General features: G+C 43.3%; 1 non-coding gene and 1 pseudogene across 2 annotated transcripts; both read right to left on the bottom strand.

The window, feature by feature from the left end:
• Positions 1-54,712: 54,712 nt before the first annotated feature.
• Positions 54,713-71,742, bottom strand: LOC106995930 (60S ribosomal export protein NMD3 pseudogene; annotated as a pseudogene). Its single transcript, XR_013415264.1, has 2 exons — positions 66,503-71,742; positions 54,713-63,983 (listed from the first exon to the last, which is right to left on the bottom strand). The product of XR_013415264.1 is annotated as a 60S ribosomal export protein NMD3 pseudogene (transcript).
• LOC114677172 (U6 spliceosomal RNA) lies at positions 59,062-59,173 on the bottom strand. The gene has a single exon (XR_003728476.1). It is a non-coding gene; the product is annotated as a U6 spliceosomal RNA (small nuclear RNA).
• Positions 71,743-72,089: the final 347 nt, after the last annotated feature.

Raw genomic sequence — 72,089 nt, 5'->3', positions numbered from 1 at the left:
TTTTTTAAACAGGAACAAGGCACAAATGCATGCTTTTACTACTTCTATTCAACATGGCACTAGAAGTTCTAGCCAGAGCAGTTAGGAAAAAACAAAAAACAAAGCAAAACAAAGAAAGAGGCATCCACATTGGAAATAAATACATAAAATTATCTCTTTTTTTCAATAATATGATCTTATATACAGAAAATACTGAAAATGCCACAAACAACTGTTAGAGTTAATAAATGAAATAAACATAGTATCAGGTAGCAGGATAAAAACTTGACCTACAAAAATCAATTGCAGACAATAAAAAAAATCTAAAAAATTTGAAAAAACAATTCAATTCAACTTACAATAGTATCAAAAGAAATGAAAAACATAGAATTTAATTAAACCAAGGAGGTTAAAGACTCACCCAATGAAAATTACAGAATAAATTAAGACAAAGAAATGGAAACACATCCCATGTTCATAGATCGAGAGTCTTAATATTGTTAAGAGGTCCATATTACCCAAATCAATCTGCAGACTCAATGCAATCCCTGTCAAAATCCCAATGACATGCTTTTGCAGAAATAGAACCCATACTAAAATTCATGTGGAATGTGAAGCAACCCTGAATATACAAAACTATCTTGAAAACGAACAATAAAGCTGGAGGACTCATATTTCCTGATGTTAAAAGTTACTACAAGGCTATAGTGATCTATACTATGTGGTACCGGCATAAAGACAGACATATCAACTAATGGAGTAGAATAGAGAACCCAGAAATAAATTCTTGCATATATGGTCAAGTGATATTTGACAAGGCTGCCAAGATCACTCAATGGGAAAAGAACAGTCTTTCTGACCAACAGTTCTGGGAAAACTGATACTCAAATGAAGAAGAATAGAACTCAACCCTTACCTAACATCACATACAAAAATTAACTCAAAATGGATTAAAGACCTAAATATAAGACCTCAAACTATAAAATTCTTAGATGAAAACATAAACAAAAACTTAAGAACACTGGATTTGGCAATAATTTCTTGGATATGACCCAAAGGCAAAAGCAGCAAAAGAAAAAACAGACAAATTGAGCATCATTAGATCAAAAACATTTTGTGCAACAAAAGGTAATATTGGGTTCTGGTGTTCAAGATGGCTGACTAGAAGCAGTTAGTGGGTGCCTCTCATGGAAGAGAATCAAAATAGTCAATAAATACGAACGCTTCAAGTGGATCAAGCATATTTGAATTCATTAGAGAAGTGATAGGATTTATGGAAAGCAGAGGAGAGTGAAGCCAGGCAGCCTATAGAGCTGGCACCACAGCGGAACTGGGAGAGGCTCCTTAATGTGGGCAAGGGGTGAATGAGTGAGAGACTCCCAGGGTTCCACACTTTCACCATGGACCTTTACAATCCTAGTTATAAGGGAGCCTCTTTGACCCCCTTGGGCTTCCAGGTGAACACAGAGAGCTGCCTGAAGATTGTGTAGAGGCACTGCTCAAGACCAAGTGGAATATCACAGGCTTTTAATTCCCAAGTATCCTGGTGTCAGCTGTTGCCACCTGATAAGGGCAGAGTGGGGAGGACAGGCACTTTCACACATCCCAAAGACATATTGCAGACATGGTAGGAAGGAGTGGACAGACTACACTGCACAACTCCCTGCTTCCACTGTTGCCTGCTAAACAGGGCCCACCCACCTCAGCATTAGGCTCCCAGCACAGCTGCCTTGTTCCCACATGAGCACTATGGCTGCAGCTTCTTACAGTCTGATGTCCAGGCTGTAAGGACACCAGTAAGCCCTTCAGCTCCCCAAAAAGTCACTGCCACTACTACTACTGCCTCTGTTGTCCTTGGGCCAGGGAGTGAGCAGAGAGTCAGGGCACATTCATGCACTCCCAGCAATGAAATGCACTGCTGCTTCTGTGGGAGGGAAATGCCAGTCTCTATTGGTCCAATCGAGTGGGGCATGACTTCCCCAGTGAAAAACCCACAGCATAACCACCATGCTACAACCTGACCATTTCAGCTGCAGCCTGAGCACTTCTGACAGTCCTCCTACCACAGGTTTGTGATCTGCCCTCAGGCTCCTACCACCTAAGCATTCTGCCTGCTCCCACCTTACAGTTCTTCGAGTGACCCTAGAGAACAGTGTTCCCTGCTCTAACACAGCCAGCACATGAATTCTTGGCCCCAGAGAGCAAGTCTGGTGGTGTGGTCCTGGTCCAGCCCTTTCAGGACATGTCTGGGCCATGCTATAGACCATCTAGGGGTCTGGGAATTGGAGAATTGCCTCGTCCAGTCCAACACTACTGGCATCTGACCACTGCCCCCAGGGGCTGAGGTTGGGCTGACCCAAGTAACAAGTACCACCACAACTGACATGACTTGTATGGAAGCTCAAGATGTGGACTATATGAAAGCTCAATGAAATGTAAGAGAAAGTTGAAAACCAACACAAAGTAACCACAAAAGCAATCCAGGAAATGAAAAAAGGATATATATTTAAAACAAACAAACAGAACTAGTAGAAATAAAAAATTCACTAAAGAAATTTCAAAATACAGTTGAAGTTTTAACAATCTACTAGACAAATCAGAAGAATTTCAGAACTTGAAGGTCAACCTTTCAAATTAACCCAGTCAGACAAAAATATAGAAAAAATAATTTTTAGAAAGGACTTTGATAAATATGGCATTCTGTAAAACAACAAAAGCTACTACTTGCAGGCATTCCTGAGAGAGAAAAAAAAGTAGTAAATCTAAAAAACATATTTGAGAGAATAATGCAGGAAAATTTCCCTGATCTTGTTAGAGATGTAGACATTCAGATCCAAGAAATGCAGAGAATGCCTGAAAGATACTGTACAAGACAAATATTACCAAGTTATATAGTCATCAGACTAACCAAGGTCAACATGAAAGAACAAATCTTAAAAGCAGTTAGAGAGTAATGTCACATCACCTATAAAAAGAATCCCATGAGACTAACAGCAAACTTCTCAGCAGAACCATTATAAGGCAGAAAAGAGTACAGGCCTATTTTCGGCCTCCATAAAGAAAATAATGGCAGCCAAGAATTTAATTTGCTCCCAAATCAATCTTCATAAATGAAGGAAAGAAAGTTAAGTCTTTCCCAGACAAGCAAACACTAAGGGAATTTATCACTATTAGATCAACCCTATAAGAAACACTCAAAGGAGTTCTAAACATGGAAATGGATGGATGATACTCACCATCATAAAAGAGCATGTAAGCACAAATATCACAGATCCCAAAAAGTAATTACACAAATGAAACTTCAAGGCAACTAGCTAACAACATTATGACTGGAAAAATTCTCACATATCAATATTAACCTTGAATGTAAATGGCCTAAATGCACTATTTAGAAGATAGAGTGGCTAAAGGATAAAAACCAACCAACCAACAACAACAACAACAACAACAAAAACCAAGACCCAAACGTCTGCTGCATACAACAGACCCACCTAATTGCTAAAGACATATACTGACTCAATTTAGGACTTAAACCGGACTACAGACCAAGTGGACACAATGGACGTTTACAGAATATTCTACCCAACAAAGGCAGAATATACATTCTTTTCATATATGCATGGAACTTTCTCCAGAAATTGCCATATGCTTGGCCATAAAACAAGTCTCAAAAACATCAAATTCATATGAAATATATTCTCAGACTACAGTTGAATAAAATTGGAAATCAATTCCAAGAGGAGCTCTCAAAACTACAAAAATGCATGAGAACTAAACAATTTGCTCCTGAATGGCTTTTGAGTAAATAAAGAAATTAAAGCAGATATCAGAAAAATTTTTCAAAACAAATGAAAATAGACAAACTATAAACAAAAACCTCTGGAATAAAACAAAAGTGCTGGTAAGGGAAAAGTTTACTGCATTAACTGCCTACATAAAAAAGAAAGATCTAAAATTAACAACTAATATCACACCTTAAGAAACTTAAGAAAAACAAGAACAAATTAAACACAAAGCTAGCATAAGAAAATAAATAACAAAGATTAGAGGAGAACTAAATGAGATTGAGACAAAAAAAATTATACAAAGTACCAATGAAAGAAAAAGTTGGTTCTTTGAAATGATAAAGTCAAAAGACCACTGCCTAGTTTAACCAAGAAAAAAGATTCGAACAAGTACAATTAGAAATTTTAAAGGTGATGTTAACAACTTATATCACAGAAATACAAAAGATCATCAGAGACTGCTATGAACACCCCTATTTGCACAAACTAGAAAACCTAAAGGAAATGGATAAATTTCTAAAAACACAGCTAGCCAAGATTGAACCAAGAAGAAAAAGAAACCCTTAACAGACCAAAAATGAGTAATAAAATTGAATTGGTAATAAAAAAAATCTTCCAACAAAAGGAATCCCAACACTAGAAGGATTCATAACTGAATGTTATCAAACATAAAAGGAAGAACTATTTCAAAATATCAAGGGGGAAAGATTCCTCCCTAGCTCATTCTAAGAAATCAATATCACCCTGATTCCAAAATCAGACAACAAAAAAGAGAACTACAGGCCAACATCCATGATGAACCTAGATGCAAAACTCCTCAACAAAATACTAGCAAACAGAATCCAACAGCACATAAGAATTAATTTGTCATGGTCAAGTGGGTTTTATTCCATGCATGCAAGATTGGTTAAACATACGCAAATCAATAAATGTGATTCATGACATGAATAGAATTAAAAATATATATATGATCATCTCAATAGATGCAGAAGAAGCATCCAATGAAATCCAACATCCCTTCATGATTTAAAAAACCCACAAAAAAACAGGCATCAAAGGAAAATACCTCAAAATAATAAGAGCCATCCATGGCAGATACACAGCCAACATCATAGTAAATGGAGAAAAGTTGAAAGCACTCCCTCTAAGAACTGGCACAAGACAAACATGTCCACTCTCCTCACTCCTATTCAACATAGTATTGGAAGTTCTAGCCAGAGCGATCAGGCAAGAGAAGGAAATAAAATGCATTCAAATTGGAAAAGAGGGAGTCAAATTATCTCTGGCCCTCATGACATGATTGTATACCTAGACAACCTTTGGCAGGAAATCTTAGAAATTCACTCTGTATTTTAAGCTTCCAGCACATCTCACTTAAGACCAGCCACATTCCAGGTGCCCTACGTGATCAGCGGCTGCCACATTGAAGTGGAGTTCTGAGAGCGTTGGCTCCCCTGACTTCAGGGAAAGTGAAGGCCTGAACTCTCTCCTTTTCTGCCAGAGGCAAAGGAACACCCCCTTCCTACCAGCATCTCCCATCAGACTGATAGGTGAGAGAGGTGGTGACCTGAGAGAGAGCAGGGGGCTCGCAAGCAGAAAGTGTCCACAGGTAGACAACTGCTACCCACCTGCTGCTTGAGAGTGGAGTGGGGCATCCTCCTTCTAGAAACCAGACAGTAAAAAAATAATAGTGAGGCTTCAGGAAGATGAAACCCCATGTCTTCAGATGTGTCCACAGCCCTGATCTTCAGAGTTTAGATGTGGAGGGAATAGATTAAAGACAAATTTCTTTCCTTTCTTTCCTTCCTCTCTTCCTCCCTCCCCCCCTCCCTCCCTCCCTCCCTCCCTTCCTTCCTTCCTTTCTTCCTTCTTTCCTTCCTTCCTTTTCTTTCTTTCTTTTTTGAGGCAGGGCTCACTCTGTCACTCAGGCTGGAGTGCCCTGGCACAATCATGGCTCACTGCAGCCTCAACCTTCCAAGTTCAAACGATCCTCCCACCTCAGCCTCTTAAGTAGCTGGGACCACAGGCACATACCACCGCATAAATAAGTGATATAGAAAATCAGTACATGTAATGTGCTGTTTGTCAGGGAACTTGTAATCAACCTGTTCTTGAATCCTGGCATCCTATCTGTAATGAAGGTATGTATTAGTTAACTATCCCTACATTTAAAAGAAAAACAAAGAAACAAAAAACACCCCAAGGCTGGGTGTGGTGGCTCACCCCTGTAATCCCAGCACTTTGAGGGGGCTGAGGCTGGCGGATCACCAAGACATGGTAAAACCCTGTCTCTACTAAAAATACAAAAAACAAAATTAGCTAGGTGTGGTGGCGGGTGCCTGTAATCCCAGCTACTTGGGAGGCTGAGGCAGGAGAATCTCTTGAACCCAGGAGGTGGAGGTTTCAGTGAGCCGAGACCACGCCATTGCACTCAAACCTGGGCAACAAGAACGAAACTGCATCTCAAAAAAAAAAAAAAAAAAAAAAAACTAATTAAAAAAAACAAAAAACCCAAGCCCGAGCATGGTGGCTCACGCCTGTAATCCCAGCACTTTGGGAGGCCAAGGCAGATCACAAGATCAGGAGATCGAGACCATCCTGGCTAATACGGTGAAAACCCATCTCTGCTAAAAATACAAAAAATTAGCCAGATGTGGTGGCATGCACCTGTAGCCCCAGATACTCAGGAGGCTAAGGCAGGAGAATTGCTTGAACCTGGGAGGTGGAGATTGCAGTGAGCCGAGATTATGTCACTGCATTCCAGCCTGGGCGACACAGCAAGACTCCATCTCAAAAAAAAAAGAAAAAAACAAAAACAAACAAAAAAACCCAAAATTTGTTTTAGCTTGCATTTGAACTGCTAAGCCATTTAGGCTGACCTCAGCTGGGCCATTCTTCTGGTCTCATCTGGGATCCTTCAGGCATATGAGGTCAGCTGTTGGTTGAGGAGGCAGCTCTGTTTCTGTGAGTGAGCTGGCTGTCAACAGGGTCACCTTGATTCTCCTCCTCCCCATGGTATCTCATCCTCCACTGTGGGCCTCTTCTCGTGGTAATGGCAGGATTCCAAAAGAAAAGGCAGAAGCATTTAAGATCTTTTCAGCCTAGGCCCAAAGGTGGTACATTGTCATATTCACAGCTTTCTATTGGCCAGAAGAAATAAAGATGGACGGATTTAAGTTTTGAGAAACACACTCTACCTATTGATGGGAGTAGCTGAAAAAGCACATTCCAAAAGGCGTAGATATAGGGAAGGATGAAGAATAGCTGTCATTTGTGCAATCAGTATCACTTTACCTTTTCTTGCGGACAAGGTTTATATACATGTTCCAAGTCAAGAGACTTGTCCCAAACTGCACAACTAGTAAACTGCTGGGCTGGGACTTAGGATCACCCTCACCTAATTTCAAAGTTCATGCACCTCCATAGGCCATGGTACTTACGCAGCATCCCTGGGCTTTCAAGGTTCTAGATAGTGAGTCTTCTGCAGAAGAAGCAGAATTCCATTGAGATTCTCATCCATCTAGTACCCTTCACTGCTGGGAATAATTCCTTCCAGAAAATGCTTCTGAAGATGATTGAAAGGACTTGAAATAATTTGGGGGAAATGGCTGAGTTTAGGAAATCAAGGCTGAATATTATATTTTTCATTTCTCACCATAAGAGAACTTTATTTATTTATTTGTTTATTATTATACTTTAAGTTCTAGGGTACATGTTCACAACGTGCAGCTTTGTTACCTAGCATGTGCCATGTTGGTTTGCTGTACCCATCAACTTGTCATTTACATTAGATATTTCTCCTAATGCCATTCCTTCCCCATCAACCTCCCCGCTGGCAGATCCTGGTGTGTGATGTTCCCTGCCCTGTGTCCAAGTGTTCTCATTGTTCCCACCTATGAGTAAGAACATGTGGTGTTTGGTTTTCTGTCCTTGTGATAGTTTACTGAGACTGATGGTTTCCAGCTTCATCCATGTCCCTGCAGAGGACATGAACTCGTCCTTTTTATGGCTGCATAGTATTCCATGGTATATATGTGCCACATTTTTTTAATCTAGTCTATCATTGATGGACATTTGGGTTGGATCCAAGTCTTTGCTACTGTAAATAGTACCATAATAATCATATGTGTTCATGTGTCTTTATAGTAGCATGATTTATAATCCTTTGGGTATATACCCAGTAATGGGATCACTGGGTCAAATGGTATTTCTAGTTGTAGATCTTGAGAAATCGCTACACTGTCTTCCACAATGGTTGAACTTGTTTACAGTCCCACCAACAGTGTAAAAGTGTTCCTATTTCTCCACATCCTCTCCAGCACCTGTTGTTTTCTGACTTTTTAATGATCGCCATTCTAAGTGGTGTGAGATGGTATCTGATTGCGGTTTTGATTTGCATTTCTCTGATGGCCAGCGATGATGAGGTGTCTGTTGGCTGCATAAATGTCTTTTTTTGCTTTTTTTGAGAAGTGTCTGTTCATATCATTTGCCCACTTTTTGATGGGGTTGTTTGATTTTTTCTTGTAAATTTGTTTAAGTTCTTTGTAGATTCTGGATATTAGCCCTTTGTCAGATGGGTAGATTGTAAAAATATTCTCCCATTCTGTAGGTTGCCCTTTCACTCTGATGGTAATTTCTGTTGCTGTGCAGAAGCTCTTTAGTTTAATTGGATCCCATTTGTCAGTTTTGGTTTTTTTGCCATTGCTTTTGGTGTTTGAGTCATGAAGTCCTTGCCCATGTCTATGTCCTGAATGGTATTGCCTAGGTTTTCTTCTAGGGTTTTTATGGTTTTAGGTCTAGCATTTAAGTCTTTAATCTGTCTTGAATTAATTTTTGTATAAGGTGTAAGGACAGGATCCAGTTTCAGCTTTCTACATATGGCTAGCCAGTTTTCCCAGCACAAGTTATTAAATAGGGAATCCTTTCTCCATTTCTTGTTTTTGTCCAGTTTGTCAAAGATCAGTTGGTCGTAGATGTGTGGTGTTATTTCTGAGGGCTCTGTTCTGTTCCATTGGTCTATATCTCTGTTTTGGCACCAGTACCATGCTATTTTGGTTACTGTAGCCTTTTAATATGATTTGAAGTCAGGTAGCGTGATGCCTCCAGCTTTGTTCTTTTGGCTTAGGATTGTCCTGGCAATGTGAGCTCTTTTTTGATTCCATATGAACTTTAAAGTGTTTTTTTCCAATTCTGTGAAGAAAGTCATTGGTAACTTGATGGGGATGGCATTGAATCTATAAATTACCTTGGGCAGTATGGCCATTTTCACAATATTGATTCTTCCTATCCATGAGCATGGAATGTTCTTCCATTTGTTTGTGTCCTATTTTATTTTGTTGAGCAGTGGTTTGTAGCTCTCCTTGAAGAGGTCCTTCGCATCCCTTGTAAGTTGGATTCCTGGGTATTTTATTCTCTTTGAAGTAATTGTGAATGGGAGTTCACTCATAATTTTGCTCTCTGTCTGTTACTGGTGTGTAAGAATGCTTGTGATTTCGCTCTCTGTTTGTCTGTTATTGGTGTATAGGAATGCTTGTGATTTTTGCACATTGATTTTGTATCCTGAGACTGTGCTGAAGTTGCTTATCAGCTTAAGGAAATTTTGGGCTGAGATGGTGGGGTTTTCTAAATATACAATCATGTCATCTGCAAACAGGGACAATTTGACTTCCTTTTTCACTGTAGGAAAAATTTAAAAGCATGTATAATGCACTCTATGTGCCTGCAAATTCTTGTCATCCCTTTGTAGTATTTGTAGGCTATTTACGACTTTCAACACAGACTAAATCAAAATACTGTGCCTGAAACAAACTGTTACTGTGAAAACAAGTGACATAAAAATAGAGCTGCCAAGAGAACATTTTCCCTTGCTACAATTTAGCCCAGACAACTGCTGAGTACATCTTCAAGTCATCTTTTTTTTTTTTTTTTTTGAGATGGAGTCTTACTGTGTTACCCAAGTTGGAGCACAATGGTACAGTTTTGGCTCACTGCAACCTCCACCTCCCAGGTTCAAGTGATTCTCCTGCCTCAGCCTCCAGAGTACCTGGGATTACAGGTGCACACCACCACACTGAACTAATTTTTGTAGTTTTAGTAGAGACAGGGTTTCTCCATATTGGTCAGGCTGGTCTCGAACTCCTGACCACAGGTGATAAACCTGCCTTGGCCTCCCAAAGTGCAGGGATTACAGGTGTGAGCCACGGTGCCTGACCCATCTTTTGATTTTAACAGGGCAGAACTGTTTTCCAGAAGCCAAAACTCAGGAGCATCCATGGGGGCAAATACCAGCAGTCCACATGGAAAACACGTACATTTAATGCATTCTTCACACTTAACCAAGGAATATTACCCTTGGTTTAACATCAGAATCACTGGAGGGTGTTAGGTGGGCCAAAAATCTCCCAAGGCCACGTTGCAAAAGACCAGTAAATCAGAATCCCTGAGTGAGTCCCAGGCAACAGTGTTTTTTCTTTTTTCTTTCTTTTTTTTTTTGGGGGGGGGTAGCATTCTGTGTCCCCCAGGCTGAAGTGCAATGGCGTGATCAAGGCTCATTGCAACCTCTGCATCCAGGGTTCAAGCCATTCTCTTGCCTCAGCCTCCAGAGTAGGTGGGATTACAGGTGCCTGCTACCACCAGGCAACAGTGTTTTTAAAGTTCTCCAGATGATTATGGTGTGCAGCCAAGTCCCTGAAACACTGCCTTACAGTAACATCTTCTGGTGAACTAGTTGTAAATGTTTTCTCAAATTAATGCAAAAACGTTGACTGTTGGATTTTGGTCTTCCAGCTGTACCTACATTACCTACTTAGTATTCTTGGTAGGCATTGACTTCTACTACTCATTTTGTTTCTGATTCAACGCAGTTCCACAAGTGCCCTACTGCATGCACAAGGCACTGTCCTAGATTCCCTAACCTTAGTGAGCATCATTATTGGGAGAGGACTTTGCTGGGGAGAAATGCATCCCCTAAAATCAACACCATACTACTTACCAAATGCAGGCAAAAATGGAAAGACCCAGGTCACTTGAATGTAAGAACATTAATAGATACTTCAAAATATTAAAATCCATCTCATGGTGACCTGAGCAAATGTGTTCCACTTTAAAACAAAACAAACGAATAAACAAAATGCTGCCATTATTCTGAGGTAGTGAGTTAGGGTTTTTGTGCGAAAACATAATATTTTAAAATTTTATTGGTGGGGCAGATATGGTGGCTGATGCCTGTAATCTCAGCCATTGGGAGGCTGAAGTGGGTGGATTTCTTGAGCCCAGGAGTTCAAAACAAGCCTGAGCAACATGGCGAAACCCTGTCTCTACAAAAAATACAAAAAAGCAGTATGTGGTGGCACGTGCCTGTAGTCCCAGCCACTCAGGAAGCTGAGGTGGGAGGATCCAGTGAGCCCAGGAGGTGGAGGCTGCGGAGAGCTGAAATCTTGCCACTGCACTCCAGCCTGGGCAACAGAGTGAGATTCTGTCTCAAAAAAATATTTATTGATGTATAACATGCATACAGAAATGCACGCGCAAAGCACTCATGTAAAGCTGAATGAATTATTACAAAGTGAATATATTTTTATAACCAAAAAATAGAATCACCCTCATGTATGCCCCCAACAATCATTTTCTTTCTCCTTCCCTTCCACAACAAAGGTCACCAAGATCTTAAATATTAGTATTGTAGATGGATTTTGTCTTTTTATACAATTGTTTTACTACAGAACATTTTATTTATTTATTTATTTATTTATTTATTTTTGAGAATGAGTCTCATTCTGCCACCCAGGCTGGAGTGCAGTGGGGCAATCTCAGCTAACTGCAACCTCCGCCCCCTGGGTTCCAGCGATTCCCCTGCCTCAGCCTCCTGAGTAGTTGGGACTATAGGTACCCGCCACCGTGCTCGGCTAATGTTTGTATTTTTAGTAGAGATGGGGTTTCACCATGTTGGCCAGACTGGTCTCGAACTCCTGACTTCAAGCAATCTGCCCACCTCAGCCTCCCAATGTGCTGGGATTACAGGCGTGAGCCACCATGCCCAGCCCAACTTTACAGTTTTGAGAAATAAATACACCCCCCATGTAATCTTCACCTATTTTAAGAATAGAATGTTTTCGGCCCAGTGCGGTGGCTCATGCCTATAATTCCTGCACTTTGGGAGGCTGAGGTGGGTAGATCACCTGAAGTCAGGAGTTACAGACCAGCCTGGCCAACATGGCGAAATGCCATCTCTGCTAAAAATACAAAAATTAGCCAGGTGTGGTGGCAAGTGCCTGAAATCCCAGCTGCTTGGGAGGCTGAGCCAGGAGAATTGCTTGAACCCGGAAGGCAGAGGTTGCAGTGAACTGAGATCACACCATTACACTTCCATCTGGGTAACAGAGCGAGACTCTGTCTCCAAAATAAATAAATAAATAAATACAATAAAAAGAATAGAATGTTAGTGTTTTCATCATCCTCAGAAGTTCCCTTTTGTTTTTTCCTTGGCAATTTTTTTTCTCCCAAGAGGCTATCTCTGCTATGATTTTTTTTTTCAACATAGGTTACTTTTGCCTGGAATCATACAGTCTGCATTATTTTATGTCCAGCCTGTCTCATTTAGCAAGTTTAGGAGAGTCATCCCAGGTCCATGCTTCAGTAGTTTGTTCCTTTGTACTGCTGAATAGTATCCTGTGGTATAAATGCCCTGCAATTTGTTCATCCACGTGGTTTTCTACTTGGGGCTATTATGACTAAAAGGTCTATGAACAACCTTACATAATTTCTAATATTTGATTTCTTTATTAGCATTTAAGTGACACCTCTTTGCATTCTTTAGCAGTTGCTCCAGGGATTGCAATATGCACTTTTTTTTTTTTTTGAGATGGAGTCTCGCTTGGTCACCCAGGCTGGAGTGTAGTGGCACAATCTTGGCTCACTGCAAGTTCATGCCATTTTCCCGCCTCACTCTCCTAAGTAGGTGGGACTACAGGCGCCCGCCACCGTACCTGACTAATTTTTTGTATTTTTAGTAGAGACAGTGTTTCGCTGTGTTAGCCAGGATGGCCTCCACCTCCTGACCTCGTGATCCGCCCACTTTGGCCTCCCAAAGTGCTGGGATTACAGGTGTGAGCCACTGCGCCCAGCTGCAATATGCACTTTTAACATACCACAATCTATGTAGAGTTAATACCGTGCAATTTTAATCAATGTACATTATAAAAACCTTGATATGAAACAATTTTATTGAACTCTTTCTACTTATCGTGCTACCGTTGTAAATTTAACATTTTCATGATTTAAATTCTACATTACAATGTTACAGTTTTTGCTTTAAATAGTCACAAGTTGGCTGGGCAAGGTGGCTCATGCCTGTAATCCCAGCACTTTGGGAGGCCAAGGCAGGTGGATCACCTGAGGTTGGGAGTTTGAGACCAGCCTGGCCAACATGGTGAAACCCTGTCTCTACTAAAAATACAAAAAATAGCCGAGCATCATGGCACATGTCTGTAATCCCAGGTACTCGGGAAGTTGAGGTGGGAGAATCGCTTGAACCCGGGAGGCAGAGGTTGCAGTGAGCTGAGATCATGCCACTGCACTTTAGCCTGGGTGACTGAGTGAGACTCTGTGTCCAGAAAAACAGCAACAAAAAAAGTCATAAGTCTTTTTGTAAAATTTAAAGAAAAATTAAATATCTGCCAGATATTTCGAGGCAGATGCTTTGGAGCTATACAAATGTGCACCTTTCCTATAAATTTTAGTCACCATTTTCAAATTGTTCAGTGAATCTTGCTTACAATAATTATTACTGTGGTGTTCTAGCAGTAATTTTATTTCAGAATTATCTGCCTATACTGATTAGTATTTTGGAATTCTGCAAGGAAAATTTTAAACTTTCTTCCTTCCTTCCATCCTTCATTCTTTCCTTCTTTATTTACCTAATTTTTTTATATCAATATGGACTCATGGATATTTATTTTATTCTGTGAGTTGGAGTTCCATGTTATCATGATTTCGTTGTTCATATTATTCCAGCTTGGGCCATTGGGAGGTCTGCCAGGTTATCTCGTTTTGACATCTCTCTTTTTTGAAAAGCACTTTTCAGCTTTCTGGCTCTACAAGAAACTCTGCTCAACTTTTATTTTCCACTTTCAGTCTTTTTGACTGGATCTACAGTGGAGGCAGTTGGTGGGACCGAACCCTGAACTTGTGAGATCTGTGCTAAATCTGGGTGGTGACAGAATTGAATTGGTGGAGAACTTGTTTGTGTTGGATAATTGGTTTGTATGCAGCAAACTACACACATTTGCTGTCAGAAGTGTTGTCAGAAAAAAGACATCACAGGCTGGGTGTGGTGCCTCACACTTGTAATGCCAGCACTTTGTGAGGCAAAGACAAGTGGATGGCTTGAGCTCAGGAGTCTTAGACCAGCCTGGGTAACACGGGAAACCCCATTTCTATTAAAAATAGAGTAGCTGTGGTCCCAGCTACTCTGGAGGCTGAGGTGGGAGAATTGCTTAAGTCAGGGAAGCAGAGGTTGCAGTGAGTCCAGTTTGCACCACTGCACTCCAGCTTGGGTGACAGAGGGAGACCCCATCTCAAAAAAAAAAAAAAAAAAAAAAAAAAAAAAAAAAAAAAAAAGAAAAGAAAAAAAAATGGAAAGAAAGAAAAGAAAAGAATAGAATAGAATAGAAAAGAAAAGAAAAGGAAAGAAAAGAAAAAAGACATCATAGGTGAGAACCTTAAACTGATTCCAGGTGAGTTTGACCACTGGTGAGAATCAGGTTTCTCTCACTCACCACCTAGAAATGAGCCACCCTGGGCTCCATCTTCATGGTCAGAGTGGTTACTAAGCTCGGGCTTAGTAATGTGTTTAATCTACATTATGGGGTTCCTTATGAACTGTGGATGAAACAGGCTGTTTCCCTTTTTGTTTTGTCTTCTTTTTCATTCTTTTTTTTTTTTTTTTTTGAGACAGAGTCTCGAATTCTTGCCCAGGCTGGAGTGCAGTGGAGCGATCTCAGCTCACTGCTACCTCGGCCTCCCAGGTTCAGGCAATTCTCCTGCCTCAGCTTCCCAAGTAGCTGGGATTACAGGCACCTGCCACCACACCCGGCTGATTTTTGTATTTTCAGTAGAGATAGGGTTTCACCATGCTGGCCAGGCTAGTTTCGAACTCCTGACTGCAGGTGATCCACCTGCCTTGGCCTGCCACAAGTGTTGGAATTACAGGCATGAGTAACATGCCTGGCTTTGTTTTCTTTATAAAAATCTTGCTGCAATATAATTCCAGTTTGCCCAAGTATTTAAGAGTTTTATTTATTAATTTAAGTGTAAGATTTTTATTTTCTTGGTTGAAAATCTAGCCAGGTTGAAGCAAGTGGATTGCTTGAGCCCAGGAATTCGAGGCAAACCTGGACAATGTATTGAAACCCTGTCTGTTCTAAAAATACAAAAATTCACTGTATGTGGTAGTGCATGCCTGTAGTCCTGGCGACTCAGGAGGCTGAGCCAGGAGGATTGCTTGAACCTGGGAGGTCAAGGCTGCAGTAAGCTGTGATGGTGCCACATAAAGATGGGAAGAGCAGACACTAGAGACCACTGGGTTGGGGGAGGGAGTGGGCCAAGGACTGAAAACCTATCTGTTGGGTATTATGCTCACTGCTTGGCTGATGGGATCAATCCTACCCTAAACCTCAACATCATGCAATCACCCATGTAACAAACCTGCACATGTAGCCCTTGAACCTATGAGTTGAAGTTTTAATAAAATCAAATATTTCCTCTTTATGGATGCCTAGTCACAGTTGAAAACTGTAGGTATCTAGAAGGATTCCATAGTGAACTATGTTTATCCGAGACTTTTTAGGTTAATGGGTTTTTAAATTTTTGTTTTGCAATTTTATATGTCGATATCTCATGGTTTAGGATAGGCTACCTCATTTTAGTTAATTGTATTTTTGTTTTAATTTATATATTATAATTCCATATGACAATATTCAACTTCATACATTTTAACCCAGTGTATAGCAAAAGTCAAATATGAATCAGCCATACGTCTATTGCCACTATAATTATCTTTTTTTATCTTCATGTTTGTTTGCCTGTATAAATATTACCCACATTTTAAAAATAATTTGTATATAATTGTTATTTTGGTTGGTGATAGATGGTTATTTTCTCTCGCATCAATGAGTAGTTGTGGAAATTGTCTTAATTTCCACACCTGTTTATTGTTGAATATGTATTATCTTGGTGTGAGAGAAACATTTTGTGATTTGGAGCTATGTTTTGAAAAGCTTCCTAACTCTATCTTTTGTACGTTTATTTATTTTTATTTGTGAAAAATACACACCAAAATGTACAATCTTAAATACTTCAAATTATGTAGTTCAGTTTATATTACATGTAATGACACTGTTAGCAACATATATGTAGAATGTTTTCTATTTTTATGTTATTTCATTGAGACAGTCTCACTCTGTCACCCAGGCTGGAGTGCAGTGGTGGAATCATGGCTCACTGCAATCTCCCAGGTTCAAGCTATTCTCCTGGCTAGCCTCCTGAGTAGCTGGGATTAAGGTGTGTGCCACCATGCCTGGCTAATTTTTGTAGTTTTAGTAGAGATGAGATTTTACCATGTTGGTTAGGCTGGTCTTGAACTCCCAACCTCATGTGATCTGCCTGCCTTGGCCTCCAAAGTGCTGGGATTACAGGCGTGAGCCACCATGCCCAGCTTAGAATGTTAGTATCTTGTGAAACTAATACACAGTCCACATGAATCCTGTTTCCCATTGCCTGGCCCTTTCCAAACATTATTCTATTTTCTCTTTTTAATTGTGTTACTACTTTAGATGCCCCATATAAGTGGATTCATATAGTATTTGTCTTTGTCTGGCTGGCTTATTAAATTTAACATAATGTCATCAAGATTTATGTTTATGGTAGATATTAGAAGATTTCTTGTTTGCTTTTAAAGCTGAATTATATTCCATTATTTTTACATACCAAATTATATTTATCCATTCATTTGGTGAGGGAAGTTTGGGTTGCTTTTACCTATTGGCTTTTGTGAATAATGCCACAATAAATGGTGTTAATAACTCATTTGGCCATACATATGAGAGTTTGTATCTGTGCTGTATTCTGTTTTGTTCGTGTGGGGTTTTCTTTTATGCCAGTATCAAAGTGCTTTGATTACCCTACATTTGTTTTGTATTTTGAAATCATTAAGCACGATGCCTCCAATATTGTTTTCCTTTTTTAAATAGTCAGACTTTTTGTGGGTTCTTGATATTCCATATGATTTCAGAGTTGTTTTCCTATGTTTGGGAAAGTGAAGTTTGGAATTTGAAAGGGATTGTATTGAATGTGTAGGCAGATCACTTTGGTCAGTATGGCCATCTTCACAGTATTCAGTCTTCCAACCTTTGAACACGAGCATTCTTAAGAGTGTATTGTTTAATTTTCATATTTTGTGATTTTTCTTGCCTTTCCTTCTGTTAATTATTTTTAGTTTCATTCAATTTGGCCAAAAATAATAGCATGTAATATTCAAGTTTAAAAATGAATTAAGACTTGTTTTGTGAGATAACAGGTGTTGTATCCAGGAGAATTTTCTTATAAGCTATTGAAAAGATTGTGGATTCTGCTATTGTGTGGTGTGTTCTGTATGTGTCTTTTAGGTGTAATTGTTTTACTTTGCTTTCAAGTCCTTTGTTCCCTTATTAATGTTCTGTCATGCTTTATTATTCATTACTGAAAGTATTGAAGTACTCTCCCACTGTTATATTACTTCATTTCTGTTAATGCTTACTTTATATATTTGGGAACCCTGATAGGAGATATAAATAGGTTCCCAGTGAACGAACCATTTTATTTTAATATAATGTCCTTGTTTGTCTCTTGTGAGTTTTGACTTAAACTATATTTTATAAAATATGACAGCTTTTGACTTAATATAATTAGTTCTCCACCTCTCATTTGGTTAACATTTGCATGGAATGTCTTTTCCATCCTGCCACTTTCAGTCTATTTTCATCATTAGATCTGAGGTGAGCCTCTTGGAGACATGACATAGGTGGATTTTGTTTTCTAAATTAAAAACAATCCCTTTTTTAAATGTATTTCTTTTGATTGGGAAATTTAGTCCATGAATATTTTAATACTTTTCTGAAAGAAAATGACTTGCAATTACCATTTTATTGTTTTATTTGACTCTTGTAGCTATTTTGTCCCTATTTACTTTGTATTCCTTTGTATCTTATTGATATTTGTAGTGACATGCTTTGCTTTTTTATTTTCTATTGCGTATCTGCATTTTCTTTATGGTTACCATTTAAATTACATAAAATCTCTTAAAGTTACAACTGTATATTTTAAACTGGTAACAACTTACACTCAGTTGCACACAAAAATCTTTGCTTTTTACATCTGTGCTCAAATTACAGTATCACTGGGTATGTCATATATTAAAGGATGTTTTAATTTTCATGATGTCTTTCAAATTATAAAGCACAATTGTTATATAATTATTATAATACTACAAAGTTTTATTTTTGTGTATGTGCATATTTTCCCAGAGAGTTGTGTATTTTGTTGTTTTTTTTTTTGAGATGGAGTCTCGCTGTCTCACCCAGGCTGGAGTGCAGTGGTGTGATCTCGACTCTCTGCAAGCTCTGCCTCCCGGATTCATGCCATTCTCTTGCTTCAGCCCCCGAGTAGCTGGGACCACAGGGGCCCGCCACCATTCAAAGGTAATTTTTTGTATTTTTAGTAGAGACAGGGTTTCACCATGTTAGCCAGGATGGTCTCAATCTCCTGACCTCGTGATCCAGCCACCTCAGCCTCCAAAAGTGCTGGGATTACAGGCGTGAGCCACCATGCCTGGCCAAGTTGCGTATTTTTGTATGATTTGGTTTGTTTTCTTCATTTTAAATTTTCAATGGGAAAGGCTTCTTTTTGCATTTCTTGTAGGACAGTTATACTGGTGATGTACTTTCTCAGCATTTAGTTATCTTGGAAAATGTTTATTGTTTCAAATTTTTTAGGACAGTTTTGTTAGAAGTTTTTTTTCCTTCAGCACTTGGACTGTGTAACCAAAGCCCCCTCTTGTCAGCGGGGTTTTTGTTCAAAAATTCACTGGTAAAATTGCAGGAGCATGCATATAGATGATACATCTCTTTTGTCTTTCTACATTCAAGATCATCTTCTTTTCTGTGACTTTCAAAACTTTGCTTATATTGTGTCTTGTTATGGGTCTTTTTAGCTGAGTTGAAGTTTGTCGAGCTTCAGATTTTAGTATTTTTTTTCTTGCACTGGATAATTTCTCAGTCATTTTACGTATGCTTTTGCTCTACAATTTGTTTCTTTTTGCCATTGTGTTGATATTCTTGTTTTCCTGATTACACTTAATTTTCTGTGTTCCCATGTTACACATTGAGAATAATTGAGATGATGATTTTTATTTTTAAAGGTAATTTATACGTCATCATTTCTTTAGGGTTGATTTCTGCATACTTGTTTCTTTGACTGGGCCATGTTAGTCTGATATTTGTATATTTTGTAACATTTGGTTGAGATATGGGCATTAAAAAGAAATAACCTATCACAGTCTGTATAAAGTGGCTTTCTTCCCTGCAGTGTCTGACACCAATTTATCAGGCTAGATATTGAGAATTTCTCAAACCTGTTAAGATGTCTCTTCCCTAGATTTGTGTCTCTTTATTGAGTTATGTGGATTTGCCCATGTTTCTGCTTAACAACTTGTAATAAGTTGGTACACCTGCTGTTTCTCTGTGGTCCTGCAATCTCTCTGCTGCTATAACAATCATTTACCTTTTGTCTCACAGACACTAACCTGTCATTCAAAGTGTAGCACTATTTCTTTCAGCACTCTGTGTCACAGTAGACAGAAACCAGTCTTTGGAAAGATCCCTCAAAGCCAGAATTATGAACACATGTGCCACTATTTTTTTTCTCTTGTGAGAGAAAAGCCGGGAGTTGACAGTTTACACTGAAAGGAATTATTTTGTATCGGGGAGGAGGTATGGCTATGGTGGGTAAATGTAACTGTGGGTAAATGATCCTTTTTCTTCTGTGTGGCTGTTGACATTGTTTTCATTGTGGCACTGAAATCTCTTAACTGCTTTTTAGAGCTCCTACAAAAGCATTGTGGTCAGCATATTTTGTTAAGTTTACATGTCTATTAAGGTATTTGGGCTTGTGGTATTATATCATCTTATTGTGCTTGGTATAATTTTATACTTTGTATTCATAAAGTATACTCACCTGAGCCTAATAAGGGGTATAATTTATTTTTTTTTAGCTATGTCCTCTCATTTTACTCCAGATCTTTTGCCTGAGCAAAGCATAAACCATTTATTCCAAAAAGTGATACTGAGAAGATATGAAGGCTATGGCACTGAAAATTTAAACTTAAGACTAGAAAAGTGTGGGTGAGTGTAAGGGACACACACAAAAAAGTCATAATGGACTTAGCCAATGTTTATCAACTATGCTTACCAAAATATTTCAATGTGATGAATGTGGCAAAGCTTTTAACTGGTGCTTAATCCTTACTCAACATAAAAGAATACATACAGGAAAGAAACCATACAAAAGGATTGTGGCAAAGCCAGTAATGGGTTCTCAAACCTTACTCAAAATAAGAGAATTCAAATTGTAGAGAAACCCTACAAATGTCAAGAATTTGGCAAAGCCTTGAACCAGTGCTCACACCTTATTGGACATAAGAGAATTCATACTGGAGAGAAATCTTACAAATGTGAAGAATGTGGCAAACCCTTCAACCAGGGCTCACATCTCACTGGACATAAGATAACTCATACTGGAAGGAAATCCTACACATGTGAAGAATGTGGCAAAACTGGTAACTGGTTCTCATACTTTTCTCAACATAAGAGAACTCATACTGGAGAGAAATGCTACAATTGTAAAAAATGTGGAAAAGCTTTTATGCATGGCTCAATCCTGACTAAAAATAAGAGAATTCATACTGGAGAGAAATGCTACAAATGTGAAAAATATGGCAAAACTTTTAACCAGAGCTCACATCTTATTGGACACAAGAGAATTCATACTGGAAGGAAACCCTACAATTGTGAAAAATGTGGAAAAGCTTTTACGCATAGCTGAATCCCTACTAAAAATAAGAGAATTCATAATGGAGAGAAATGCTACAAATGTGAAGAATGTGGAAAAACCTTTAACCAGAGCTCACATCTTATTGGACATCAGAGAATTCATACTGAAATGAAACCCTACACATGTGAAGAATGTGGCAAAACTTTTAACTGGTTCTCATACTTTTCTCAACATGAGAGAATTCATACTAGAGAAAAACCCTACAATGGTGAAGAATGTAGAAAAGCTTTTATGCATGGCTCAATCCTGACTAAAAATAAGATAATTCATACTGCAGAGAAATGCTACAAATGTGAAGAATGTGGCAAAACCTTTAACCAGAGCTCACATCTTATTGGACGCAAGAAAATTCATACTGGAGAGCAACATTACAAATGTGAAAAATGTGGCTAAGCCTTTAACTGGTTCTCAAACCTTGCTAAACAGAAGAGAATTCATACTGGAGAGAAACTCAAGAAATGTGAAGAATGTGTTAAGTCTTTGATCAATGCTCAATCCTTTCTGAATATAAGATAATTCACATGATAGAGAACCCCTATAATTGTAAGGGAATGTAGCAAAGGTTTTATCTTGCGCTCAACTTTTACTATAAGTGAATTCATTCTGGAGAGAAATTTTACCAAAGTAAAGAATGTGGTAAAACCATTAACAAATGTTGATATCACAATTTACATCAGTGATTTCATACTAAATAAAATTGATATAAATGTAATGACTGTTGAAGGGTCTTTCACAAAATACAACCCTTAAAATTCACAAGATTATTTTACTGAACAAAAACATTACAAATATAAAGAAAGGCACAATACCTTACTTATACCACAGATTGTATTGTACACTGGAAAATTTATACTGAAGGGAAACTCTCCAGGAATTCCTCAAACGTTATACTGGGGAGAAACCCTATGAATGTAATTAATGTGGAAAAACATTTTTCCATACATATACTTTAGAAAATACTGGAGAGTTTCTACCAGAATATATTATACAGATTTAGATAATGTGAAATTGTAAATTAGAAATCAGGCCAAAGAAACATCATAAATTGACAGTAAAAAGCACTAAGGCAGTAACAGTTTGAGACATTACTCTAAATCCATGTTGACTATACAGAATAATTTAAAATAGGTTGCTTACTTGTACGTAAGTTTAAATGGAGGAGATTGATTTTCTCTTTTTTGGATAGTTATAATTACATTACAATTACACTTTTTGGAATTGAAATAATTTTAGTTATTTTGAAAAGCAAATATTTATGTAAATTAAACACAAATTTCTTGCTATTATATCTTCATTTCTAGTGCTTACATGAAAGCATGTGGTTTCTGTATCTGAGCTCTGAGACATGTTTCTCCATTAGGTGGGCACCACTAATACACTTTTCCATGGAACACTAAGGACATTTAAATGTAAGACACATGAAGAAAATCTAAGTGAAGAGGCTCTTTATAACAGTGTTATAAGTGATTCATGAGGCAGGTGTTCAGGGTAATATTATTTTGCACTGTAGTAGAAAAGAAGCATTTTGAATCTTAGAAGTAATTTGTTTTACCAGTTCCACATTAAAACAATGAAATGCAGTGGAGTTTAAAATACTTTTTGAGATAATGTTTCAACTTTATTTTAATGGAATAAAATTGTTTTTCATGTGTTAAAACTGTTTTCAGAGGCATAGACAGGCTCAGAAAGCTGCAGTGATATCCTTAGTACCCACCTAGTAGCTTGTAGAGTCACCACTGTGTCTTGGAGGAGACAGACACCTACTAAATAGCTGGCCCAGGAGCAGTGGATTGGTGGTGAAGTCCTGGTAGGAGTCCAGGAAGGTGGTAAGGAGAAGATGGCTCAACTTAGAAGTCTGGTACAAAAGCCTCATTCAGCTTCTCCCTTGTACATAGCTGGGAGTATCTGCATAATTCCCATCTCAAGGTTTCACGTAGACAATTTATTTATTTATTTATTTATTTATTTATTTATTTATTTAGAGACGGAGTCTAGCTCTGTCGCCTAGACTGGAGTGCAGTAGCATACTCTCAGCTCACTGCAAGCTCTGCCTCCCGGGTTCACACCATTCTCCTGCCTCAGCCTCCTGAATAGCTGGGACTACAGGTGCCCACCACTATACGTGGCTAATTTTTTTTTAGTAGAGATGGTGTTTCACTGTGTTAGTCAGGATGGTCTCAAGCTCCTGACCTCATGATCTGCCCACCTCGGCCTCCCAAAGTGCTGGGATTACAGGTGTGAGCCACCCGCGCCCAGCCAGAGTAGACTTATTTTTTATGGAAGGGAACAAGAAGAGACATATGGTCAATGACAGCACTGTGAACCACTAGCAGGTTGGGGGCTGGGCCTTATACCAGGAAGTTCCTATTCTTCAGAGACTTGTGCATGTGGAGGATACAGGTGTCCATGGTGAAGGTTCAAGGCTTCCAAAGCTTTATGTGGGCTAGCTTCAGTGGCTCATGCCTGTAATCCCAGCACTTTGGGAGACCGAGGTGGGTGGATCACCTGAGGTCAGGAGATCAAGATCAGCCTGGCCAACATGGTAAAACCTTGTCTCTACTATTAATACAAAAAATTAGCCAGGTGTGGTGGAGGGTACCTGTAATCCCAGCTACTCAGGAGGCTGAGGCAGGATAATTGCTTGAACCCAGGAGGTAGAGGTTGCAGTGAACCAAGATTGCACCATTGCACTCCAGCCTGGGTGACAAGAGGGAAATTCCATCTGAAAATCAAAGAAACAACGACAAGAAAGTTTTATGTGGAGGTGGACAATAATTAAGCCATTAACACCTTCAAGGCATCTTCATGATACTTTGTCATCTATGGAGCAACAGCACCCGTCTATATTAGTAGCCTGTATGAAGACAATTATCCCAGTAAGTCCTCAAAAAACGTCCTTCTTGTAAAGTTGGGAAAACACAGGTTTTGTAATGTCAAATGTCTGCTCAACAGCACATGGGTCAGAAGTGAGAACCGTAAACAGCAAGGGCTGCAAGAAATTTCCTTCAAACTGCTGGAGGCTCTATCTGCTCCTCACATATGGAAAGGGCCTCAAGAAGCCTCATTTTCTGTTTTAGAGACAGTGCACAGGGCAAGACAGCCTAGGAATACTTTTTTGACTTTGAGCAACACAATTTTTTAACATTAAAAAGAATCTTGCCAAACAGCTACAGTTACAGACATGACAAGGGGGCAAATGCTAGCAGAGTCCAGGATGGGAGAAAGCCCACTTAAAGGGCCAAGAATCTGAGCAGATGACTCAGGGAAAACATATTTGTATTAAGCAATTGAAAGATGACTCAAAAATTTCAGTCAGAAAACTGGAAATCAACACGAATCAACATGATTTTATTTGCCACATAGATACCAGATTGCCAGAACATTAGAAGAAAGTTAACATCCAGGACAAGGTGGATTCAGGGAAGCAGCTACATTCAGACATTGCTGGTGGCAGTGTACCTTCCAAAGCCCTTTTGGAAAGTGATCGGTCTATATCTATTACAATTTTACACATGCATATCCTTCCACTGAGTAATCTCCCAGGAGTTTGTCATCTACACGGGAATAATATATCCAATGGGTTGAGTGGTGTCCCCTCCTCAAAGTTCACGTTCTAACACTCAGTGCCTCAGAATGCGACTGTATTTGGACATATGGTCTCCAAGAGGTTATAGGTTTTGAGTTTATTGGAGTGGACCCAAATCCAATATGACTGGAGTCCTTTTTAGAAGAGGCAGTAAGGATGCAGAGATAGAAGTCAGCCATCTACAAGCCGAGGAGAGAGTTCTCAGAGAAACCATCCAACAGCTTGTTGTTGGATTTCTAGGCTCTCAAATTGCGGGAAACTAAATTTCTGCTGTTAAAGTCCTTCAGTGTGCAGTGGTGTGTATGGACGCTCTAGCAATGGTTACAGAGTATTAGGGCACACATAGGATGTTTCCTGAGAAGTGGCCGAAATGGAAAATAGAAGATGATCATGTTCAGGCTCCACCTGCATTGCAAGGCTGAACTGCTGAGGGAAATGGCCTCCTTTATGGAATATTATTATGGAATTATTATGGAATATATTCTTCAACACTCAAGTTCTTATCCTGCCAGCCACGACTTGGGATATGATCCTGGCAGACCCATCAGTCTCCAAACACCTTACCACCTGCTCCTGTCCAGGGAGGGAACCCTCAACTCTTGTTCCCTCAACACATGATGATGGGCAGGGATGTGGGGTTGCTTGGATGGGATCACAGGTGAGGTCTGGCCTGGATGGGTCTGCCCTGAGCTGCTCTGTGTTACCTATGGGTGTCTCCTGCCATGTGACCTGAGGATTTGTGGATGAGAGCTGGACCAATGTCTGCATCATTGGAAGATGCCCTCACTTCAAGCCTTCCACAGATGAGAGCCTCAGGAAGTCAAGATATAGTAGGAGAACATCTAGCTCTTGAGCATCTCCACAAAATTAGCTTGATACAGGGCTGTGTCTAGAATAAGGGTTTCTGGTTACCAGAGTTTTAAGTTCTGGAGGGTCTGTCACCAAGGAAGTGAGGTTACTTGAAGGTTCCATCATCTGGGCCCCTTCCTTCAGTGCGACCTGCCCACAGGCCCTGCTGGGGTCCTGACTGCTCACCCTCCTTCCCCGTGTCAACTTCTGGAACTGTCTTAATTGCACATGACATAATTCTTATATTAAAATGTTTAAGAGTTTCACTAAAATACCACTAGAATTAATAACTTGATCAGTGTCACAAGATACACATACAAAATTATAGTTAAAGCAACCAACAATAAGAATAAAATGTAAATATTTGATTTATAATGCTTCAAAAATATTTAGAAAAAGTAATAGAAGTGCAAAAATTTTACACTTCATTTTTTTTTTTTTTTTTTTTTTTTTGAGACAAGGTCTTGCTCTGTCACCCAGGCTGGAGTGAAGTGGTGTGATCACAGTTCACTGCAGCCTCGACCTCCTGGGCTCAATTGATCCACCAGCCTCAGCCTCCTCAGTAGCTGGGACTACAGGTGTGTGTCACCATGCCTGACTAATTTTTGTATTTCTTGTAGAGACCGGGTTTCTCCATGTTGCCTAGGCCAGTCTCCAACTGGGCTCAAGCAATCTGCCTGCTTCTGCCTGCTAAAGTGTTGGGATTACAGGTGGGAGCCACCATGCCTGGCCTACACTTAATTATTTTTTAATGCTGAAAGAAATCAAGATATGAAATAATTTAAAGGTGTCTAATTTTCAAGAATAAAAATACTTAATATTTCCAAGATAACAATATCCCACAAATGGACTGAGAAATTCAAAACAATCCCTTCAAATTCACAGCTATTTTTTTTGTAGAAATTGACAACTCTCCCCACACCAAAACCGATATAAATATGAACAGGAAGCCAAATACATGAAACAATCTTGAAAAACAACTGACTTCCACTTCCCAGTATAAATTCTTACTGCAGGCTAGGTGCAGTGGCTCACACCTGTAATTCCAGCACTTTGGGAGGCCGAGGGGGGCGGATCACTTGAAGTCAGGTTCGAGACCAGCCTAGCCAACATGGTGAAACCCTGTCTCTACTGAAAAAAAAAAAAAAAAAAAAAAAAAGCAAAATTAGCCAGGCATGGTGGCAGGCGCCTGTAATCCCTGCTACTTGGGAGGCTGAGGCAGGAGAATTGCTTGAACCTGGGAAGTGGAGGTTGCAGTGAGCTGAGATTGCACCAATGCCTTCTAGCCTGGGTGACAGAGTGGGACTCCATCTAAAAAAAAAATTCTTACAGCGAAGAATAATGTCTATTACCCCACTTCCTCCTCATTATTTTCTCTGTCCAGACTTAGAACTACAGGGTAACTTGACCACTCTGTGAAACAGCCAGCCGCAGGTTTTTCCCTGCAGGCTTAAACCCAAGCCAGGGTCTCAAACATTCACAGGCACTGATAAAAATGTTGAGGATGTTGCCCACAGCATTGATAGAAACTAGCCCTGGCCCTAAGCCAAATTTCTTAACCTTTATATAAGCTCCATAACCAGACCCACTCATTGCAGACATACCAGGGTAGAACATCTGTGTTTTGTCCCTTGCAAGGATACACTGCAGCCCCCTCTGTGTGTCTGCTCCTTTGATGTATGCTTTGGACAGACCACTCTGGGCTTTGGGGCTTCTTTCTTTGGAATTCCAACTGCCCCATTTCAGGACGGTTTGGGGCAATCTCTTGTGGGAACTCTCCTGCTGTCACATTTGGGGCAACTCCAGCCACTGATTCAGCCTGAGGAAAGAACTGGTGTAGTCGGCATTACTCTAAAGAATGGGCTGGGAGGCCAGGCGCAGGGGTTCACGCCTGTAATCCCAGCCCTTTGGGAGGCTGAGGTGGGTGGATCATGAGGTCAGGAGTTCAAGACCAGCCTGGCCAATGTGGTGAAACCCCGACTCTACTAAAAATACAAAAATTAGCTGGGCATGGTGGCAGGCACCTGTAATCTTAGCTACTTGGGAGGCTATGGCAGGAGAATCACTTGAACCTTGGAGGTAGAGGTTGCAGTGAGCCCAGATCATGCCACTGTACTCCAGCCTGGGCGACAGAGCAAGACTCTGTTGCAAGACTCTGTCTCAAAAAACATCAACAACAACAAAACAAAACAAAAAAGAGAATGGCCTAGGGAAAACAGCATCCTACTGGGGAGATCCTGGGATGACTGCAAGCACCTATGTGAGGCTCTGTCACCCACCGCCTGATGCCTGCAGGCTGCCCTGTGAGTGCCAAGATGCTGTGAAAGCTCCAGAAGGCTAGAGGAGGCTGATGGGGGGTTTGAAATTTCCAAAGAGCCCGGAGCTCGTCAGGCAGAGAGGTGTTAGGCTGGCCTCTGCCACTGCAGTCCACCAGGGAACAAAGGTTCTGCTGGGGGCCAAGAGCAAGATCCCCGAGTTAGAGGAGGAGGAATGCACCTAGAGGAAGGCCTGCTGCTGCTGCTCACTCTGTTAGTTGCCTCTGTGGAGGTTAAATGGAAGAAAGGCTCTGTGGAGAGGTGCCGGGGAGCCTGCAGCCTCAGGCCTGCTTCTGAGGGTGGCTTTGGATGGTAGTGGCAGCAGATGCTCTGGGTCCCAATTTTCTGTGGCAGGCAGAGAAAAAAAGAGGAAAGAGAAGCTGCCCCACCTGCCCCACACTCACCTCAAGCTCACCGGGGCTCTAGGTGGTCGGTGGCGGTAGCTGGGCCAGGCCAGGCCTTGAGGGGCAGGGCTGAGGGCCAGAGCAGTGGCTGTTTTGGTGTAGACAGCAGACATGGCTGATGCTGGGACCTGTACAGGCTAGGAGTGGGATTTTTGGGGCTGGGGATGGAGTGTGGGTGCCAGTGTGAGGAGCAGGCTGGTCCCGCCGCCTCTTCCCTCTCCCAGGAGTGGAGCTAGCTCCACAGCCCCTACCATGACAGGAGGCCGATATTTCTTTCAATGTTCGGCTATTGAAGGGCACCAGAGGCCCATGTGGCCAGAATGAGTCACTGATCCCTTCAGAGCAAGCAACAAGTTTTGACTCTGAGGGGTCTACATCTTCCCAATCCCCCAGCACATGCTGGGACAAACACTCTCCTGGGAACGGTCCTTGAGGCAACCTTAGACAAGTTCTGTCTTTAGGTGAGGGTCACAAAAGCCATGCTCTGAGGGAAAGCCAATAGAAGCCGGTGACATTATCCCACACAAGAGGAGTGGTGTGCATCAAACAATGTTGCCTCCCAGGAGGGCACAGAACATCCAGGACATCATAGCTTTTTTTTTTTTTTTTTTTTTTTTTTTTTTTTTTTTTTTTTTTTAAACAGAGTCTCGCTCTGTCACCCAGACTGTTGTGTGGTGGCATGATCTTGGCTCACTGCAACCTTCACTTCTCAGGTTCAAGAGATTCTCTTGCCTCAGACTCCTGAGTAGCTGGGATTACAGTCATGTGCCATGACCTGGGCTAATTTTTGTATTTTTAGTAGAGATTGGGTTTTACCATACTGATCAGGCTGATCTTGACCTCCTTACCTCCAGTGATCCACCCACCTGAGCTTCCCAAAGCGCTGGGATTACAGGCGTGAGCAACCGTGCCTGACCTGAGATCATGTCTTCTTTTCAGGACTTGGAGAGGACGGGGATTGCATGTCTGCACAAAGCCCATAAAACAGCTTTGTGTGGTTGGTGCCAAAGCCTGATGGCACCTGGAGTATGACAGTTGATTCTTGGGATATTATGACAGTTGATCATTGATTATTTGGAACTGAATAAGGTGACTCTGGCCATGCGTGCTACTGTCCCCCAAAGGCATCAAATCCTGGAAAACCTAAACACTTGCTCAGGTCCATGGCATATTGTCCTGAATTTGGCAAATGCTTTCTGCAGCATACCCTTAGACCCAAAGTCCCAGGACCATTTTGCCTTCAGCTGAGAGGACCAACAGTGTACCTTTTGGTTGCTCCCAGAGAAACTTACACAGCGCAACTCTCTGACATGGTTTAGAGTGACGCGAGACATTTTGGAGTGATGTGCCCGACATTCTCTGGGAAAACCATATGGATACTATTATTCTAATCTCTACAGATTGAAGTCTTTTGCAGAAACCTACCCAGAAACTCCTAGGGCATTTACAATCCAGAGGATGGGCCAGTCGTGCCCAGAAAGTCCAGGGACCATGGGACACCATAACATTCCTGGGCATGGTCGGGTTAAGTAAGACCCAAGTTTTGCCAACAGTTGTGATCATCAAAATCCAGCCATACCCACAGGCCTGTGTATAGTTTGGATCTGTGTCCCCACCTGAATCTCTAATTGTAATCTGCAGTGTTGGAGGTGAGGCCTGGTGGGAGGTGATTGGATCAGGGAGGTGGTTCCTCATGAATTGTTTAGCACCATACCTTCCGTGCTGTTCTTGTGATAGTGAGAGCTCTCACAAGATCTAGTTGTTTAAAGTGTGTATGCTGGGTGCGGTGGCTCACGTATGTAATCTCAGCACTTTGGGAGGCCGAGGCGGGCAGATAATAAGGTCAGGAGATTGAGACCATCCTGGCTAACATGGTGAAACCCCATCTCTACTAAAAATACAAAAATTAGCCAGGCATCGTGGCATGCGCCTGTATTCCCAACTACTTGGGAGACTAAGTCAGGAGAATCTCTTGAACCCAGGAGGTGAAGGCTGCAGTGAGCTGAGATCGCACCATTGCCTGGGCGACAGAGTGAGACTCCGTCTCAAAAAAAAAAAAAAAAAAAAAGTGTGTAGCACCTCTCCCCTCTCTCTTTTGTTCCTGTTCTAGTCAAGTAAGATGTGCCTGCCTGCTTCCTCTTCCCCTTCCACCATGATTTTAAGCTCCCTAAGGCCAGCAATGTGAGCACAGACCAATGTACCTTGTTTTAAGAAAGGGCTGTATCTGCAAAGGGATCCCCAACACAGAAGGAGTCAGGAAACCAAAGAATGAGACAGACAAATACAGTTTGTCAGTAAAAGGTAATTTATTGGGGGGAATTTGTGGACAGAAACATGGTCTTGAGTGGTGGCAAGACAGGTAGTTCTCCAGGCTGTTACCCCCAAGATTTCGAGCTTACTTAGTACAGGAAAAGGGTAAATATGCACTATAGGAATGTGCAGGACATTTAAGGTCAGCCTTCCAGAAAGAGAATGAGGTGCACATCGTAGCCTATAGTTTGTGTGATGACATATAGGTTGCCTTGACTTAAGGAGAAGATTTACAGTAAGTATGTACTCTTACACAAGAAATAGTAGATCAAGTAGAAATCTTACAGGCATTCCCAGAACTGGGGTTAATTCAAAGTCAACATGGTGGATTCACATCCAAGATGGAGCTGCTTTAGCTTCCACTGAGCTCCCTCCCCAGACCCATGGAGCCCTTAGGGTTTACAGGACCAGCGTAGAAATTCTCATCCAGGCAGTTTGATCCTTTTGGTTCTCAAAAGGCAATTGAATGTACACATCTGCTTATTACTCAAATAATTTCTTCTTTCACCTTATTATCTCTCAAATCTTTCCTTCTTTTCCCTCTCCATAGAAAAAGTTCCAGAAAATTTAAAAATCTTTTCAGAAAAGACAGTACACTGAGCAGGATTTGCACATCAAGAAAAAGTAGAGACAGGAGATGGGAGTCAAGTGTTTGGAGGGGGGGGGTAGAGAAAACATTAGGCTGGAAGGGGTACTGGGCCAGGTGTGGGAGTGTACAGATCTGTGTGTGTGTGTGTGTTTGTGTGTGTGTGTGTTTGGTGTGTAACATTCTCACTGAAGATTTACTTGAAAAACTCCAGCTCTGTCTAGCCTGGATTAACAGAATGATGTTTGGGGCAGGTTTGGGGCTTGGGGGCAGGAGACCCCGGAATGGGATGTGGTGTTGGCAGCTGGGCTGTTGGGCAGGTGAGATGAGCTGCAGAAGGAGCAGGGCTCTGGTTCCCATGCTCGTCCGTCCTGCTGGCATGGAGCTTCCTCCAGGCTGTGGGGTGGGTGTGGTAGGTGGGGCTTCCTTCCTTCCCCAGACTAGCCCAGCAATTCCCCAGGAAGCCAGGCCTCTGCCACTGCTTCTTTCTGCACCTCTACAGGGAGAGTCACCCTGTCTGCACTAAGGATGGGGACAGCAGAGGAATCTCACAGGCCAGGTGTGTCTCAATTGGTAAACGAGGGGTGAACATACGTGTGTTTGCCGTAGCTCCCCACTCTGTCCTTTGCAGACATTGCTAATCAGTCACAGTCACAAGATCCTCACCCCAGTGCCCAATGAGCACTACCAAAACTCCACATGGTTTATAAGTATCTGGAGACTCTTGCATTCCCTGTGGATCCTTCCTGACCAGATCTCAGAACCTTCCCTGGAAATGAGGAAGTGGCATGTCACCGCCCAGTACCTTAGGAAGACCCTGCCCTGTCAGTCAGAAATGGCATCTTGGGTGGCCACTCCCTGAGTGGAGGAAGAGAGGGTTCTGTGCAGAGAGCTTCCTTGGTGGATCATGGGGTAAGTGATGCCTTTGGTCTGACACAAAGCCTGGCGTGTGGAGTAGAAATTCCAGTGGGGCTGGGACAAACAGGTGCTGCTCAACCAGGCCTCCAAATACACCTTGTCCCCCTCCCACCATAGCTGAGCCTGGATGGGAATGTGGATACCCATAGACTCCAGGGGATGGGACCCTGCTCAGTGGTGGTGTTGGGGTGTGGGGTGAAGGCAGATGGGACAGGGCCTCTGGGTGTGGGAGGAGCCAGCCTCTCCTGTGAGGGCCTGGGCACATCGCTGCCCTCTTTGGGCCTCTGTTTCCTCCTCTGGCAAATGTGCAAATGATGAGCCAGTTGTGCAGGCCCCACAGGGTCATGATGGGGTTCGGGGAGGATGGGAATTTGAGGGCACTTGTGCCTGGTTCTTCCCACAAAGGATGATGGTGACAGCCATGCTGAAACCCACATGAAACCGAGTCCTCAGGAGGCCCTGTGAGGATGGTGTGGTTCCCATCACACTTCTCTGACAAGAGGGAATTATGATGTTCAGACTCAGGAGAAATATGGGGTTTGTTTCAAGTCCATGGAGCATCACAGTCCTTTTGAGAGGTGAGAGCCTAGCAGATTGACCTAGCGGATTGACAGAGAGTGGGCAGAGGCTCTGTCTTGTGGTCAGTTTCAGACAGCCTGTGGCCACGGCTCCCTGGTCAGCAGCAGGCCCTGTTGAATGGGAGCCCTGGGCAGGCACTGGGAGGGAGGCCTGCGGTGTGGCTCTTAGAACCTCACAGCTGCTGCTCTATCCTATAGCTACAATCTGTCCTGCTTCTGAGCCCCATCCCTGTAGGCCAGCCATGACCTCAAGGACAAGAAGACCAGGCCATGAAGAATCTCAGGCCCACTGAGTGCCCAGGTGGCAGGGGCAGAGTGCCTCAGGGCTCAGTGAAGTTTGGGCTGAGCGTGTGCTCTGGGAGTCAGACAGCTGCACAGGGCTCCCAGCTCCACCGTGACGTGACCAGCCCTGTGACTGGGGTAGGGGACTTACTGCTGTGGTACTTGAGCATCATTGTCATAAACTTAATGTGTCTGTCCAATCCTTTTGTCTTTTTATCTCTCTTCCTCTATAATCACCATATACTACTGATCTCTGTTAGTGATTGTGTTCAAATGAATAAACATATGTTACATAGGGTGTATTATACTTCCTCATTACGTCTTCACTATACTGTATGACTCCACTCATATGAGGTACTTGGAGTAGTTAAGTTTATAGAAACACAAAGTAGAAGAGTGGTTCCTGGGGCTACAGGAAGGTATGTGTGGTGTTTAATGGGTACAGAGTTTTAGTTTTGCAAGATGAAAAACACCCCCTATAAATGTGGAGGATGCTCGTAAAACCATGTGAATGTGCTTAATTCCTTTGACCTGCATTCTTAAAAATTGTTAAAATGAAAAAAAAAAAAATTCTTGGCCAGGCACAGTAGCTCAAGCCTGTAATCCCAACACTTAGGGAGGCGGAGGTGGACGGATTACCTGAGGTCAGGAGTTCAAGACCAGCCTGGCCAACATGGTGAAGCCCCGTCTCTAGTAAAGATACAAAAATTAGCCAGATGTGGCGGTGCATGCCTCTAATCCCAGCTACTTGGGAGGCTGAGGCAGAAGAATTGCTTGAGCCCAGGAGGTGGAGGTTGCAGTGAACCAACATTGTACCACCGCACTCCAGCCTGAGAAACAGAGCAAGACGCTGTCTCAAAAAAAGAAACAAAAATCCCAGCAACAACAAATATACCAGACTATAGCTATCTGCAACAGCATGAATGAATATCACAAATATAATGTATAAAAGTAAGTAGATGTAAAAGTATACATACTATATAATTTTATTTATACAAAATTCAATAAGCAGACAAAACTGAGGTCCTGGTTTTCAGTAATACTGGAGTAGCTTGTTCAATTAACACAGATTATAATGATGACACCTGAATAATATATTTTATATATATATATATTATATATATATATATATTTTTAATGGAGTCTCACTCTATCACACAGGCAGGAGTGCAGTGGTGCAATCTCAGCTGACTGCAATCTCCACCTCCTGGGTTCAAGCAAGTCTCCTGCCTCAGCCTCCCAAGTAGCTGGGACTACAGGCGCATGCCATCATGCCCAGATAATTTTTGTAATTTTAGTAGAGATGGGATTTCACCATGTAGGCCAGTCTGGTCTTGAACTCCTGACCTCATGATCTGCCCACCTCGGCCCCCCAAAGCACTGGGATTACAGGCATAAGCCACTGCACTCAGCCTATATTATATATTATCATAGAAACCCATCTGTATAATACAAATACGACCTATGTGTGAATAAGAACTCAATGAGGATTTCAGCTGTGCCCACTGTAGGGGAGATAGGTATTGAAGTTTGAATCCAGCCCAATTAAAACCATTTGTAAACAGTAACATCGCTCTTCAAAGCTAATACAACAGAATTGAGAGTCTCTATAATGATTCTTTACAGTATACAACTTTAAAATTCACTGAGACGTGTGAGGAAGCACGAAAATGTAATCCATATACAATTTAAAAAGCAGGCAGTAGATGTGATCCTAAGATATTCAAGGTGTTATAATTCAGCACATTTAAAGGCAGTTATTATAAATCTGTTAATGGGAGTAAAGGAAAATGTTTTAAGAGATGTGGAACCTAAGCAAATAAATGGAAATTATGAAACAATAAGGAGATAGGAAATTTAAAAAATACCTTTGAGCTTATTCAAAGTTTAAAAACAGAAGACAGAGCAATAGAAATTGCCGGTTCTGAATAAAAAAGTGAAAAAACTTAAAGAAAATGAAGAGTCTTAGAGACCTGTGGAGTGATTGAGTCCAAGTTGGAGGGGACAGAAAAATGAGGTACAAAAATAAATCACCAACTAATAGCTAAAAACTTCCAAAGATTGGCCAAATCCCGCAGTTTTTATACCCAACATGTCAACAAATCCCTCCAAAAAATGTAAATAAAACCATACCAAGGTCATATTGTGATTTAGGAGACTGGCAGGGCAGAGCTTTCTATTGACTTGCTGTGATTTCTAATTTTAACTACTTAGAAGAACGAAAAATAGGTTCTCCTTAGAGTTTCTTTTCTTTCTTGGGGGAAAAAAAAAAGCACAGATGACTGACAGGTATTAAAGGCAGATGACGGCCTGGAGCGGTGGCCCATGCCTGTAATCCCAGCACTTCGGGAGGCCGAGGCGGGTGGATCACGAGGTCAGGAGATCAAGACCATCCTAGCTAACACGGTGAAACCCATGTCTGCCGAAAATACAAAAAATTAGCTGGGTGTGGTGGTGGGCACCTGTAGTCCCAGCTACTTGGGAGGCTGAGGCAGGAGAATGGTGTGAACTCGGGAGGCGGAGCTTGCAGTGAGCCAAGAGCACCCCACTGCATTCCAGCCTGGGTGACAGAGCGAGACTCCATGTCAAGAAAAAAAAAAAAAAAGCAGATGGCTTTCCAGCCTTCTCTTAAATTTCCAGTGTCTTATGTTGGAAATTATTTGGATTTGTTTCTTCCAAATCATGCAGTAATATTGATGCTCCAGAAAGGCGTCCCACGGAGATTTTTGCTCTTGTGCATCCGTCCTGCATGGAGCTGAGGTTGTGCCTCCTCTAGTTTCATTAGCGTGTAGTTGTGGGGAACTTTGAGTTAATCTGGAAAACGAAATGTTAAAATTGATTCAGTGCGTGGTGGCTCATGCCTGTAATCCTAGCACCTCGGGAGGCCGAGGTGGACGGATCACTAGAGATCAGGAGTTCCAGAACAGACTGGCAAACATGGCAAAACCCCATCTGTACTAAAAACACAAAAATTAGACAGGTGTGGTGGCGGGTGCCTGTAATTTCAGCTACTGGGAAGGCTGAGGCAGGAGAATCACTCGAACACGGAAGGCAGAGGTTGCAGTGAACCCGTATCCAGTCACTGCACTACAAGCTGGGCTATAGAGCGAGACTCCATCTCAAAGAAAGAAAAAGAAAAATGGATTCAAAGAATTATCGCTGTTAAGTTTCACCATCAAATTACTAAACGTGGTTCCAAAGGAATATTTAAAAAGGGAAATTAAGTGTTTCCAAGAAAGCCCTATTTACAGCAGAAACACGACACTGTTCATGACCTCACCACACAAACTTCCCTCATGTGTTGGGAAGGACCAAGGGGCTCTCTGGTCCTGCCCCTGCGTTAATTACCTCCAGGAGGTCCACACTAGGACCCCAAGGCCTGGGAACCAGCCCGGATCAGGGACAGAGAAGTGGTGAATGTGGCTTCAAGGGGCACTCCTGGGGTGCATAGGAAGATTTGTGACAGCCCAGAGGATAGAGGAAGTAGTGACTTTGAAAAGGCAAGTGTCAGGTTATCAGGGACCATGTATCTCCATTTCTGGCAGTGAACTGACGGTTTCAGACACTCATGAGAAAAGCGTCCCACGTGGAAGGCCAAGAAGTAGGAGGACTGTCAGACGTCTGGACATTAGCCACATTCCTAAGCAAGGACTACACTGCGCATGTTCGAAGGGGCGTGTCAAGGGCGAGGCCAGGAGGAGGGGCAGTGCCGAAGGAGAGACGGTGCCGAGGGAAGGGGCGGGGCGAGGAGAAGGGGCGGAGCCGAGGGAAGAGGCAGGCGAGTTCGGCTCCAGTAGGAGGAGCGTTACTATGGGAACCCTGACGGGTTTGTGAGCAGCTCTCGGTCCCCTGCTGCTCTGTGAGAAATCAAACTTCTGGCACTGACGAAGCATGAAGCCAGCATCTTAAGGGGAGGTAGTGACATAATTACAAGATACCATCAGCCGCGCTGGTCCTGCTGTCGCCTGGCAGGCAGGAGAGGTTTGGGAACAACCAGGCTCCCCTTGGCATGGCAGAACTGCTCCAGACACAGGGAGGTGTGGATTGGTAGGTGGGAGCTACGCCTGGCATACTTTGATTAAGCTTCCAGTTTTTTCATCCCAGGGCGACCGGATTACAATCCCAGTCAGCATGAGCAGGAGGCGGTGCACAGTCCTGAAGGCGAAGTCCGGCTGTGCAGGCCTTGCCGTGCATGCTGAGAGCTGTATGTAGTCTCTTCACCGCTCCCGCCCTTTGTTTCAAGAGCTTCGGGACTACAATCCTAGCATGCCCCAGGCTCGGGAGCGGGGCGAAGTTCTCGGGGGGAGGAGCGAAGCGGCGCGCGCCTGGCCAGGCAGGCTGGAAACAGTAGCTCTTAACGGTTCTCTGCCCGTTGGTGGAAAGGCGGCTGGACTAGAATCCCAGCAGGGGACATGGCGAGGAGGCGGGCGGCCCCGGAGGGTTGGGCAGGGCAGTGTGGACCTCGCCTCTTCCACAGCGATGCTGGCTACCGATCGCGGGCACCTCCTTGCCATGGGAAGTGAGTCCAGTAGGGGACAGGAGGGGCAGGTCCAGGGTGGGCAGTGAGGAGGGCGTGACGCCGCGAAGTGCGCCTCGCCTTTGTCAAACTCGGACGGGTGTGGTCCTCATCCCACTTCCTGTTGCTCGGCTGAGTTCCTTCTCCCACCTGCACCCAGGGTCTTTCCTGGGCATCGCGCCTCCTCCAGCCCAGGGAGCCTCCTGCTTTCCTAAGTTGCTGTGGGAACTGGCCTGAGGTTCAGGCGCTGTCCATTGTGCCGCTGCCCTCTTTTCTCTCCAGCCAGAGCGCAGTGCAGCCACTATGGGGAGAAATCCGCCGCCTGACCCGCAGTGCAAAAGTTAAAAGCTTTGCAGGGGGTGATATGGACTGTGGCTTCGTGAAAATGTCACCCTCACTAGCGCCTTTTTTGCGAATGTTGAGGCGGCAGAAAGGGTCATTGGTTTACCTAGGAGGTGCTAAAATCCGAGGAGAAAATTTCACTTCCCAGGCGTGTGTCTCTGGTGCGCCATTTGTCACCAACCGATTTGGTGCAAAGTCCCCCAAATGGCTACCTAAAGATGGAGATGGTTTAGGTGTTTTCATTGGCACATCATCGGCCTCATCTCAACTGAGGCCTGACTGCGGCAGTGTCTCAAAGACACAGATGGCAACCTGATCTTCAAGAACAGGTAGTGTTCCAGCTTTGTGAGAGTGACTTTCAAGGTGTGGACCACCTGGGGAGTCTTTGAAATTCCTCAGGCTTCACATCTTTGCTTTGAATGGAAAGCTGATCACCCCCAGAACTCACAGAGGTAACTTTACTCTCTCGGGCTGATCTGTTGAATTTTTCTGTCTAACGGAAACTTCTGGAAGCACTTCTAGTTTTGTGTAGCTTCCTAATAGTTGATGTCCCTAAATTCCATATGTCCTCAGGGACAGTTGCTTTGATTCTGTAAGGGCGACAGCTTTTATGCCTTTATGTCTAATCCGTAAAAACTAAGGTGTTAGTCTACATGAAAATAAGGCATTGTTCATATTACACATTCCAACAGGCTTCATTTGTGATTCCTGAATGAGGGTTACTATAAATAAAAACCCCTAAAAACCCTGGTCATGGATATTAGACACTGTTATTGTACTTTGTGAAGAATTTACTCCTTCAGGATCAGTTACACATGGGCTCATCAGTGCCTTTGTAAATAAAGGAACAAGAACAATGTGGCATCTATGGTCAGGGCAAGATGAAGTATAGGGAGATGACAGCACAGCAGCTCTTCCCTTGTTTTCAGTAGAGTCTGTGGGGTCAAGGACCTGCGTTCCTCCCCCATCCCCCAATATTCTCATTCTACTCCTTACTGTTCCCTCTTTAGGTGGGAGTTTCTAAATACACTTGCCTGCAAGTGTTGGTGGGGATGTTGTAACATGAGGACATCCATCATCCATCACCTTAAAGGTGAAGGGAGAGGGTTTTGTGGTCTGTGTGCAAGAGGCACTGCTGTTGTTTGTGTGACTGCAAAAACACGTGATCTCAGCTGTCCCCAATAGCTGCCTCACAAGATTGGTCCTGATGCAGCCACAGTTCCTGTTCACAGAGCCAGGAGCTCCTTGCAGTTTGGTGTATTCTGCTGAGATTTGTGGCTCTGACCCTTCTCTACTCACCCCATTCCTGGTAGTATCTGCTCAACTGCCTGATTTGTTCCAGTGTTTCCTGGGAGCCTGTTGTGTAACTGCATTTCAGGGGGTCTTTGGGATTCCATCCTCACTTCACCAGTCACTCTACACTGGCCATGCACTTAGCTTCTTGGGGCCCCATGTGTGTCCTCTTCAGTGGAGCTGTGAAGAGTTCTAGTTGGGGATAGACCTCATTCTCACGTGCTCAGGCTGCTTAGAAAACTGCTCATCTCCTCTTGGCCACATGAACATTCTTTCTTTTGTGTATTTGAAGTCCGATGCTGTTTTTTTGTTTGTTTTTTGTTTGTTTGTTTTTAAATAAAGAGGATTCTTGCATTAACAGTCACCTTTAAATATCTTTGTGAATTTAACTCTGGCAACAACTTGATGTTGGCATGCGATCCCCATTTTATAAGTGAGGAAACTGACACTCGGAGAGGTAGAGTAGCTTTATTTACTTCACACAAGCTTTTCATGTATTTCAAGTCTCAACCTAGAAGTCTTCCTCTAAGGTATGATTATGGCATATTCTAGTTTGTGTTTCCCTGCCAGCATCCCGAAGGGGTCCACATCCCATTAGGACTCCATTTTCTTCTTAATAACAGGAAACTTGCAGAAACACGCCTTTGGTTGGGGAGAGCACTTACTGGCACTTGACCTTCCTATCCTCCGCCTTCCCCTTGTCAGGGCGTAGATTTGATTTGAGGTGATTTGAGGGAGCTGGAGCAGCAGTAGATCCCGACCAACACTCACCTGGAACGCTTGTTGATATGTAAAGATAACACCCTCTCACTTTTTGAGGTGTGATTTTTTTTGTTCTAATTATTCCTCTGGGCCTTCTCTTTCAGGTTTGTGCTGTGTACTAACATGCAATACAAATACTGATGAAAACAAAACTATTGCCCTCTTACCAAATGGTAACAATGATTATATTTTTCCTCTTTTTCTAATTATAAAAGAAATGCATGCTGTTTTAAGAATGTCGATCATAGAAATATTTATGTAGTGAAAGTCTCCCATGTCTTCCTCTTCGTTCCAAACTCACTCGCTTCTTAGAAGTAATTATTATAGCTTGATGTTTATTCTTCTGGATGCTTTCTATAAATTTATAAATACACATAAAGTTGGCCAGGTGCGGTGGCTCACGCCTGTAATCCCAACCCTTTGGGAGGCTGAGGGGGGAAGATCCCTTGAGCTCAAGAGTTTGAGGCTGCAGTGAGCTGTGATCACATCACTGCACTCCCATCTGGGTGAGAGAGTGAGACCCTGACTCCAAAAAAAAAAAAAAAAGACAGATAAATAGATAAATACATGTACAGTTTTTGAACACAAATTATATCATACTATATTGTTTTTATTTTGCTATTTCATAAGCAATATATCACTTACATTATTCCAAATCAGTGCATAAGATTCTAATTCTCTATTTTTAATGTCTTAAATGTATTCCAAAGAATGGGTATACAAGATTGGTTTCACTGTTTATTTTTTGATAGAAATTTAGATTGGTTCTAGTTTCATTGTTGTTAAAAAATGCAGCAATAAGATTCTTGTACATAATTTATTACACTGATAATTAACTGCTCAGTTTATCTTGCCTTCTTTTAGGCAGAGAATATGTCATGAGTATAATATTTATTTTGTGATTTATTTCTTAGGGAAATTAATGTTATGACTGGATAAATTCAAGGTTGTCTATCTCTGTATTCTGATGGAAAAGCGTGGCGTTTAGAAGCATTGCTTGCTCCTTCAGTTTCTAACAGGTCAGTATTCTCATAGCAATTTAAATGTTTGAATTACTTCTCCTTCTCTGGTTCAGAATAAGTATGTTGTTTTTTTGTTTGTGAAACTTCTGACTCCGGGTTTTTTCAGTTGGGCTTTAGAGAGGGTAACTCCCATATTGCTGTTGTATCTATTTCTCTTCAGCATCTGGCTGCGTGTGATAAAGATCACATAGAATTAGACCTGGTCCTGTATGTATTTTGGGACCAAAAATTCAAAGTAATCAACTCAAGATAGGAGTCTCCAACTTTGATTCTTAATAAAAGATTTCCTTTGATATCCCCAAATCTTTATGATTCCTAGAAGAAATTCATCCATTGGTGAAGCATGTGGCTGAAGAAATTCACCCATGGGTGAAGCATGTGGTTCTGTTGAATAGTGTTTTTTGGGGGATTTCCACATCGAGTTTCATGAGGCATACTATTTTACAGGGTTTCTTTTTTGGTATTGCCTTTCTCTGATTCTATTGGACAGTAATACTAGCTTCCTAAAATATATTGGGAAATATTCACTCCTCTGCTACTTTTGGACAATATTATACTCATAATGACAAGTTTTCTTGTGAAAATGCTCTGAAAAAAATGTAGGGTGGGCCAGACACGGCGGCTCACACCTGTAATTCCAGCACTTTGGGAGGCTGAGGCAGGTGGATCAGGAGGTCAGAAGTTCGTGACCAGCCTGATTAACATAGTGAAACCCTGTCTCTACTAAAAATACAAAAATTAGCTGCGGTTGGTGGTGCGTGCCTGTAATCCTGCTACTAAGGAGGCTGAGGCAGGAGAATCACTTGAACCCAGGAGGCAGAGGTTGTAGTGAGCTGAAATTGCACCACTGCACTACAGCCTGGGTGACTGTCTCAAAAAAAAAAGTGTAGGGTGCCCTTTTCCCTTTTGTACCGGGTAATATTATTTATTTTGATTGGTATTTACCCATATACGTGCCATTGGTTCAATGAGCCCCCATCTTCTACTCGCCAATCTTACCCCTACTTCAGCCACTCCTCCCTACTTTCTGGTACTCAGTCATATGTTTTTCTCTCCTCACATTCTCAACCCTGTCTCCTTAACATGTGGACTTCCATGCTCTTCCTATGTCCTCCCACCCTGCACTGCCAGGAGGCTCTGCAGACTCTAAGCTGGGGCAGCAACGCAGCCCCTTCTCTTGATTTCAGCCTCCAGACCTCAGTCCTGTGCTCCTTGCAGAGGCTTCTAGTGTCTGGAAACGTCTGGTTCATGTGGTTGGTCTGGCTTCCTGTGTGTTTGGTGCCAGAGGGAGTCTGTTTCTTGCTCTTCCACCATACAGAGAAGGCAAAGCTCTGAATTGATTTTGAAATCAATTCTTGGTTATCTCTTTTGGACTGAAATAAATTGACTATTACTTTGTGATGACATAAATATTGTAGCTTAGTTTGTGGTAGTTATAATTTCATGTTTATTTATTGTTTTACAGGCCATGCCACCATGCCCAGCTAATGTTTTATTGTTTGGCAGAGGCATGGTCTCACTCTGTGGCCCAGGCTAGTTCCAATTCCTAGGTTCATGCAATTCTCCCACCTTGGCCTCCCAAAGCACTGGGATTACAGGCATGAGCCACTGCACTTGGCCAATAGTTAAAATTTTAGGTTATTATGTACAGTACTGTGATTAACCATATTTAACTTATTCACAGACAAGGCTTTAATAAAAATTACTTCATGCTAGTATATTTTGGTTTAATTTTTTTCAAATTAATTTTCATTTTTTCCCTAATCCTTTTGTTCTAGCCGCAGTCACCTTTACCCTGAGTTTCCATCCTGGGCGGCAGAGGCAGCTCCATGGTTGATGGGCCTGTGGCTCTGTGTACTTGGAGCTCTTACCAATTAAGACTTTGTGACCAGGAAGGGGCCACAGGCCTCTTTTCAGGACAGATCACCTGCCTGCACGTAAAACAAAGGAAGAGCCCTTCCAGGCCAGGAGAACTTAGCCAAAAGCTTTTTGCTTTTGAGGTTTCTTTTTGTTGGTTGTTTTTTTCTTTTCTTTTTTTTAAGATGGAGTCTCACTCTGTTGCCCAGGCTGGAGTGCAGTGGCGCGATCTTGGCTCACTGCAAGCTCCACCTCTCAGGTTGAAGCCATTTTCCTGCCTTAGCCTCTGGAGTAGCTGGGACTACAGGCAACCGCCACCACGCCCAGCTAATTTTTTGTATTTTTAGTAGAGACAGGGTTTCACCGTGTTAGCCACGATAGTCTCGATCTCCTGACCTCATGATCTGCCCTCCTTAGCCTCCCAAAGTGCTGGGATTACAGGCATGAGCCACCATGCCCAGTTGTTTTTTTTTTTTTTTTTGAGACAGCCCAGGCTGTTGACCAGGCTGGAGTGCGGTGGGGTTATCTTGGCTCACTGCAACCTCTGACTCCCGGGTTCAAATGACTCTCTTGCCTCAGCCTCTCAAGTAGCTAGGTTTGCAGTTCACACCACCATGCCCCGATAATTTTTATATTTTTAATAGAGATGAAGTTTTGCCATGATGGCCAGGCTGGTCTTGAACTCCTGACCTCAGGTGATCCACCTGCCTTGGCCTCCCACAGTGCTGGGATTAAGGGCATTAGCCACCGTGCCCCGTGAGTTTTTGAGTCTTTATCCACGATTGGACACAATAAATATCCAGACACACAGATGTTTCCCAACATAACTATGCGTTTAGAGATTGAACATTTCTTTTTCTAGTGATTCTGGTTCTTGACCTTCTCACTTAAGATTTTGTCATCTCCCAGCAGCAGACGCAAGGTCTCCTTAAGCCCTGTAGGTGTAGAGGGAGGGTCTTTGAAAAGCACCAAGTATACACTGTATTTCAAAGTGCATTCACATTTCTCTGTCTCTTCCAGGCCAGTTCTTGGAGAGACCAGGAAGCCAAGAGTTTCCTCCAAGAATGGAGATTCCTTGGGAGCGAGGTTTGCCTTGAGTAAAGAAAGATGAATCACATGTAGTCAAAGGCAGTTGTCTCAAGAACACAGCCAGAAAGAACTGGGGCTGCCAGCATTGTGGGGGTCCTCTCTCCCACCTGAAAAGCTACTGCTGCCTGCCGACCGACCCTCTCAAGAGGAGACCTCTCTGGGCTCCAGCACCTAAAACAGACAAAACTGGGAGGACGCTTCTGTCTTCTGTGTCACACATGTCCTGGAGAAAATCCGTGTATCTGAATGACCAAAGGAAAACTATGAGAAAAAAATGCAAAATCTGTGCCTGGCCATTCAGTGTCTGGCTGGGGCTGTGTGGTGCACATGCATTCCAAGAAGACTGAAGGGTGCTGAGCCTGCAGAAAATGTCCCTCAGCCCCGCCTCTCACACCTGGAGTATGACTGCCCATCCAGGTTCATGATGCAGAACTGTCTTTAAAAGGCCACTGCAGAGATGGAGAGAGGATTTTCTAACCCTAATGGAACATGACCAGCTCTCCCGCTGGGGAAAGCCACATGCACCAGTGACATGCTGCCCAAACTGGCCCAGACCACACTCTGCTATCTAAGGAATAAGCCCTACATTTGCCCTTTATGGGTAAAGGGAGAGGGTGAGAGAGGAGAGGAGTGTCCGCACAGACATGAGAAGCCTGCAGATCCACATGACCCCCTTGCTGAACAGAATATTAAAGAACAACATGTGGAAACAATGACCCCGTAGCAGATAAGCTTCTAGAGCAGGCTTCAACCACGCTTCATCTGGACCCACCAGCAAGGAAGTCTGCCCGCCCTCTGTGTTGATGGTCTGGGGGATACCACTACTGAGACAGATTTAAGAAATGATCTCTACCTGTGGGCGAGATCCGGATGGTCACTGTTGTGCAGAGACAGCCGTGTGCTCTCATCAGCTTTCCACAGGGCAGGCTGCGGAAATGGCCACTGAGAAGTCCTTCTGTAAATTGATTGTCCATGGCTGCAGAATCACCATCTAATGGGGGGAGATTCCAAGTCCTCAAGGAAAAGGAGAAAGAGAAGGACAGAACAGCAGACTCTGGGATCCTGTCAGAGCCTATTTCAGGGCCACCAGGAGCCCCTCCTCCTGCTACAGCTCTGGTCTCCACTTTGGAGCCTCCTTCCAAGGAGTGAGACTACCTTTCTGACTTTTTCTGACCATAGACAACTTTTCTGACTATTTCTGTCCTTGACACCTGGCAAGGACAGTAGACCCAGGGACCTGGGCTCCTGGGCCCATTCTTGCACAGCTTCATCTTGATCGTGCGATTTGAAGTCGTTCTTGTGCGGTGGAAGCAGGGCCCTAGGACCACCCGATAGATCAATGGTCTCTGGCCTCTGCCCCACCGATGGTCAGATGGTGGCCACTCAGGGTGCAGGAGTCCAGCCATCGCTGCTTCCTTGAGTTGAAGAGGTTGGATGCTGGTCCACTTGCTCCTATCCCACCCTTGGCGATGTGGATGGTTGCTCTTTGAGCCTGGTAACATCACTGACTTGGCCCTGCCAGGCATGCCCTGCCTTGTGGGGGCCCTGTGTACTCACACACTGCTTTAAGGGGCTTGCCCTTCCCTGGGCCAAATTCTAGTTTTGGCCAGTGCCCCAGGAAGCTCAGTCCCCTGTTTTGTTATCTTGGCTATTTCTGTGACACCCGTGGCTCCCCTGGGCCCCTTTTCTCCCAGGGCTTGGGCTGGGCTGGGCATCTGTAGGTCTGGGATGTTTGCCCTGTAAGGGAGGCTCTGTCACACCAGTGGGCAGGCATGGGGACACATGACAGATTGCTGGCTGGCTAGGGCTCTGCAGATGCCACAATCCCCCTCCCCTCCAGCAGCCTCTGAGTCCAGCTTCCCCAGTGACACTGATTTCTCCGGGCTGAGGAGCTGTCTGGGGTTATCTGGGTGCAGTCTTGGCTCCTTTAAGGCTGTACTGGTCAGTGGCCCCTGAGAAAGGTCAAATCCAGGTGCCACCATGCAAGGGGAGTGTCTATGGCCCTACCGCTGGGTTTTCAGTGGGCTGGGCAAGGCCTGGTTGTTGGGGTCCTGATGGGGTTCAGTGCCAGGGCCTGTCCTATGGGGTGTCCAGGGAAGATGTAGAAAGAACAGGGGTTTGGAATCCCTTCTCAGAGTTACACTGTGGATACCATGAGTTCCGGATGTCCAGGTCCATGGGGTGTTTGGGAGAGAATTCCAACACAGAAATCGCCAAAAAAATCCCATGGTCTATCCTGAGATAGGAACAGGCTTGCCGCATCTTGAGCCACTGGGCCCCCAGAGAGTGGCCTGCTGCCCTGGGCTCTGTGGAATTCTTCTTGTGCTGCTGGACCTTGGCCTAAGGTCAGCTTCTGGGCTTCTGGAGCTGGGCTGGTGGGCCAGGGAGGGCCAGCCTGTCCTTGGGGAGGGTCTCCATGCTAAGGGATGCCCTCAGAGGACTGGGTGCCAGAGACACTCACTCCAGGACCAGGGCCTTCCTAGCTGAATGGAAAGCAAACTTGGTCCACTTCTCCCCGAAGCCCATCTGACTCTTGTACGGCTAGGCCCCAGATATCTGGGTCCTTGGAGTTTTGGGGTCTCTAGTAACCCACCTGGTCTGACACTGAAGAAACCCCTACAGGCTGCTGATCCCACAGTGAGGGGTGTGTACCGCCTGGGGTATGTATGGGCGCTCGTGAGTGAGTGTCCCTGCTGATCCCACAGTGGGGGTGTTTACTGCGTATAGTATAGGAACTCGTGAGTGGGGACCCCTACTGCACTCTGGCCCTGTTGGTGCTGGCAGCTATGGGTGTGAGCTAGCACAGACGGGACCAAGCCCTCCAGGGGCCTCCAGGGTTCTTCTAGGGCAGGAGGGGAAGGGTGTGGTGGGGGCTTGGAGGGGTCTTGCCCTCATTCCCTGCCCTGTTACTGAGGTGAGTCCAGCGCCTGCCCTGGGGCCCAGCTGGCCTGTTTTTAGAAGCTTCTTAGAGAAGGAAAAGGAGAAGGAAAAGGAAGGCTTGGGGAGCAGGGATGGAGAGTCCTGGGCACTCCCCACTATTTACTGTCTTAGATGGTGACTCAGGAGGGGACCTGGTGCTGGAGACCACGTTGGGGGCAGTGGTCACAGTGCATCTTTCTGAGCTCAGCCATGGAGGCCTGAAAGTGCTTCACAACCACATCATCATCCAGAGCCCAGGCCTGGGACAGTGCATCTTAGGAAAGCTCCCACAGGACAAACAGAGAGAGCTTCAGGAGAGGGGTCTAGGTTTGGGGCTGGGCATCAGGCCAGGAGGGGTCTCCTGGGAGGGGTCTGTGCCTTCACCCTGTTTCTGCCATGGGCACCTCACACTAGGCAGTGCTGGGTCCTTTCTGGACACCCCTGGGGTCCAGCTCTGCACAGGAGGCCACAAATGGGGGGAGGCCCCGGCAGGGAAGTGGTCTCCACACTCATGGCTTTCATCCGAGTTGTGTCAGGGGTGGGTCCAGTTTCCAGGAGGACTCATGGTGCCCTGTCCAGGCCACCAGGCCTGACTTGATTTGGCCCTCCCTCTGGGTTAAAGCAGAGGGTCCTGTGGACAGTGTGAGCACCGCCCTCGGGCCAGGTTTTGTGTGCTTGTGTGCTCCCTTGGCACTCTCGGGCACATGGGGACAGGGTTCTGTGCACTTTCAATGCTGTATGTGCCCTGGCTATGAGCATGCACTTGCCCTACAGAAGGCAGATGTACCAGATCCTCAGGATGAGCTTGTGATGAGCTTGAAGTAGGGGTTTGTGGGAGCAGCAGGCATGGGAGGACCTGGCCCTTCATGGTGGAGGGCTGGTGACCTGAGCAGGGCCTACTGGAGCCTCAGTCTGTGGTGTCGGGGTCCCCCTCTGCATGGGATGAGACCTCCCCCAGGAGGCTGGATCAGATAAGGTCCTGCAGCTCCTTATAGGGGTGTTCTCATGTCCATCAAATGTGACCCCTGAAAGAGGGGGCTCCCTAAGTGCTCTCCCAAGATGAGTCCTGGCCCAGTCTGCCCAGGATGCTGGCCCTGAGTCCCAGCCCCAGCCGTGTGATGCCCTCTCTCAGGCAGGGCATGGTTTGTGTGCTCTGCAGGGATCTTCCTCTGCCTCCTGTGCAGAGGAGGGGAGCTGGGTCCTTCTGGAGGAGCCAGACCCTGGGCAGGGTCCCTGGACTGGGTTTCCTGTGCACACTTGTCCCATCAATCAAGCACTGTAGGGGCCACTTTAAGGTGGCAGTCTGGGTGCACAACATTTTCTTGTCTTCGAGGAAGGAGCAGAGGTGTTCAGAGCCCCCTGGACTGCCCTGAAAACCTCACTCTTCCAGGCCCCTCTGCAGACCCTTCTGAAGGCCAGATCTCCAGGCAGTAGGCTGGGCTGTCACCCTCTTCTCTGAGACCCTACCTTGTCCTGAGACCTCCCCACTGTCCCTCAGATGCCCCATCCCTCCGGATTCCCCACCTCCCCTGGGACCCTCCAGGCCCCACCTGCCTTACTTGACGCTGCAGCGCTCTCTGAACATGGCGTGGCTTGTGAAGGTTTGGCTCACATCTAGGTCATTCTGGTGCATGTTCACTGAGGACATCTTGGCCTGCTCCATTTTCTATACAGCAGGGCCAAGCCTCAGAACAGACACAAGAGTCACTGTCAAAACTGCTGTCATAAAACAGCCGTTCTGCAAGGAAAGGGGGCTTTTTCTGCAGATACTTCATTTCCATAGCCAGGGAAAGTCAGCAGCGTGCAGCTCACCTGTGTTCCCCACACCACTGTCTGCCCAGGATGTGTGACTGATCCCTTCCACCCCCTTGGGGTTGACTTTCCCTCCATCTGGGTAACTGGGCTTCTGACACAGTCTGGCCTATGCATCCTACTCTGGTTGGGTGTGGAAGGGCCAGACCTGGTGTTTCCTTGGGTTCTTGGCCTTTGTCTTCTCGACATTCAGTAGGAGTGACTATGCTGGGCCCCAGACCTCTGTAAGTATTCATTTGGAGACCCAATAAGACATCTATGGACAGAAGATGCTCTGGTGAGACAGACTTCAGGGTGACCCCAAGGGGGATCCAAGTCTAAGGATTCTGGAAGTTTCCAGTCTTTGGCTGCACAGTTCCTCAGGAGAGGTTCAGTCTGCCTAGGACTGGGCCTCTTCATGAAGAGTGGGCAAGAGCTCAGGTTGTGAACTCTGATCTGGATTTATTCCTTCCTATGGGGTGTCCAGAAGGTGTTCCTGTTCCTGGCTTAGAAGCGGCCCATGCCCAGGCATCAGATTCCTCCCAGCAAGGTGATCCTTGCAGGGATGGGCAGGAGGGCTAGGGACAAGGCCTGTTGTCCTTTTGGTGAGGAAAGTGTGCCCTGCCCTGTCTGAGAGGTAGGCAGCACCAGGAAGCAACAATGGGCGCCTGTCCTAAACCCTGAAGAGCAGTCATGGGGGACCCTCACTCACAGCTGCGCCTTCTTGTTGTACCTAGATTTATTCCAGTTAAGCATTTATAGGCATTTATCTGTATGTCTGATGCCCTGATGTTTTTGCTGTCGGTAAGAAGTGATGGAGTGAGCTGAGCTGCCAGGTTTCCTGGAGTGATTCTTGGATGCTGGGTCATGTGGTTAGGGGTCCCGATGGGACTGAACTGGAAGGAGCCAGAATAGGACAGAACCAAGCCCCTGATGAGTGGCCACTGGTGGCTTGGCCTTATGACCATAGGACACACTGTTCCCAGGGCACAGACACGCTGGGCTTTGGTTGGGTCTTGGCCTCCAGGTAGGGCCTGGTGGGCAGCGGGCAGCGACTCCTGAGACACTACTGTGATTCTCGGTGGTGGCTGTGGTACAAAGCCTGCAGGGCTAGAGTTTGGAGTGAGATTCAGCAGGAACTGTGGCCTCTCCCAGTGACGGTGTGTCACTCCCATTCCCAGCACGCATGCCCACAGGCCACAGCCTCCGCATCACACACCCCCTGCCAAGTCGCCCATCTATGGAGCAGCCCCCATACAGCAGGGTCAGGCTCTTACCTCCACCTCCAGGGCACAGACAGGGGCAGTTCTGTCTCACTGTAAGGCAATGGAAGGAGAGCTGAGGACCTGGACCAGGCTGGGGGCCAGGTCTCAGCCCAGGAGCCTGCATAGGGAAGAAAGGACAGACAAGGCCTCCGTGCTGGCTGACACTCAGGAGGGGCTGGGGCAAAGGAGCAGAAGGAGTACAAGATCAGGCAGGGACTGCTCAGGATCCATGGGGGCTCGGGCTGCACAGTGGGGCTGCCCCTCCTGGGCTGCAGGCAGCGTCCCCTGTGGGAGCTGAGCAAGTCCAGTCCTGAGATGGGACAGTGTTGCCCAGGGGTGTGTGGCTGGGCCCTGACAACAGTCTCCCCAAAAGTGACCACATCACCCGGCTCAATTCCAGGAAGGCTGAGAAGTGCCCAGTACACCTAGGATGCACCTGGAGCCCATCCTGTCTAATAGACTCTGACCATCGCACGTCCACCAGCCTCTCCTGCATATTGGCCACCACCCCTTCCCTTTTCCTCATTTCTCCATCGTGTCTGACCCAGAGACTGTGACCCTCTCTCCAGCCACAGTGGCCCTTCTTTTACCTTCATCCTGTAAAAGCCCTTGAGCAAGACTACTCTGATCCATGAACATGCCTGCCTTGCCTTGTCCACTTACTAATTGGGCTGCTGTGCACTGCTGCTGTGGCACCAGAGGTAATGAGGGTGACTGAGGGCCCCACAGGTGGCCAGCTTGGCCCTCTACCCAATTCCTAGCCTCAGGAGGTTCTCAGGGGCCCTGGCTTGGGGCACCTGGCTGTCCTCCTCCCACCATTCTTTTCTGACAACCTCACCCACCTGTCCTCTGTCCAAGGTGCTACTGAGCTTTGGGGACTGACCGAGGCTCCTCTGCTGAGGGGTCCCAAGTGAGTCGCTGCCCCTGGATCTACGTCATCCGCTGTCCTCTTCAGCACCATCCACTCCACCCCAGGCCGGCTCCATGCAGATGCATCCCCGAGTCACCAGTCTCAGGGTCCTCTGTTGTAGGATGCAGATTACTGTACCTGCTGTACACATTTATTATGTGAAATAAATTATATATATAATATATAAAGTAAATGAGGACTTTGATCTGCATTTTCCCGATGAATACTGATGTTGAGCACTTGTTAGCCATATTTATATCTTTTTTTTTAAAGATAAATGTCTATTCAGGTTCTTTGCTTGTTTTTAAATCAGTTTATTAGATTTTGGTGAATATTCTCTTTTCTATTCAGTTGTGTGGGTTTCTTATGTATTTTGATATTAACCCCTTATGAGATATATTGTTACAAATATTTTCTCCGAGTTCATAAGCTGCTTTTTAATTTCATTGATTGGTTTCTCCTGTGCAGAAGCTTTAGGGTTAGATGTACTCCTACTTGTATTTTTGTTTTTTGTTTCTTGTGCTTTTAGTGTCATATTTAATAAGTTATTATCTGAACCAATGTCAAGGAGCTTCTGCCCTATGTTTTCTTGTAGGATTTTTACAGTTTCTGGTTAAATAACAATGAGATATCACCTCCCATCTGTTAGGATGGCTGTTATAAAAAGGACAATAAATAACAAGCATTGGTGATGGTGTGGAGAGAAGGGAACATTTGTACACTGCTGGTTAGAATTTAAGTACAGCCATTAAGGAAAACAGTATGAAGGTTCTGGAAATCTAAAAATAGAACTACTCTATGGGTCAGCAATCCCTCTCATAAATTATATATCAATAGGAAATGAAATCAGCATCTTGTAGAGATATCTGCATTCTCTTCCCCCTGCCCAACCGCAGCGTTGTTCCCAACAGCCAAGCCATGGGATCAAGTTACTGTTCATTGATGGATGAGTGGAGAAAGAAATTGTGGGGGAGGTGTTTGTGTGTGTGTGTATAATATATAATAATGTAAATATTTCAGCTTTTATATATATATATATATTTTTGAGACGGAGTCTCACTCAGGCTGGAGTGCAGTGGCCAGATCTCAGCTCACTGCAAGCTCCACCTCCCGGGTTCACGCCATTCTCCTGCCTCAGCCTCCCGAGTAGCTGGGACTACAGGCACCCGCCACCTCGCCCAGCTAATTTTTTATATTTTTAGTAGAGGTGGGGTTTCACCATGTCAGCCAGGATGGTCTTGATCTCCTGACCTCGTGATCACCTGCCTCGGCCTTCCAAAGTGCTGGGATTACAGGTGTGAGCCACCGCGCCTGGCTATTTCAGCTTTTAAAAATGAGAAGATACTGCCATTTGTGATAATATAAATGAACATGGAGGATATTAAGCTAAGTGAAATAGCTTAGGGAGAGAGAAAAATACTGCATAATTTCTGTTATATATGAAACTTTTAAAAAGTTTAAATACATAGAGACACGATAGAATGATGACTGGGGAGAGAAGAGACACAACGTTTCAGTTATATAAAATAAACGAAACTGGAGGAATAAAGTACAGTTTAAAGGTTATAGTTACTATTTTTATACTATATGCTGGTAATTTTTGAATAGGGTAAACTTTAGGTGCTTTGACACCAAAAGAAAACTACATGAGTTCATGAATATGTTACATTGCTTTACTGTAATAATCATTTATATGTGTATGTATATATGAATATAATTATGGGCTCATTAAATTTAAATATTATAAATAGGTAACAAAGAATAAAGTTAATTGGAAAACTGTGTCATTAGACTTGATTTTGCCTAAATGACAAACTGAAAGTACCTCCTAAATATTAATATTTGTACATCACATAAATTTCATATATTGGAAATATGTTTAGAGAAAGGAATTATAAATTTTAATACACACAAAATGATGCAGTAAATGCAAAATGGTAGAAAGAGATGAAAATCTGATTAATCAGAGTGGTTAATTCTTAGATATTAATGATGTGTTAGCTGTAATTTCAAGCCATATGCATGTACATTTAATACCAAAGAGTTCACTGTGTACACAGAGATTAATTAAATGAAAAACTGATACATTTACAATGTTATTAATTGATTTTAAAATGATCACAGAAATCAACTGTCTGGTATAAAAAAAATAAAGAGTGTTAAGTAATTATCATAAAGTTTGAAACTAAAAAAAAAAAAGCCGGGGACGATGACTCCTGCCTGTAATCCCAGCAATTTGGGAGGCCGAGGCAGGCAGATCATGAGGTCGGAAGTTCGAGATCATCCTGGCCAACATGGTGAAACCCAGTCTCTACTAAAAATACAAAAATTAGCTGGGCATGGTGGCGCATGCCTGTAGTCCCAGATACTCAGGAGGCTGAGGCAGGAGAATTGCTTGAACCTGGGAGGCAGAGGTTGCAGTGAGCCAAGATTGTGCCACTGCACTCCAGCCTGGGGACAGAGCTAGACTTTGTCTCAAAAATAATAATAATAATAATAATAATAATAATACCCAAAGTTTGAAACTTTATTAGAAAGTTAATAAGTGGAAAATTGATCAGCATTTTGGAGCACTAAACAGAGGATGGACAGAATTTTCTAATACCAAGAATATCATTTAATATTGCAAGGGTTTAAATCTAAATTAGTGTCTTTAACTTCACAAAGGCAGAACTCCCATAAGCAATGTTTCTTGAACACTGTAAAATGACAATAAAAATTAAAGTAACAAGTAACATGTAGCCACATGCAAATTTCCTTTCAGATTATTTTATTATTTTTTTTAATTTTAGGCAAATTTTTATTTCAATAGGTGTTTGGGGAACAGGTGGTGTTTGGTTACAGGGATAAGTTTTTTGTGGTTATTTCTGAGATGTTGGTGCATCCATCACCTGAGCAGTGTACACTGTACCCAATGCGTAGTCTTTTATCCCTAAGATTGTTTTAAATGACATCTAGATTAAATAGAACGTTCAAACTGAGATGACTTTTATAGCACCAGAGAAATGCTAAGGAGGAAGCTTCATGACTGAAACTAAAAGACCTGAATTTGTATATTTAATTCTACTAATTAAGATTCTTATTTTTAGAGAAGAATAGCAATTCTGCCCACGTGCAGGAGTTATGCATTACAGTGGAGCATGGTCACTTCAGGTATTTGTCCAAAACATAAAAATTCTTCCAAGTATTAAGAAAATATTTACACTTCATAGATAATGTTAGTGTATAATACATGGGCATTGAATAAGAAAAATTAAAATTTCTCATGTGGCACTGTTCTACACAAAACATTTATGTAAAAATTTTTACTCACAACACGTGTGTACATTTGATGTTTTAGTACAGAATAACATATTCTCAAAGGTCATTTAATGTAGTAACTTAAAAATCTTTAAATTTTACAAGAATTCTAAAACTGCCCAGCATAGCTGGTAGAAAAATACGGGAACTTCCCAGGACCAGAAGTGAATCAAGAGACATACTAACAAGAGTCATGAAAGCGAGAAGTTAGAGCCGCCTTCAGATACGGCTCTGATTGCAGGGCTGATTACACAGACCTAAAGCCTGTGAGGATTGTCCACTCTGCCCCTTGGAATAAACAGGGAAAATTACTAAGTGGGGCCATCCCAAATGAGAGGTCTGTACAATGTAAGAACCAAATTGTAAATTATGAAGCACACAAAATAAGCTACCCAAAAAAGGGAAAGAAGAAATTATATATCACATAAACTTCATAGATTGAAAACATATTTAAAATAATTCAGTAACACAAATGGGGAAAGAGAATATCAAAATAATTTTGAAAACACATGAAGTTCTAAAGCGGGCACTGGGGGCAGTGGCTCATTCTGTACTCCCAGCACTTTGCGGGGGCCAAGGCAAGAGGATCACTTGTGGCCGGGAGTTTGAGACCAGCTTGGGCAACAAAGCAAAAGCTGTCTCTACAACAAATAGATGCAAAAAAAAAAAAAATAAGCCAGGCACGGTGGTGTGTGCCTGTAGTATCAGCTGCTGGGGAGGTGTAGGTGAGAGGGTCTCTTGAGACCAGGAATTTGAGGTTGCAGTGAGCTATGACCAGCACTGAACTCAAGCCTGGATGACAGATTCTTTCTCAAACACACACACACACACACACACACACACACACACACACACACAACAGGCATGTTTTGCAAAGACTGAAATAGAAATTGAACAACTGAAACTTAAATAAATTTAATATACAATGTATGGTTTAATTATTAAATGAGACCAAATTAATAACAACAGGATTAGTGAACTAGAATACTGAAATGAAGAAATAAAACAACTACGGAAAAACAAAATAACCACAATACAATTATGATTATACATGTACAAAGAATAAAATGAGATGAAATCAAACACATTGGTTTCACTAGCTTACATACAACTAACAAATCACACTAATAACAAATAGTTATAAATTTCTGAAACTGAATATCAGATGGGAACCCTTGAATGTGAAGTGTATTGTGATTAAAAGTGGCCACCAACAAAAAATACTCAACAGAAATAAAAGTCAAACTCTATAACACCCAAGAAAAGAAAAAAAAGTTAAAGCCATGAGAGAGAAGAGAGAACCAATGAAGGTGAGAGCAAACTCTCCAGAGCTGGTGTTCAGCCAGAAAACAGAGAAATAAGTAAGAGTGCTGGGAGAAGTTCCTGTTCAACAAATAATTAGATACTTCACTAACATATTTTGAATAAGTAAGGATGCACTAAATGATTTCCAAAAGTAAAAAAAGGAGAAATCTTATTACCAACATGAGCTTATTAAGAATACACTTCAAAAAGAAAAAAAATTAAAATGAAGTTCAAGGAATTGAAATGCAACAAACTGTAAACCTATTGGGCTATCAAATCACGGTGGACGACGAACTAAAGGATCCCTCAAGTCTTTGGCAGCATCAGTTTTCAAATGATTAACATAAAATAACAGTGTTAAACTCTATACATGTAATGAAATAAAATATCAAATTTTCTGATACTTGAATAATTTAACTGGTGTTAGAATCTCTTTTTCAGATAATTATTTTGAAAGAAAAAATATGTGATACTTCTGTCTCATCATTTGCAGAATATCAATTATCCTTTTTTCAGACCTTATTAGCACCAAAGGGCTCACAGTGGCATAGGCACTGGTCACAAGCTTCTGGACACCCAGGATGGCTAGCTCATATCTTGATACCAGGATCCAGTAGGATGAGAGACTTAAATCCATCTGGTACATGACCACGAAGAAATTCACCAATGGCAAGATGGTCTTGGTGGCCCTTTTTTTCTGGAGAGACTCTTGGGGAGATTGTTTTGTTTTTTGTTTGTTCGTTTGTTTTTTGACTTGCTCAATCTCTTGATTTAGTGGCACACATAGAATGAATGAATTAGCTCTTAGTTGTGGTATACTTAGTAAGTCTGATCTTGCTTGGAGAAACAGGATCTTAATACTTCAGTCTCAGAACACTTTAAAAACCAAGCCACAGTTTTTCTTTCAAGGATGTGGAAAGCATTCCTCATTCAAATCTGATTAATGGTTTTATAAAGTATGTACCTCATTTTTATTAGTCATTACCTTCATGCTGGATTCTAATATTCTTTCTGACGGTGGCGTGTTCAATGACAGAAACTTACAGAGAGAAAATTCCTTCCTTCTCAATTTATAAACAAACATTTTAAAAGCAACATTTTTGACCTGGTAGGAAGATATTTATATGACATACGCAGCAACCACCTTAAATTGGCAAAAATAACAGAAGAAAAAAATTGTTATTTAATCTTTAAATAATGAGTCTCTATTTGCTACAAATCTACAAATATTTTAAATATATTTCCTTCTACTGCCATAAAAATTAAGATAATCCTCTGTTTAACAGCTTTTGAATATATTAATTTTATAAGGAAATAAAAAAGATTGACTTGCCTCCTGAATCATTCAGTGATAAACTGAACCCTAATTTCCCTCCCTCAAGAACATAAAAATGATGTAAGGTGTATCGAAGTATGTAACAATATTAATAATATTAAAAATGATTTTTCATATGGTCTTTCACTAAAGTAATCAATGTAAAAAGAATATAAAAATGTGTTTTTGCTTGAAGATTTAGTGAATGTCCAAGGAATCACAATTTTTGAGCTTTTACATTCAGGGTACTATACTATGTGAAAATACTATAGTGCCTTATATAAAAAAACACAGTGATAAAATTTCACATGAAAAATAGCCTAAATATCAATAATAATTACATTCTCCATAATCATTTATTATCTAAAACTTCAAAGCCATTCATCTTTTTCAGTGCTTTGAGTGAGCAAGCAAAACAATCATGTTTATTCAGGTTTAAAACTTAATTTCTCTGCTTGAAATCTGGAGGCATAGATGGAAGAGACACTTAAGGTAATTTTGTCTAACTTCTTAAGCCCACGTATGTTGAAACAGTCTATAGTGTCTCATTTGTCATCATTGATGCAACTTCTTCACCAGTGGCATCGTGGGAAATATGAAGGTCTTCAAGCATCTCAGTCAGACTAATTCGAGGTGCTCCTTCATCATCATCACTTTCCACAGGGATGGTTGATTCTCTGTAAATGTTGACTTTTTTTTCTAATTGCCTCATCTTCTTCAAGATCTTCAAGGAAATCTTGGTATTGCCTTTCATCATCTGTATCCATGTTCTCTCTCTCACAAGCTCTTTCAATTTCCAGTTTCTACATCACTGATGTTTGGTTCAGTCTTAGTTCTTCTTGATTAATACCACATCTGGAACTCTATCCGAGTTCATTTTGTTGACATGCTCATCATTTAAATTACAGCTGGCCAAATCAAACTGGAACACCAGGTCTCCAGGATTTAGAAGATGTCCCAAATGAGTACGACAAAAATACTGTTTGTCTTATTCATTTCAGATGTCTTCTGTACCCAGACTTCCCTGAGGGTATGCTTTTTTACATCATTCCAGCATCTGCACCACATTTTATATCTCGGACTATGCTGCATTCCATCACAATAAACTCCTCTAGCTGTCTGAGATGACATAAACTATTGAAAGGGTTACTCCAGAAAGTGCTCCCATCAGTATCTGCAACTTGTAGGGTGTTTGGATCAACGAGGTGAATGGCACTGGTTACTCGAATACACACACAAATCTGGTTCATATTTCGCAGGCTTTGCACCGGTTTTGGAGACAGACAGACATTTTCCTTACATATTGGAACAAGTGTGTGTATGTTTGTGTGTCTGTAGACATACACAAACATGTAGACTCAGAATTGCTAGTCCATTTGGGAAGCATTTGCTACCCTTTTGGGAAGCAAATTGTTCAACTAGAATACAGTGTTTTTGTATAGCTCTTGAGTCTTACAGTATCCAATTAAAGTAGTTTTCCAAAATTGCTTAGGTCAGGACCTTCCATTCTCACACATAGAATGGGATATAGTTAATCTTAAAAAAAAAAAAAAAAAAAAAAGGCTGGGCATAGTGGCTCATGCCTGTAATCCCAGCACTTTGGGAGCCTGAGGCAGGCAGATCGCGAGGTCAGGAGTTCAAGACCAGCCTGGCCAATTTAGTGAAACTCCATCTCTACTGAAAAGACAAAAATTAGCCGGGTGTGGTGGTAGGTGCCTGTAGTCCCAGTTACTTGGGAATCTGAGGCAGGAGAATCGCTTGAACCGGGGAGGCAGAGGTTGCCATGAGCTGAGATTGCACCACCGCACTCTAGCTTAGGTGACAGAGGGAGAGTCTGTCTCAAAAAAACAAACAAACAAACAAAAAACACCAAAAAATTTAACCATGCTACAACATGCATTAACCTTAAGGACAGTATGTCAAGTAAAATAAACTGATCACAAAACAACAAATTCTAAGTAGTTCAGCTTTTATGAGGTACCTGGCATAGGTAAATGCATGGAGACAGAAAGTACAATAGTGGTTGCCAAGGTCAGGGGGAGGGGAAAATGGAGATTGTTGTTTAATGGGTGCAGAGTTACACTTTTCCAAAACAAAAAATGTTCTGGAGGTGGATGGTTATGATGATTGCACAGTAATGTGAAAACATTTATTACTTCTAAAATGTACACTTAAAATAGATACAATGGTAAATTTTGTAGTATGTGTGTTTCATCACTATTTTAAAAAGGGAAGTTGTCAGCTTTAGTATAATAATAGGCAAATACTATAAATCTAAAAATAAAAAGTAATTATCATTGTGTAAGAATACACACAGCTCTTAAATAATATTTTAAAAAATATATTACTAACTGATAGGTGATTGATTCAAATACAAATAACATGAGAAAAACAAACTTAAGCATGAGAATTTTATATGATACTTGGGAGGGCTTCTGTAAGTATAAAATAAAACATGAAAGTAATTTAGGATAAGATTCGTACATTTGAATGTTATTTTTTCTAAAAGCTTAAACAGCAACAAAGTCAAAATTAGAGACTATATAATGAATTACAGCGTATTCTGTATGCAGATAATTTATTTTAATAAAAACTCCAACAAAACAAAACTAACAAAAGTGGGCCAATTATTTGAAATACAAATAATATTGCCTAAAATGCTTCATGAATTTGCGTGTCATCCTTTCCCAGGTACCATGCTCATCTTCTCCGTGTCATGCCAATTTTAGTATATGTGCTGCTGAAGTGAGCACTGGTTGTGGATTTATTAGTTAATTTATTTTTGAGACAGGGCTTCACTGTGTCTTCCAGGCTGGAATACAGTGGCATGGTCATGGCTCACTGCAACCTCCGCTTTCCAGGGCTCAAGAAATCCTCCCGCCTGAGCCTCCCAAAGTGTTGAGATTACAGGCATGAGCCGCTGTGCCCAGCCTGGAATGTTTGTTGTACTAGACACTCCCACTACTTTTTTCTTTAAAAATTACTGATTTGTTCAGCTCCTTAAAAGGATCTTTGGTGTTTTATACATCAAAATATGTGAGGCCAGGCATGGTGGCTCAGGCCTGTAATCCCATCCATTTAGGTGGCCAAGGATCACTCTAGGCCAAGAGTTTGAGACCAGACTGGCTAACACAGTGAAACCACCATCTCTACAGGAAAAAAAAAAAAAAAAAAAAAAAAAGCTGGGTGTGGTGGTGCAAATGTGTAGTCCTAGCTACTTGGGAGGCTGAGGCAGAACTACTTGAGCCCAAAAGTTTGAGGCTGCAGTGAGCTATGATCGTGCCACTGCACTCCAACCGGGATGACAAGGCAAGACTCTGCCTCAAAAATAAATAAATAAAATCAAATAGACAATAGAATCTTCTGAGCTTTTCACCCTTTCCACAGGGTATAGGTGCCTGTAAGAAATAGTGAATGTTACAGGCTAGACATTTTTCATTGCAATGCAACTAGGATACCATTTCTAACCATGTTCCTGTGCAGACATAGAATGAAAAGCCAGTCGACTGGGGCTGTAGCAGGAATTCAGGCATCGTGCAGATGGCTCAATTTGAAGGGCCTTTTCTTTTTCTTTTTTTTTTTGAGACGGAATCTTGCTTTGTCACCCAGGTTGGAGTGCAGTGGTGTGATCTCGGCTCACTGTCACCTCCATCTTCCAGGTTCAAGCAATTCTTATGCCTCAGCCTCCTGAGTAGCTGGGATTACTGCTGTGTGCCACCACGCCCAGCTAAGTTTTGTATTTTTAATAGAGATGGGGCTTCACCATTTGGCCAGGCTGGTCTTCAACTCCTGATATCACGTGATTCTCCAACCTCGGCCTCCCAAAGTGCTGGGATCACAGGCATGAGCCACCATGCCTGGCCGATACCCTCCTCTTAAGTCTGGATTAGACCTGCTGGCTTGCTTCTTTTTTGTTTTTTTTTTTATAAGACAAGGTCTTGCTTTGTCCTCCAGGCTGCAGTGCAGTGGTACAATAGTTCACTGTAGCCTCAAACTCCTGAGGTCAAGAGATCCTCTGGCCTCAGCTTCCCGCGTTACTGAGACCACAGGCACATGCCAGCACTCCCACCTAATTTTCTGTACAGGCAGGGTCTCACTATGTTGTCTAGGCTGGTCTTGAACTTCTGGCCTCAAGTGATCTCACTTCAGCCTCCCAAAGTGCTGGGATTACAGGTGTGAGCCACTGTGCCGGCAAGAAATAAGAAGGTTTAATGTATTGGTGCGAGCTGTCTGGTTGGCTGTGCAGAGAGCTGCTGATGTGAGTGGGTTCAGGGCCAAGGTGAGAAGGTGTGATCCTTATGAGCTTCTCTGCACCTCCCCCTTCTGGAAAAGGGCAGGGTCCCCAGGGTCAGATTCCCTGCCAGCTCTTGGTGGGCCCTGACTCAACACCCTTCTGACTTGCTGTCATTGTGGTTCTTGGCATGTGGCACTAAGCACTATTTTTTTTTCTTTTTGAGTCAAGGTCTCACTCTGTTGCCCAGGCTGGAGTGCAGTTGTGCAATATCAGCTCACTGCAACCTTGACCTTCCAGGCTCAAGCAATCCTTCTGCCTCAGCCTCCAAAGTAGCTGGGATCACAGGTGCCCGCCACCACACCCAGCTAATTTTTGTATTATTATTTTTTTAGAGATAGTGGGTATCCCTATGTTGTCCAGGCAGATCTTGAACTCCTGGGCGATCCTCCCACCTCAGCCTCCCAAAGTGCTTAAGTTACAAATGTGAGTCATCACAACCTGGACAGAGTTTTTTTAAAAACTAAATTGAGATTTTATTTCAAAATGTAAACAAGATTTTAAAATGTTTAAATTAGGCTGGGTGCAGTGGCTCATGCCTTTAATCCTAGCACTTTGAGAGGCCAAGGCAGGCGGATTACCTGAGGTCAGGAGTTCGAGACCAGCCTGGCCAACATGGTGAAACCATGTCTCTACCGAAAATACAAAAATTAGCTGGGCATGGTGGCACATGACTGTAATACCAGCTACTTGGGAGGCTGAGGCAGGAGAATCGCTTGAACCCAGGATGTGGAGGTTGCAGTGAGCTGAGATTGTGTCACTGCACTCCAGCCTGGATGACAGAGCAGGACTCTGTGTCAATAAATAGATAAATACAATATTTAAATTATTTTCTTAGCTGGGCATGGTGGTGTGCACCTGTGGTTCTGGCCACTTGGGGGCCTGAGGTAGGAGGATGGTTTGAGCCTGGGAGATAGAGGCTGCAGTGAGCTATGATCATACCACTACACTTCCGCCTGGGTGACAGAGCAAGACCTTGTATCAAGAAAAAAACAAAAAACAAACAAACAAAAACTATTTTCCTCTCAGTCCCAAGTATTCTAACAAGCCTTGATGGCCCCCATTTTGAGATTATAGCCTGTGGCAAGGGCCTGGCAAACAGGTTCTCTGTGCAGAATTGAGGTTGTTATGGAGTAACCTTTCCTTGGGCTGCATCAGCCTGTGGGTGAAAGTAAAATTGGGTGCGGTGGCTCTCCCCTGGATTCCTTGATGCTTTTAACATCCTGAGTCCTCTACCCCACTCTGCACAAGCCACACTGACATTCGTGCACCAAGGTACGTGGTGTGGCCCCAGTGCCCACAGGATCGCTTGTGAGAACTGCTCCTTCGGCTCCACCTGTGGCCTCTCCTCTCGGGTAAAGTCTGGTTCCTGATGTTCATGCCACGCTCCTTCTCACCAGGGTGCACACGCATCACTGCCTCCAAAACACCTGATTGAAACCTGTTCCTGGTGGGGCCACCTCACCTCTCCAGGATGGCTTTCTCTGAAGCCAGTTCTTCCATCACAGGGGAAGTAAAGAAAATTATGAAAACTAGCAGGGAACAGTGGTTCACGCCTGTAATCCCAGCACTTTGGGAGTCTGAGGGGGGCAGATCACTCAAGGTCAGGAGTTCGAGACCAGCCTGGCCAACATGGCAAAACCTGATCTCTACTAAAAATACAAAATATTAGCTGGGCATGGTGGCGTGCACCTGTAATCCCAGTTACTCAGGAGGTTGAGGCATGAGAATTGCTTGAACTCAGAGGTGGAGGTTGCAGTGAGCCGAGATCATGTCACTGCACTCCAGCCTGGGCCACAGAGCAAGACTCTTTCTCAAAACAAATAAATAAAATTATGAAAACTCTCTTGAATATATGGGCACCTCCTGAACAGGAGGTGGTTGAGGGGAGGTCCTGGCAGGTGGGACAGGGTATCCTGGCAGGGCAGGAACTGGGACTTCAGTGTATTGTTTTTGGACCTCAATGGTGCCCTTTGTCACAAGTATCCATCTGCATCCACTGACTTATATGGGGGAACCTGGGGAAAAACCAATGATATGGTTTGATTGTTTCCCAACCAAATCTCATCTTGAATTTTAGCTCCCATAATCCCCACATGTTGTGGGAGGGACCCAGTAGGAGGTAATTGAATCATGGGAGCGGGTTTTTCCACTGCTGTTCTCTTGGTAGTGAATTAGTGAATAAGTCTCATGAGATCTGATGGTTTTATATAAGGGCAGTTCCCCTGCACACGCTTTCTTGCATGCTGCCATGTAAGATGTGCTTTTGGTCTTCCTTTGTCTTCCGTCACAATTGTGAGGCCTCCCCAGTCATGCTGAACAGAGAGTCCATTAAACCTCTTTCCTTTATAAATTACCTAGTCTCAGGAATGTCTTTATTAGCAGCATGAAAATGGATGAATACAACCAACCTCAATAGCTTAAGTGGGTCCAGCCATCACTCCAGAAGATACAGGATCATAAACCATGGCGGCATCCACACGGTGCTAACTCAGCACATGTGCAGAGTACATGAGCTGTGGGGCTATGGTGGCCTTCGCCTAGATTTTTATAGTAGAGACAGGATTTCACCACATTGGTCAGGCTGGTCTCAAACTCCGGACCTCATGATCCACCTGCCTCAGCCTCCCAAAGTGCTGGGATTGTAGGCGTGAGCTACCGTGCCAGGCCAAAAATGCAGATTTATGAGTGTCTCCCAGTGCTCTGAATCTAAATTTCTGAATGTCTAAATCTCTGTATATCTAACTTTTAACAACTTTGCTCTCTATATCTAATATCATTTTAACCTGGAAAATATGCACTCACCAACCCTTCAATCAATATTATTACCTGAGTTTTCCTGATCATAAAGGTCACTAGAGGGCTTGATAAACATACGCATTCTTGAGCTGGGCGTAGTGGCTCATGCCTGTAATCCCAGCACTTTGAGAGGCTGAGGCGGGTGGATCATGAGGTCAGGAGATTGAGACCATCCTGGCCAACAAGCTGAAACCCCAACTTTACTAAACATACAAGGAAGGAAGGAAGGAAGGAAGGAAGGAAGGAAGGAAGGAAGGACGGACGGACGGACGGACGGACGGAAGGAAGGAAGGAAGGAAGGAAGGAAGGAAGGAAGGAGAGAAAGAAATAAATTACCTGGGTATGGTGGCACGTGCCTGTAATTTCAGCTACTTGGGAGGCTGAGGCAGGAGAATTGCTTGAACCCAAAAGGCAGAGGTTGCAGTGAGCCGAGATCATGCCTCTGCATTCCAGCCTGGTGACAGAGCGAGACTCTGTCTCAAAACAAAACAAAACAAAACAAAAATCAAACACATTCTTAGGTCTCTCTGCTGGTGGGGATCATGTATAAAACAAAGCCCAAGAATCTACATTTATTTATTTATTTTTTAAGGTTTTTTTTTTGCTTTTTTTGAGATAGAGTCCCACTCTGTCGCCCTGGCTGGAGTGCAGAGGCATGATCTCAGCTCACTGCAACCTCTACCACCTGGGTTCAAGCGATTCTCTAGCCTCAGCCTCCTGAGTAGGTGGGATTACAGGTGCCCGAAAACATGCCTGATTAATTTTTCTATTTTTAGTAGAGACAGGGTTTTACCATGTTGGCCAGGTTGGTCTCGAACTCCTGACCTCAGGAGATGCACCCACCTTGGCCTCCCAAAGTTCTGGGATTAGAGGTGTGAGTCACCATGCCCAGCCAAGAATCTACATCTAAATGCAGTTGTTAAATGTTCTAAGTAACTACACACATTTATCTGTTTTGTGGAATTACTGGAATATAGATCAGTTAAATTTTGGATAGCCTTAACCCAATATGATAATTTTAGTTTTTGAATAGCAGTTTATTTTAAGCCATTGGTTCTGGAAGAATTTAATCTGATCCAGTGTTGCATTTTTCTCTCACCCATAGATACAAGAATGAAGATAATAGCTATGGCATTTAATGAGCATTAACTATGTGCCCGCCACCATGTAACTGAACCTCCTCAAACCCTCTGAGGCATGGACCACTGTACTACTGCCATCCCCATTTTATGGAGAAGATACTGAGGCAAAGCAGGGTTACGTATCTTGCTAGGCCAGGCAGTTATTAACATGGTAGAGTTGGGATTCCAAACTATTCTTGTAACCAACACAACACTGCGTCTCTGGACTTAATCCAGACCAATTTCTCTGATGCTCAAAATTTGCCTGCTTTTTTGTGTGTGTGTGTGAGATAGAGTTTCACTCTTGTAGCCCAAGCTGGAGTGCAATGGTATGATCTTGGCTCACTGCAACCTCCATCTCCTGGGTTCAAGAAATTCTCCTGCCTCATCCTTCCTGAGTAGCTGGGATTACAGGCATGTGCCACCATGCCCGGCTAATTTTGTATTTTTAGTAGAGACAGGATTTCTCCTTGTTGGTCAGGCTGGTCTTGAACTCCCAACCTCAGGTGATCCAAAGTGCTCGGCCTCCCAAAGTGCTAGGATTACAGGTGTGAGCCACTGCGCCTGGCCAATTAGCCTGCATTAAATGTGCTTTTGTGAAATATAGATAGATAGATAGATAGATATAGAGATATAAATATATAGATATTTGAGACGGAGTATCTCTCTGTCACCCAGGCTGGAGTGCAATGGTGCAATCTTGGCACACTACAACCTCTGCCTCCCAGGTTCAAGCAATTCTCCTGCCTCAGCCTCCTGAGTAGCTGCAATTACAGACACCCACCACCATGCTAATTTTTGTTATTTTTAGTAGAGATGGGGTTTCACCATGTTGGCCAAGCTGGTCTCGAAACCCTGACCTCAGGTGATCTGCCTGCCTCAGCCTCCCATATTGCTGGGATTACAGGCAGGAGCCATTGTGCCCAGTCAAAACATATTTCTAATATAAAAGAGAAAGTTTTCCTTGCGCCACGTTCTACTCATGGCTAAAAGTTTCCTAAAATGGGCTGGGTGCGGTGGCTCACGCCTGTAATCTCAGCACTTTGGGCAGCCAAGGCGGGCGGATCACCTGAGGTCAGGAGTTTGAGACCAGCCTGTCCAACATGGCAAAATCCCGTCTCTACTAAAAATATAAAAAAAAATAGCTGGCGTGGTGGCGGGTACCTGTAATTCCAGCTACTCGGGAGGCTAAGGCAGGAGAATTGCTTGAACCCAGGAGGCAGAGGTTGCAGTGAGCCAAGATTGCGTCATTGTACTCCAGCCTTGGTGACAGAAGTGAAACTCCATCTCAAAAAAAAAAAAAAGTTTCTAAAATGGACCTTGTTCTTTTTTTCTCCTCCCCCTCCCTCTCTTTCTTCTTCTTCTTCAGCTAGAAAGAACCTTCTTTTTAGCCCAAACAAACTTCTTCTAAAAATATTTTCTGTATCAGTGAGACTAATTAAATTGGAAAAGATCACCAACTAAATGATAAAACAAGGTAAAGCCTTTTGCTAATTATTTTTGAATAATTTATTCCTGGGCTCCCTGTGACTTGTTGAGGAATTGGAAGATACTGGGAAGTCTCTAATTAGGGAGTTTTAGAATAAACAGAAGTATAAACATTCATAGGAGTTAGATTTGAAGACAACTGCTTTTAACACACAGACCCACCAGGAAGTGAGCATCTTGGCCAGGGTTATTTATTATGTGTTTTACTTTGAACAGAGCACATGCACATTGATTAGGTCAAAAATGTTCTTATCCTAGCATAGTGAAGAAAATGTAAGCAAGATAAGGATGAATGTGGTATGAAGGGAGATCCAGGCATGGCTGGTGTTTGGCTTTGCTGTTGGCTGTAATGTGGACTGTGGACTGTGGGCAAATTAACTCACCACTTTATGAGTGGGCCTTGGAGAGGGAATCCTAAAAGGATCCCAGGACTTGCAGCAGCCACACAGGAGATCGAGTATTCAAGGGAATAGAATGCTGGAAAACACAGAGACACTTCGGTTAGCTAAAGAAGATGAAAAATGAGGCTGGGCACAGTGCTTTATACCTGTAATCCCAACACTCTGGGAGGCCGAGGCAGGAGGATCACTTGAGCCCAGGAAGTTGAAGCTGGCCTGAGTGACATAGTGAGACCCCATCTCCACAAAAAATAAAAAGAAAGCAATCAGGTAAAGTGGCATGCACCTGTGGTCTCAGCTACTCAGGAGGCTGAGGTGGGAGAATCGCTTGAGCCTTGGGAGGTGAGACCCTGTCTAAGAACAAGAGGAGGAGGAGGAGGAAGAGGAAGAAGAGGAAGAAGGAGGAGGAGGAGGAGGAAGAGGAAGAAGAGGAAGAAGGAGGAGGAGGAGGAGGAAGAGGAAGAAGAGGAAGAAGGAGGAGGAGGAGGAAGAGGAAGAAGGAAAAGGAGGAGAAGGAGGAAGAGGAAGAGGTAGAAGAAGGAGAAAAAGAAGGAGGAGGAGGAGGAGGAAGAAGAAAGGGAAGAAGAAATAGAAGAAGAAAAAGAAAGAGTCTCTGAGCAGCCATGAAGAGTAGGAAGATAACCCAACCTATCTCTCACTGGGTCTATGGGGAAAACGTTGATTAAAACAGAGCAGGTCTTCAGAGAGAGACTAGGTTTGGTGAGTAAGAGATTCGAAAAGCTAGAGGAAATGGAGGATGTTTAAGTTACTCTTACGGCATAATACATAACCCCAAAACTTCAGGTGCTTAAAATAACAATCTTGCCGGGCGCTGTGGCTCACACCTGTAATCTCGGCACTTTAGGAGACCAAGGCAGGTGGATTACCTGAGGTTGGGAGTTCTAGACCAGCCTGATCAACATGGAGAAACCCCATCTCTATCGAAAATACAAAATTAGCTGGGCATGGTGGCACACGCCTGTAATCGCAGCTACTCAGGAGGCTGAGGCAGGAGAATCACTTGAACCCAGGAGGCGGAGGTTAAGGTGAACCGAGATCACACCATTGTACCCCATCCTGGGCAACAAGAGTGAAACTCCGTTTTAAAAAAAAATATATATTTTTTTTTCATGGTTCTGGGAGGTGATGGGTTCAGGTAGGTGATTTTCACTCAGGGTCTCTCACGCTGTTGCAGTGGCTGGGGCTGGAGTCTTCGCAAAGCCTTCTTTAGTCCCATGTCCGGCAACTGATGTTGGCTGTCATCTGAAACCTGTGCTGGGACTGTTGATTAGAACATCAAAATGTGGCCTCTCCCTGTGATCTGGGCTTCCTCACAGCATGGTGACTGGGTTCAAAGAGCAAGCATCCCACGAAGACCACAGAGAAATGGTGTCCCCTTTTATGACTCACCTGGAATCACTTCTGCCAGTCACAGACCTTCTTAAATTCAAGGGGAAGGAGAACAGACCTGACCTCACCATGGGAGCAATGTTAAGGTCATGTTGAAGAACAGCACACTCTATTATTATTATTATTATTACTATTATTATTATTATGTCTTGCTCTGTCACCCAGGCTGGAGTGCAGTGGTACAAACTCAATTCACTGCAACTTCCACCTCCCGGGTTCAAGTGATTCTCCTGCCTCAGCCTGCTGAGGAGCTGGGATTACAGGCTCCTGCCATCAAGCCCAGCTAAATTTTGCACTTTTAGTAGAGATGGGGTTTCATTGTGTTGGCCAGGCTGGTCTCAAACTCCTGACCTCAAGTGATTCATCTGCCTCGGCCTCCCAAATTGCAGGGATTACAGGTGTGAGCCACCGCACCCAGCATATGCTATTACTAAAATGTCAGAAAACAGTCAGGTGTAGTGGTTTACACCTATAATTCCGCACTTTGGGAGGCTGAGGTGGGCAGATCACTTGAGGTCAGGAGTTCGGGACCAGCCTGGGCAAGAGAGGCCTGCATCTCTATAAAAATAAAAAATAAATATAAAATTTAAGTCAGAAAACCACAGATACTGGTGAGGATGAAGAGAAAAGGTAATGCTTATACACTATTGGTGGGAATGTAAATTATTACAACCATTACAGAAAACAGTATAGAGATTTCTCAAAGAAATAACAATCTCACTACTGGGTATCTACCCAAAGGGAAAGAAGTCAATACATCAAAAAGATTACAGGCTCATGCTTGTAATCCCAGCACTTTGGGAGGCGGAGGCAGGCAGACCTGTACTCACCTGTAATCCCAGCACTTTGGGAGACTGAGGCGGGAGGATCACCTGAGGTCAGGAGTTCGAGACCAGACTGACCAATATCCCCATCTCTACTAAACATACAAAATTTAGCCGGGCATAGTGGTACCCACCTGTAGTCCCAGCTACTCGGGAGGCTGAGACAGGAGAATCGCTTGAACCTGGGAGGTGGAGGTTGCAGTGAGCTGAGATCACGCCATTGCACTCCAGCCTGGGTGACACGAGCAAAACTCCATTTCAAAAAATAATTTTAAAAAAGTACCTGTACTCATAGGTTTATCACAGCCCTATTCATAGTAGCAAAGATATGGAATCAACCTAAGTGTCCATCAATGGGTGACTGGATAAAGAAAATGTGGTATATGTACACCGTGGAACACGACTCAACCACGTAAAGAATGAAATCATGTTTTTTGCAGTACCGTGGATAGAACTGGAGGCCATTATCCTCAGTGAAGTAACTCAGAAACAAAATCAAATACTGAATGTTCTCATGCATGGGAGTTAAACAATAGATAGACATGGGGAACAACAGATATTGGAGACTCCAACAGATGGGAGAATGAAAAGAGGGTGAGGGGTGAAAATTTTCCTATTGAGTACAATGTTCACTATCTGAATCATGGCTATACTCAAAGCCCAGACCTCAGCACTCCACAACATATGCACATAGAAAACCTGTACCTGTATCCCCTAACAGATCAAACATTTTTTCAGTTTTATTTATTTAAAAATTCAACTGACTGGGCATGGTGGCTCACACCTGTAATTCCAGCACTTTGGGAGGCCGAGGCAGGTGGGTCACGAGGTCAGGAGTTCAAGACCAGCCTGGCCAAGATGGTGAAACCCCATCTCTACTAAAAATACAAAAATTAGCCGGGTGCAGTGGCAGGTGCCTGTAATCCCAGCTACTCAGGAGGCTGAGGCAGGAGAATAATTTGAACCGGGGGAGTAGAAGTTACAATGAGTCGAGATCGTGCCCCTGCACTCCAGCCTGGGTGATAGAGTGAGACTCCCTCTAAGAAAAATAAATAAATAAATAAATTCAAGTTTTGCCGGGTGCGATGGCTCATGCCTGTAATCCCAGCACTTTGGGAGGCCAAGATGGGTGGATCAATGGAGGTTGTGAGTTTGAGACCAGCCTGGCAATATGGCAAAACCTTGTCTCTACTAAAAATAGAAAAATCAGTCGGCCTGTGGTGACATGCGCCTGTATGACGTGAGCCGAGATTGTGCTGCTGCACTCCAGGTTGAACGACAGAGCCAGACTTCGTTTTGAAAAAAAAAAAAAACTCTGGGCGTGGTGACACATGCCTTTATCCCAGCACTTTGGGAGGCCACCATGCCCGGCCTTAGTATATTAAATTTAAAATGTTAACATATAATCGCACCTAGAGGAAATTCCAGCTTATTTTTTTAATCAATTATTTCTATTCTTACAGTAATTACCATACTCATTCTTGACTTCTTTTTTCATTTGGTTTTATAGTACATCAGCCCCCTTTGCTGGGCGCAGTGGCTCACACCTGTAATCCCAGCACTTTGGGAGGCTGAGGTGCATGGATCACCTGAGGTCAGGAGTTCGAGATCAACCTGACGAACATGGTGAAACCCCGACTCTACTAAAAAAATACAAAAATTAGCCAGGCGTAGGGATGGGCGCCTTTAATCCCAGCTACTTGGGAGGCTGAGGCAGGAGAATCGCTTGAACCCGGGCGGCAGAGGTTGCAGTGAGCCGAGATCGAGCCATTGCACAGCAGCCAGAGCAACAGAGTGAGACCCTGTATCCAAAAAAGAAAAAAATAGGAATATTACTATCAGTCACTTCTTGATATAACTGGAGATCTCAGATATTATAACAGCTGTGGCACTGCTATGGACCAGAGAGGGGACAGGAGGCTTCCCCAAGAGCAGCTGTAGTTCAGTAATCCATTAACAAAAGTCTTTCTTCTAAAATCTCTGTCTTTCTTTTTTTTAAGACAGAGTTTCACTCTGTCACCAAGGCTGGAAGTGCAGTGGCATGATCTAGGCTAACTGGAGCCTCTGCCTTCCAGCTTCAAGTGATTCTCCTGCCTCAGTCTCCTAAGTAGCTGGGACTACAGGTATGTACCACCATGCTCAGTTAATTTTTGTATTTTTTTTTTTTAAGCAGAGTTGGGGTTTCACCATGTTGGCCAGGCTGGTCTCAAACTCCTGACCTCAAGTAATCCTCCCACCTCACACTCCCAAAGTGCTGGGATTACAGGCGTGAGCCACCATGCCCAGCCAAAAGTCTCCTTCTTGAGTCTAAATTGCTTCAAATGCATAGAAGTTCCCATAAAGTTGAAATATAACATATAGCAAAGTAAGTCATAGGGGCTATGTAGGAATTAATGTTTCATGAAATGCACACATTTATGTACAGACAGGTGATGTTATAGATAATAAAGCTAGGACAGGTGATGACCTAAGTCTATTTTGCTGAGCAAAGGGTACCAAAGGGCAAAAGACATCAATTAAGAAGACCATTTATCTCAATATTTAACTCTGATGTGACTGTTTAAGTTGCATTCCAACAGACATTACCCAGAATACTGAATAATAGAACTGCTAAGAAAGGGAACGTGTTACCATTAATGTCTTACTGTTAAAGTAGAATTTCAGCCTATTGGCAAATACATTGGTTGCTGGGATACTGAGCTTTGAAGCAACATGCTCTACAATACTCCTAAAGCCACCAGATATTAGGAAAACCTGAACATTTCGCTCTCGTAGGCGACTTACCAGCTCCCTGAAAAAATAAAATGCAAAATATCAAACACTGAGTAACACACAACGAAAAAAAAAAGAAAAAAAAGAAACATGAAGAGGAAACTAAGATATATTTTCTTCCTCTGAATGCATTTTCCTGAGGTATATTTGACAAGGTATATTGCCTGGACAGTTAATGTTTTACATATGCCCCTTCCTTCCTTCCTTCCTTCCTTCCTTCCTTCCTTCCTTCCTTCCTTCCTTCCCTCCTTCCCTCCTTCCCTCCCTCCCTCCCTCCCTCCCTCCTTCCCTCCTTCCCTCCTTCCCTCCTTCCCTCCTTCCTTCCTTCCTTTTTTGTTAGATAAAGTCTCCCTCTGTTGCCCCGGCTGCAGTGCAATGGCACCATCTTGGTTCACTGCAACCTCTGCCTCCTGGGTTCAAGTGATTCTCCTGCTGCCTTAGCCTCCTGAGTAGCTTGGATTACAGGCATGCACCACAATGCCCGGCTAATTTTTGTTTTTTATTTTTGAGACGGAGTCTTGCTTTGTCACCCAGGCTGGAGTGCAGTGGTGCAATCTTGGCTGACT

This window comes from Macaca mulatta, chromosome 3, assembly GCF_049350105.2.
Source record: "Macaca mulatta isolate MMU2019108-1 chromosome 3, T2T-MMU8v2.0, whole genome shotgun sequence".
NCBI classification, from domain to species: domain Eukaryota; kingdom Metazoa; phylum Chordata; class Mammalia; order Primates; family Cercopithecidae; genus Macaca; species Macaca mulatta.
Note: the sequence above shows the minus strand (reverse complement) of the source record. Positions and strands in the feature narration are given on the sequence as shown.